The sequence below is a fragment of the Phoenix dactylifera genome, chromosome 8 (assembly GCF_051530095.1).
Source record: "Phoenix dactylifera cultivar Ajwa chromosome 8, Ajwa_hap1_PhDact_Kaust_v1.1, whole genome shotgun sequence".
NCBI lineage: Eukaryota > Viridiplantae > Streptophyta > Magnoliopsida > Arecales > Arecaceae > Phoenix > Phoenix dactylifera.
The window spans coordinates 29,248,250-29,309,197 of NC_143197.1; the positions used below are offsets into that span (position 1 = coordinate 29,248,250).

General features: G+C 41.8%; 5 protein-coding genes and 1 long non-coding RNA gene across 11 annotated transcripts; 1 reads left to right on the forward strand and 5 right to left on the reverse strand.

Moving 5' to 3' along the window:
- Window positions 1–14,984: 14,984 nt before the first annotated feature.
- On the reverse strand, window positions 14,985–28,288 carry LOC103714391 (TOM1-like protein 6). 2 transcript variants are annotated; one of them, XM_039124921.3, is made up of 10 exons: window positions 28,057–28,288; window positions 27,787–27,977; window positions 22,412–22,490; window positions 21,899–21,997; window positions 19,652–19,765; window positions 17,525–17,694; window positions 17,318–17,399; window positions 17,000–17,085; window positions 16,295–16,510; window positions 14,985–16,213 (listed from the first exon to the last, which is right to left on the reverse strand). In XM_039124921.3, exons 2-10 carry the CDS (start codon window positions 27,894–27,896, stop codon window positions 15,214–15,216), a joined length of 1,956 nt encoding a protein of 651 aa, XP_038980849.2. In that variant the 5' UTR covers window positions 27,897–27,977; window positions 28,057–28,288; the 3' UTR covers window positions 14,985–15,213. The 2 variants fall into 2 exon arrangements, with proteins under 2 accessions (XP_038980849.2, XP_088559554.1); XM_088703428.2 differs by lacking the exons at window positions 27,787–27,977; window positions 28,057–28,288 and adding an exon at window positions 26,623–26,755.
- Window positions 28,289–33,629: 5,341 nt separating this feature from the next.
- Window positions 33,630–35,327, reverse strand: LOC103714390 (protein LURP-one-related 15-like). The gene is made up of 3 exons (XM_008801615.5): window positions 34,937–35,327; window positions 34,037–34,264; window positions 33,630–33,950 (listed from the first exon to the last, which is right to left on the reverse strand). Exons 1-3 carry the CDS (start codon window positions 35,186–35,188, stop codon window positions 33,804–33,806), a joined length of 627 nt encoding a protein of 208 aa, XP_008799837.4. The 5' UTR covers window positions 35,189–35,327; the 3' UTR covers window positions 33,630–33,803.
- A 3,125-nt stretch (window positions 35,328–38,452) lies between these two features.
- LOC120110094 (protein LURP-one-related 15-like) lies at window positions 38,453–44,229 on the reverse strand. 2 transcript variants are annotated; one of them, XM_039124032.3, is made up of 4 exons: window positions 43,205–44,229; window positions 40,586–40,813; window positions 40,123–40,255; window positions 38,456–39,820 (listed from the first exon to the last, which is right to left on the reverse strand). In XM_039124032.3, exons 1-4 carry the CDS (start codon window positions 43,469–43,471, stop codon window positions 39,813–39,815), a joined length of 636 nt encoding a protein of 211 aa, XP_038979960.3. In that variant the 5' UTR covers window positions 43,472–44,229; the 3' UTR covers window positions 38,456–39,812. The 2 variants fall into 2 exon arrangements, with proteins under 2 accessions (XP_088559557.2, XP_038979960.3); XM_088703431.2 differs by having other exon boundaries at window positions 38,453–40,255.
- Window positions 44,230–44,528: 299 nt separating this feature from the next.
- LOC103714387 (uncharacterized) lies at window positions 44,529–52,364 on the reverse strand. Of its 3 annotated transcripts, none has more exons than XM_089925082.1 (12): window positions 52,233–52,364; window positions 51,335–51,439; window positions 51,174–51,232; window positions 51,011–51,077; window positions 50,871–50,916; window positions 46,852–46,941; window positions 46,691–46,743; window positions 46,547–46,610; window positions 46,380–46,471; window positions 46,089–46,307; window positions 45,852–45,995; window positions 44,529–45,179 (listed from the first exon to the last, which is right to left on the reverse strand). In XM_089925082.1, exons 2-12 carry the CDS (start codon window positions 51,377–51,379, stop codon window positions 45,159–45,161), a joined length of 900 nt encoding a protein of 299 aa, XP_089781208.1. In that variant the 5' UTR covers window positions 51,380–51,439; window positions 52,233–52,364; the 3' UTR covers window positions 44,529–45,158. The 3 variants fall into 3 exon arrangements, with proteins under 3 accessions (XP_089781208.1, XP_089781209.1, XP_089781210.1); XM_089925083.1 differs by lacking the exon at window positions 52,233–52,364 and adding an exon at window positions 51,598–51,693; XM_089925084.1 differs by lacking the exon at window positions 52,233–52,364 and having other exon boundaries at window positions 45,894–45,995; window positions 51,335–51,693.
- On the forward strand, window positions 51,881–54,511 carry LOC103714388 (uncharacterized). 2 transcript variants are annotated; one of them, XM_008801611.6, is made up of 2 exons: window positions 51,881–52,039; window positions 52,848–54,511. In XM_008801611.6, the coding sequence occupies exon 2, from the start codon at window positions 52,857–52,859 to the stop codon at window positions 54,324–54,326; it is 1,470 nt and encodes a 489-aa protein (XP_008799833.4). In that variant the 5' UTR covers window positions 51,881–52,039; window positions 52,848–52,856; the 3' UTR covers window positions 54,327–54,511. The 2 variants fall into 2 exon arrangements, with proteins under 2 accessions (XP_008799833.4, XP_008799834.3); XM_008801612.6 differs by lacking the exon at window positions 51,881–52,039 and having other exon boundaries at window positions 53,339–53,549; window positions 53,636–54,511.
- A 2,850-nt stretch (window positions 54,512–57,361) lies between these two features.
- On the reverse strand, window positions 57,362–60,241 carry LOC149753072 (uncharacterized). Its single transcript, XR_016396290.1, has 2 exons — window positions 59,571–60,241; window positions 57,362–58,628 (listed from the first exon to the last, which is right to left on the reverse strand). It is a non-coding gene; the product is annotated as an uncharacterized LOC149753072 (long non-coding RNA).
- Between the last annotated feature and the right edge of the window lie 707 nt (window positions 60,242–60,948).

Below are 60,948 nucleotides of genomic sequence, written 5' to 3' on the forward strand. Positions count from 1 at the left end.
GGATGGGCTGTTTTCGAGGGCGACTCGGCCCTCGATAATGCACAAGTGGCGCGCGAAGTTCTTCGGGTCGCGCTGCTCCCGGCCGACCAGGCCAAAATTCGGTCCATGAACTACGGCGAGTTCATGGACTCCGCTATTTGCTCTTCCATCCGAGTAAGTCAGCTTTTATCTCTGTGCAAATTTGTGTTTCGGCTTAGAACTGTTTCTTACATGTCCCTCTTGCAGCGCCTCCACGAGACCGAGACGATGATTCACATCATCCAGGACTATCGGGACCGGGCCTGAAGGCATCAAAGGGGGCGCGAGGAGGCCGAAACAAAGTTCCTCGCGTCTGAGGCCGAGCAGAAAGTGCTTCAAGCGAAGCTAGGGGCGGCCGAAGACGAGGTTCGGACTCTGGTCGCCGAACTTGAAGAGGAGAAGGGCGCGCACTCTTTGACTATGTAAGAAGTGTGCGCCGCGGAGGCCCGCCGGACGGAGGCCGAATCGTCGCTCGCTATACGCGAGCAGGAGGTGGGGGAGGCTCAAATAAAGGTCCGAGATCTCGAGATACGTCTACTTGACGTGCAATCTCTGCTCGCGGATCGCGAAAGAGAGATAAAGATTTTGGAGCGGAAAGCCGCCTACCATGAGGCTCGAGAGAGGGAGGCCCGGGAGCAGGCCCAGGACGCCGTCAAGCTCTTCCGCGAATCGGAAGAGTTTCGCGACTTGATGGAAGAGGAAGGCGTCAATGGTCTCATCCAGGGCTTCAAGGACTTCCGCAATCAGTTGCGGCGACTTCTCCCAGATTTCGACCTTAGCCTGCTTCAACCAGGCGCTGGGGTCGAAAACCCAGAAGCGGAGGCGGAGGTAGAGGTTCCAACCTCTGGCGGGACCGACCAGGAGGGTCGAGCTGAAGGCGAGATCGCTCTCGAGGTCACCGAGGCAGCTCCCAAAGCCACCGTGGGGGCCTCGGCCGCAGAAGAGCCAGCTGTTCCTGAAGTTGCCGGGCCTGAGCCCTTGGTGTAGTTTCTCCTTTTTCCTATCTTCTTTTTTCTTTTTGTAAGCCGGAGCGGCCTCTATACTTTGTTAAGGCCGGGTCCGAGCTCTTGTACTAGGCCTCCGGGCTTTTTGAAATGAATAATCATGTGTGGAAACTTGTCTATTGTAGCTTAAGTTTCTCTGCTCGGATCTATTTTAGATTCCGAGGATATGGGCTCTAGGGCCTGAGCTTAAGCTTTGGCTTGCCGAGCTCCATTGCTCGGTTCTTCGACCAATGGTATAGCAACGCATAGATAATGTAAAAAAAATATTAAATAAATGGGTACCTTGTACCGTATGCGTCCTTGCGCCGAGGCGACTGAAGACGCTTCTCTGCTCGGACTCCGTTCTTCGAGGAATTCGGCAGAGGAATCCAGAAGCAGAATAGATAATGTAAAAAAAACATTAAATAAATGTGTACCTTGTACCGTATGCGTCCTTGCGCCGAGGCGACTGAAGACGCTTCTCTGCTCGGACTCCGTTCTTCGAGGAATTCGGCAGAGGAATCCAGAAATGGAGTAGCGGGCCGAGCTCGTTGGCTGAAGCCGGTAAAGAATGAGCCGAGCTCGCTTGGCCAATAAAGACAACATCCCAACGTATCGGGGCATCCCGATGAACCGGGGCATCTCGACGTCTCGAGGCATCCCGGCCGAGGTCGGGGTAGGAGCACGAGCCGAGCTCGTCCGGTCAGAGGACCGCTATTCAACAATCAATGGAGCACGAGCCGAGCTCGTCCGGTCAGAGAGGACCGCTACTCAATAATCGATGGAGCACGAGCCGAGCTCGTCCGGTCAGAGGACCGCTACTCAATAGTCGATGGAGCACGAGCCGAGCTCGTCCGGTCAGAGAGGACCGCTACTCAATAATCGATGGAGCACGAGCCGAGCTCGTCCGGTCAGAGAGGACCGCTATTCAACAATCGATGGAGCACGAGCCGAGCTCGTCCGGTCAGAGAGGACCGCTACTCAATAATCGATGGAGCACGAGCCGAGCTCGTCCGGTCAGAGAGGACCGCTACTCAATAATCGATGGAGCACGAGCCGAGCTCGTCCGGTCAGAGGACCGCTACTCAATAGCCGATGGAGCACGAGCCGAGTTCGTCCGGTCAGAGAGGACCGCTACTCAATAGTCGATGGAGCACGAGCCGAGCTCGTCCGGTCAAAGAGGACCGCTATTCAATAGTCGATGGAGCACGAGCCGAGCTCGTCCGGTCAGAGAGGACCGCTACTCAATAATCGATGGAGCACGAGCTGAGCTCGTCGATGGAGAGCGCACCATAAGCTCATGGACATCTTCAGGGAGTCCACGCAGGTACTCCATCATCCCGAGGTATCGGGGCATCCCAACCGTGGTTAGGGAAGAAGAATAAACCTGATGCCATGAGATAATCAAGAAAATTGGTGAGCTCGGAATAAGTTCGCAATCCATCAGTTTATCGTGAAATGAAATTTATAGAGTGAAATTCATAAAATGAAATTTAATGGTTGAATAATGAGGGACCCCTTAGGGTTCTACTGGTGGTACACGCGGAGATTTTCAGAGCTCCAGCTCCGCGGAATGGGAGTCCCATCTAGAGACTCCAATTGATAAGCTCCGGGTCGGCGAATGCGCGTGACTCGGTATGGTCCTTCCCAATTCGGGGCCAGCTTCCCTCGCTCAGTTGGTTGGGAGGTTTCAGCTCTTCTTAGGACAAGGTCCCCTGGTCTGAAAGATTTGACTTTGACCCTGGCGTTGTAGTACTGAGCTGTCTTTTGTTGGTACCTCGCCATACGCACTCGGGCGACCTCCCTTGTTTCCTCGATCAAGTCGAGGTTGCCTCTGAGCTGCGAAGAGTTGGAGTTAGCATCGTGGTGCTCAACTCTTGGAGAGGGGAGCCCAATCTCTAGTGGAATGACGGCCTCCGTCCCATATGTCAGGTTGAAGGGAGTCTCGCCGGTGGGGACGCGGAACGTAGTCCGGTAAGCCCACAGGACATTGTATAGGTCTTCGACCCATTGTCCTTTGGATTTGTCGAGCCTGGTTTTGAGACCCTGCAAAATAGTACGATTTGTTACCTCGGTTTCTCCGTTTGTCTGAGGATGCGCGACCGAGGTGAAGCGGTGGTCAATGCCAAGCTCGGAGCAGAACTCTCGAAAATGGATGTTGTCGAACTGGCGACCGTTGTCAGAGATAAGGATGCGGGGAAGCCCGAATCTGCAAATGATGGACTTCCAAACGAAATCCCGCATCTTCTGCTCGGTGATCCGGGCGAGGGGCTCAGCTTCCACCCACTTAGTGAAGTAGTCGATGGAGACGACCAGGAACTTCCTTTGCCCGGTGGCCAGAGGAAATGGCCCGAGGATGTCAATTCCCCACTGGGCAAAAGGCCAAGGGGAGCTGATAGAAGTCAAAAGAGCCGAGGGCCGGCGCTGAACGTTGGCGTTCCTTTGGCACCGGTCGCATCTCTTGACGAAATCCATAGCATCCTTCTGGAGTGTCGGCCAATAATACCCTTGGCGCAGAATTTTATGGGCCAAGGCTCGCCCTCCCAGATGGTTTCCACAAATTCCTTCGTGGACTTCGCGCAGGGCATAATTAGCTTCCGTTGGGCGAAGGCATCTGAGAAGGGGAGAGGTGAAGGATTTCCGATAGAGCTTTCCCTCGTATAGTATGTATCGGGTGGCGAGGCGCTTGATTCGGCGAGCCTCTCGTACATCAGCAGGGAGGGTTTTGTCACGACCCCCGCCCCGTTCCCGGCGGGCCGCCGCGACGGTCCTAGGGTGCGGGTAGGCATAAGGCCACCAGCCACCGCGTAGAACCCTACTACCTATCAATCATCAATAAATCTTGAAAAAATTTGGCATGATGCATGCACAAAATGATCACTTTTTCTATAGTGACCTGTCAGGATTATCTCAATACATACAACACACTACCTGTCAGAGCAGCAATCACATAATCTGTCACATAATAAACCTGGACAATATATAGCAATACATCATCTCAGGCATATAACTCATCTGCACACATATATATATACCTGCTTCCTAATCCATCCATGGTCAAACCCATATCCACAACAGGATCTATGACTGTAACTATGCACTATATACAATAGAAGGTTTATAATACACCAAAAGGTATAAACCTCTATCTACATTATACTATACTATGGAGCGGCACAGCTAGCAGGCAACCACTAATCCTGCTCTTCTCTATACAATACCTGCCCTGCAATCAAAAACACCAAACTGGGGAGTGAGTATATAAATACTCAGTGAGTGGAGTAGAGAGTACTATGCACATGAGACAGAATATAATCATGGCTCGAGATGAAATCTCAAGATCAATAACAAGATGAACATGAACTCAACATAAAGAATATGGAGTAAATCATCAATATCACCACAATCAATATCAACTCATCTGAAGCATATATGGAATAATCAAGTCAACATATATGCTACTCATGAATATGTTCAACAGGTCATAGTACTGAATCATATAAATCAGGTGTCAATAGGCTGAATCATCAACAAGACAGCTATCGGGAGGTGGGTTTTACGCCCCAGGCGAACCAGCAACAACTCCCTACTGCCATATGCATACATCGAATATGACACCACACCAATATGTAAATCATCACTAGACAGCTGTCGGAAGGTGGGTTTTACGCCCCAGGCGAACCAGCAACAACTCCCTACTGTCACATGCATATGCAGGATAAGACACCATACTGATAACATAAATGCTAGACAGCTATCGGGAGGTGGGTTTTACGCCCCAGGCGAACCAGCAACAACTCCCTACTGTCACATGCATATGCAGGATAAGACACCACACTGATCATGTAAATGCTGGCCAGTATCCAGAACAGAAATCCATCTCACATCTACATACTAAACGGCACCTCGCGGGAATTCTACATCCGCGGAAAGCCATACTGCACCTCGCGGGGTCTTACTATGCCCGGCGGTAAGCAGAATATAAGTCGTAGGACCGGCCGATCCTACGCCTAGGACCGTGTCCCCCCTAGGAAGGGACTGGGCTCCGCCCACCCAGAAGGCTACTATGTGCACAAAGGCCGATGTTCAACCCCATCGACTATAGGTGTCCTGCAGATACTGCCAAGCCATGCATAAATGCCATAATGCACCCTCCCAATACTCTACTAAAAAGGAGTATGATCAAGACTACCACTCACTCGATCATGACCCAATCATAAACTAACATCAGGGTTAGGAGTGAGGGTCAAGGAAGTGCAATACAACTCAATATACCACTAAGAAGGCTCTACAAATCTTTGAAATGGAGGAAATGAAATCAATTTACAAAAGAAGTTATTTCACAATTTGGAACCAATTTAATTACTCATAAAAGAGTATAATCAAGCTACGACTCACAAGTCTTTAAAATAGGGGAAATGAAATCAATTTACAAAAGAAATCATTTCACAATTCGGAATCAATTTGATTACTCATCAATCCCTCGTAATTCCTCTCAATGTTCCCTCAAATGCATGTACAGAATAATCAAGCATGGAGAATCAAGATTATAGAGGAATCTACTACAACAATTAATCAATAAGCTCAGATGGAATCAAGTCACACTTGGCAACATTCATGAAAATGAATAAGGAATGTGCTCATGGTGCAAAGTACAAACTCCCACTCACCTGTCAATCTGGCACAGCCCTGATACGCCTCTAGAATTTTACAGTAGGCAGCAGGGGACTTCTTCCTCTTGTTCCCTAGCTTCTTGCCCAACTGTGACATGCATTTACAATACATTTAGTTTTGTATCAAGGGCTATAATCTACGTGCCAATTATAATATAGGGAACTTTAATTGATTCAACTCCCCCGTTCCCTAAATCTTTTCTTTTCTTTCTCTTTTTCCTTTTCTATTAATTAACTCATCATTTATGTGTATTAGGGACTCCCTTGCATGAGTACAAGGTTTCTCTTAGCCTAATCTAGGCTTAATACCCTATTTTGGCATAAAATTTCTTATTTTCCCACTCGGATGAACAGTAACCCGGACCGACAGCCGGTTACTTCATCCCGGGTTTGATCCACTTTCCAAACTCCAGATTTGATAAAATTTTTACCTAACATTCTACACTCATAGGGGATTCCAAAGAGATAACATGCATCATCATCGGAGGCCGTTTGACCCCCTAAATAATTCGCCGAAGTTGGGACTTCGACACAGTTTTTCCGTAGTGCCGGAAAAATTTGTCAAAATCCGATTCTTCCTCTTTTAACCACCTCTACAACCCTTATCCGACCCCTCTAGACTATATCCACCCTTTGTATAGCCTAATGTCATCAAAAGACTAGATAGGGACGGATATTTACCTTTTTCTTTTTGGAAATCGAGGTCTTTGCGTAGAGGGGAAGGAGATCTACGTTTTTCCCTTCAGCTGGAAGTGCAACCGGGATCCCCCTCCTCCTCGAATCCCCTTCCTCTTCTTCTTTCTTCTTCTTCTTCTTCTCTTTTTCTTTCTTTCTTTCTTTCTTTCCTCTGTTTCACGCCTGAGAACCCCCTCCCTCTTTCTCTCGGTTTCATTCCAAAAGCCAGCTCAAACCCTCCAATTAAATCACATCAAGACACTATTCACCCTTTGTTTAATATTATTAAATTCCCATTTTGCCCCTAACACTTCAACATATCTACCGTTATGCCATTAACTTTTGATTCCTTCCAATTTTACCCTTACCACTTCAATGCATCTACAACTATGCCATTATCTTTTGATTCTTTCCTATTTTACCCCTTATATTAATTGAAAAGGACTATTCTATCCCTTTTTATATAAAAAAAATATTTTGGGGTTATTACATGTTTCGTCTTGCAGATAGCTGATGAGTCCATCTATCCAGCTTGGCTCGAGCTCGGTGCAGAGGGTCTGCTCGGTCTCGTCTATGCTGGGCTTTTGGAGATATTCCAGGACTGCCTCTTTGGGAAGCTCGCTCATGCGAGAGGACGCCAGCTTTGATAGCTGGTCGGCCCTGAGATTCTCCGACCTGGCAATATGTTGAATGTGGAAAGAGTCCAAGGTCGAGGCGAGATCCCGTACCTTCTGGAGATACTTCTGCATGGTCGGGTCTCTAGCTTCGAAGTCGCCTACAATTTGGTTGACGACGAGCTGAGAATCACTGAAGGCCTTCAAGTCCTTCACTCCTAGCTCTTTGGCTAGCTTAAGCCCGGCGACGAGCGCTTCATACTCCGCCATATTATTGGAAGCAGGGAACTCGAGGCGCAGGGCCTGCTCGGCGACCACCCCCTCCGGGCTGGTGAGAATAAATCCTGCTCCACTACCCCCCGAGTTTGAAGAGCCATCGACATGTAGAGCCCATATAAAACTCGGGGTCTGCTCCAGCGGTGGCTCAGGTTCAGGCTTGACCTCATCTGGTATAGTGCACTCGGCCATAAAGTCTGCGAGTGCTTGTGCTTTAATCGCCTGTCTGGGCCGGTACTCAATGTCGAATTCCCCGAGCTCGATGGCCCATTTAGTGATCCGACCCGCACGATCCGATCTTTGCAGGATCTGCTTGATCGGCTGGTCAGTCAGCACAGCCACTGTGTGAGCTTGGAAGTAGGGTCGGAGCCTCCGAGCTGAGATGACCAAAGCATAGGCGGTCTTCTCAAGCTTGGAGTATCGGGTCTCAGCATCCCTTAAGACCCGGCTGGTGTAATACACCGGTTTCTGAAGTTTCCCCTCCTCTCGGACCAGGACCGAGCTTACTGCTACAGGGGAGACAGCTAAATACAAGTAGAGGAGCTCACCCTGTTGAGGCTTCGTGAGTAGGGGAGGGGAAGCCAGCAGGTGCTTGAGCTCTTCAAAAGATTGCTGGCACTCGTCCGATCACAAAAAGTTCTTCGGCTTCTTGAGGGCTGCAAAGAATGGAAGGCAGCGCTCGGCCGAGCGGGAGATAAACCTCCCGAGGGCTGCCACTCGGCCCGTGAGCCGCTGTACCTCCTTGACCGTCCTGGGAGGCGTCATCCTTTGGAGGGCTCGGATCTTCTCTGGATTGGCCTCGATTCCTCGTTGTGTAATGATGAAGCCGAGGAATTTGCCGGAGGTGACCCCGAATGCACATTTAGCTTGGTTGAGCTTCATCTGGTACTTTCGGAGTGTGGAGAATGCTTCATTGAGGTCGGCTATGTGGTCTTGCGCCGCCTTGCTTTTCACCAGCATGTCATCCACATAGACCTCCATGTTTCGGCCTATTTGGTCTTTGAAGATCCGGCTGACCAGCCTTTGATAAGTCGCCCCGGCATTTTTTAGACCGAATGGCATCACTTTGTAGCAGTAGGTTCCCCGTCGGTGATGAAGGCCGTCTTTTCCTCGTCTTCTGGCGCCATGCGGATCTGGTTATATCCGAAAAAGGCGTCCATGAATGCCAGCAGCTCGTGACCCGAGGTGGAGTCCACGAGCTGGTCTATGCTGGGAAGTGGAAAGCTGTCCTTCGGGCAGGCTTTATTCAGGTCGGTGTAGTCCACGCACATACGCCACTTTTCGCTAGCTTTTTTGACGAGGACTATATTGGCGAGCCATTCCGGGTAGGATATCTCCCGGATGAAGCCGGCTTCAAGGAGCTTACCGACCTCCTCGGCTGCTGCTCGTTGTCGTTCAGGGGCGGCGCCTCGCTTCTTTTGTCGCACGGGCTTGCAGGTCGGCTTTACCTGAAGCCGGTGGACCATGACCTCCGGGTTTATTCCCGGCATGTCTATAGGCGACCAGGCGAAGACATCCATATTGTCCCGTAGGAAGTCGACGAGGCGACTCCTCTCGTTTTCGCCAAGGCCAGAGCCGATCTGCACGGTTAGCTCGGAAAAGTTCTCTCGTAAGGGAACTTGAATTAACAACTCACCAGGCTCTACCCGCTCTTTCTGGGGGTTGACCCGTGCCTCCATAGCTTCAGTTGAGGGCTGGTCAGTCGTTGGGGCGGGCACCTCGGCTGGTCGTCTTGCCTCGTGGGTCGCTAGGTAGCATCGCCTTGCCACCATTTGGTCCCCTCGGACTTCACCAACTCCCTGGCTGGTGGGGAATCGCATCAGCAGGTGGTGAGTTGAGACCGCTGCTCGGAGGGCGTTGAGTCCTGGCCTTCCAAGGATGGCGTTGTAAACCGAGGGCAGGCGTATCACAAGGAAGCTCATACCCACGGTACTTTCACGTGGGGCGAGCCCGGCTGTGACCAGAAGGTCGATCTCGCCCTCTACTGGGACTGAATCCCCAGTGAATCCAACTAGCGGAGCATTCATCCTCCGTAGCTGTTCTTTTGTCATCCCCATTTTACAATAAGCATCAAAATACAAAACATTCGCCGAGCTTCCATTATCAACCAGGATGCGTTTTACATCAAATTTATTTATGATCATGGAGATGACCATGGCATCATCATGGGGAGTTTCGACTCCTTCTAGATCGTCATCTGAGAAGGAGATAGCTTCAGATGTGCGCGGGCGCTTCGAGGAGGCTCCTTCCCCTGAGGCTTCTCCAGCCGAGGTCCCTCCTCGGATAATGTTGATGACGCCGGCGATGGGCCTGTTGGCATTGGAACCTTCAGGCTGTGCTGCTCCTTCGGCTGGCTTCTTCCCTTCGCGCCGGCCTTGCACAAACCGATCGAGCACCCCTCGGCGAATGAGTGCTTCGATCTCATTTCGGAGCTGATAACAATCCTCGGTATCATGGCCGTGATCCCGGTGAAAACGGCAATACTTCCGGAGATCACGCCGGATTCTGGTGTCTGGCTTTGGAGGGGGGAGCCGGATGCAATCCCGATTCTCAATCTCCATGAGGATTTCAGCCCGAGGAGCATTGAGGGGAGTATACTTTTCATACCTCCCTTCAGGTGCACGGGCCTGCAGTGGGAACCTCGGGCGGAATGACCTCTGCTGCGGCGGTCCTCTCAACCGGGGTGGACTCTTCGGGCGGGGCGGATTCTTAGCTCGTCGTGGAGACGAGCTTCTGGGTCGGCCGCGTTCCTCGCGGCGCCTCTTCTTGGGGTTTTGCTCGGTCCCGCCCCGCCTGACGGCCACGGCTTCCTCAGCCTTGGCATACTTTCGGGCCCGAGCGAACATTTCTGTAAGGTCCGCTGGAAAATTCTTCTCAATCGAGAAGAGGAATCTGTAGGACCGGGCTCCAGTCTTCAGCGCCGACATGGCGATTGACTGGTCAAGCTCCCGGACTTCCCATGTTGCGGCGGTGAACCGGTCCAGATATTCCCTTAAGGACTCTCCCTCCTTTTGTTTGATGTCGAGGAGGGAGTCGGATGTCCGCCGCTGAGGCTGGCTAGCGGCGAAGTTGCCGGCAAACTGTCTGCCGAGCTGCTCAAAGGAGGAGACAGTACTTGGCTTCAGCCCGGTGAACCAAAGCCGGGCTGGTCCTCGGAGTGTCGCCGGGAAAGCCTTGCACATCATGGCTTCCGAGGCTCCTTGTAGGGCCATTAAGACCCGGTAACTCTCTAGGTGGTCAAAGGGATCTGCCTTGCCGTTGTAAGGCTCCACTTGGGGCATCTTGAACCGGAGGGGAACCGGTTCATCTTCAATCTCCTGGGAGAAGGGCGACTTCGTATTGAACTCGAAGTCGCCGTTATATCCCGATTTTCTCCCGTGGAGTGCCTGGATTTGGCGCTCCAGTTTTTCGACCTTCTTGTCGAGTCCATCACTCTGGAGGATCGCTACAGCGGTTCCTCCGGGTGCAGGTTGCCCTGGAACCGACTCAGCTTCTGAAGGCTGTGGCCAGCCTCCGTGATCTCTGACTGGGTGCTCTCTCCAGAGGGAGGCCTGGACTTGAGGGTCCTGACCTCGAAGAGGAAGCCCGCTTGTAGGGGGCTCCGGTTGAACTGGAGCCGGGGGAGGCGGTGCTGCTGGGATGCCCCTGGGTTGCAAGCTTTGGACGGCGGTAGCCAACGCCTGCACTTGCTGCACCAGGGCATCAAATTGTTCCGGTTGAACTTGAGGTGCTGGCTCAACCGGGGGTGGTGAGTTCCGAACGGAACATTCTGGGCTTGGTGGAGGACGTCGAGAGGCGTTGGAAGCCCCTTTGCTTCTTAGCTTCATGGTAGCGAACTCGGGTCCCTTCCTCTAGCGCCAACTGTTGCTGGAAATTGGACCCGGGGGCCGCCGCGAAGCCGGGGAAGGAGGAGCTCCGCTGCTACAGGGGGCGGACGGCGGTGCGCCGGCCGGCTGCGTCCTCCGCTGCGGGGGGGTGTGCAAGTCCTGCAAGGAAAACCGGTGGCCGGGCTCCCCGGCGCCGGCCCTCCGATGCCTAAGTCAGAGGGGGCAAGTATGTGGAGAGAGCAGGGAAGAAAGTATATGGAGAAGACAGCAAGAACATTTGGATAAGATAAAGAAGACGAAGAGGATGATGTCCTCAATTATGTCTGTGCTTCCCGGCGGGTTCAGTCCCGGGGATCTGTTTCCGTTTTTTGTTTGTGTGTCTCTCTTGGTTCTCCCAGGTTCCCTTTTATAGGAGGGGATTACGTTACCTGGGAGGTGACAGAAGGTTTGTCCTGTTTTGTAATAATTGGGCACGATTTGGCAATTAATGGCGTAGTGGAGAACGGGACCGGATCAGACCGGAATCAGGGAGTTGTCACGGTCGATCGGACCTGTTGGAGTGGTTGAACCGCCGGCTGTGGTGGGCCTGGGGTCCGTGGATGGTAAGTGCATTTATTACCGAATGAACCGGCGGTCAGGTAGAGCCATGCGCTCTGACGGTTCAGTGATCCGGAGATCGTCTTGGGCCGTGTTCATTAAATGCCTGAGTGCATCGGAGACTTGAGGGAGTCTCATGCATTAATGGCAGGTCGTGCCGAACGCCTGCGGAGATCTTATGCCTTGATGGCTTGGAGATAGTGGCAGGTCGCAAGTCGTAGGAGTTGTCAAGTCCCTTGGACTTTAGGCGGAGGTTGAACATTTGGTTAAGGCATCGGCTCGGCAAGGGTGCCGAGCCGAGCTGATCGCCCGATGGGGCGCCCTGTGGCGGGGCTGCTTTGAGCACTCCTGGTCGGCGCCTTTTAGGCGAGCACCTTCTAGCAGAGCGCCTCGGCGCTGTCTTTGGTCGGCACTTTCTAACCGAGCAGCTTATTTTGGTTGGGCACCTCTTGGCGCGCTCTCTGGTCGGCGCCTTCTAGTCGAGCGCCTTCCTGGTCGGCATCCTTTGGCTGAGCAGCTTTCTGGTCGGCGATCTTTGGCCGAGCAACTTTCCGGCTGGCGTTCTTCGGCCGAGCGCCTCCGTGAATGTGTGGCTTGGGGTTCTTCCCCCAACAGTAGTCTTGGCAGTAGGGAGGAGAAAGACTGGGGAGTCATCCGAGGACCAGTGCTATTATTACAAGCTAGAGGATTGGAAATACCAAGTTGACACCACGATCTCTGACTCCAGGCTTCAGGTATGGAGTTTTGGTTTCTTGTTGCGTGCTTGCATGCATCCAAAACCAATTTCTTGCAAAATTTGCTAGAGGACACAGTCGCACAAACTAGAAAAAGTCAAAGATTGCAGGTCATCCCATGGGCCATCCAAGCATCGATGCATACGTGATTCCTTGCCTGCTTAATTTGTCCAAGCTAGAGATTGAGGTGATTCATATCTACAGCATCCTAATTAATGGCACCCACCTTAAGCTAAAACTGTTTTAGTGAAATAGGAGTTTCTGTTGAATTGTGGTGTAATTCATACCACACGTCGAGATTCATATAAGGTTTCTGAAACTGTTGAGATTTATTTGGAGTTTTTAGATTATTACATTTATCTAATAAAGTAGTAATAAAGTTTATGTGTATGTAGGTACGTACGCATGCACGTACGGTCGACCCATGTTGCATGAGCTTAATTAGCTAGCAACTTGTCCTTGCTACAAGGTAATTGGTAGAGCTGAATTTAACTGTGTATAGATTCCTTAATCGTGCTGCAATAGTAGAGCCAAAAGCCGGCACTGCAACCGACGGCTCCACCTTTAGCCCCGGCCGTCCTCCATGCACTGTGAACCAAGTGGAAGACCTCAAGTCCCTCCTCCCCCTCGTCGCCACCGCCCTCCCGGTGAGCACCATCATCACCACCCACTCCACCCTCACCACCCACCAGGCCTTCGCCACCGACCGCCGCCTCCTCCCCTCCGCCGGCGCTGCTGCCGGCGGTCCTCTCCTCCCTGCCGGCTCCGTCACCGTCTTCATCCTCACCGCCGCGGCCCTCTCCCTCCCCCGCCTCGAACGCGCCGTCTTCCCAGCCTGGCGCACCATCGCCCGCCGTCGCCGCTCCACTGTATAGCCTTCGGCCACGCCATCAATGCCGTCGCCGTCACCGGCTCGGCCCTGGTCGAGTCGAGCCGGTTCAGGGCCTTGCAGTCCGACGCCGAGCCCATGTGGGTCGCGCCTATGGTGCTCGTGGGCTTGGACGAGGCGTTCCGCTTCCTGGCCCAGGTGGCTCTCTACTACAACGAACGGGTATGCGCGCGCCAAGGATTGGTTTCTATTTGAGCTCAGGTTTGATAGCTTTGGTTCGGAGGATGACTGGCTGGTTGCAGGATGATGTGAACGAGTCGAGATTGGATAACGTCTCCTGGATGCTAGCTGGGCTTGGGGTCGTCAATTTCGGGCACTTTTTAGCGTGTGTAAGCTTGCACAAGCAAAGATGCTAGGATATTAGATTGTAGGTCACTGTTGAAGATCAATGGTAAGTGTATGTTTGTTCTCCTGTTTTAAGAAGAGGCAATTTGATTACAAGTTGGATTTTTTCATTTCCTTTTCTTTCTTTTTTCCTACGATCAATTTAGCCCCTATGTTGGTTGGTTATTGAAATAAAGGATGTCTACAACAACATGCAATTTGATTACAAGTTGGATTTTTTCATTTCCTTTTCTTTCTTTTTACCCCACCCTTGCTTATGAGTTCGGATCCTTTTTGCTTATGACTCTCAGGCGATGTAATGCTCAAGCAATGTGGAAATCACCGACATTACAAAAGTATTCATCTAATCTTGGCTATTGGAAGACCAAATCACAGCAATGTTTTTAATCACATGATCATGCGAGACACTGCTAGTGGTAGGCAATGTGGAGCAGCATGCTGGAAAATAACTCCATCTAAATGTACTGAGGATCTTGGTTTATCTCAACTTCAAATGCAAGCTTTGGGCCCTCCAGAAGTTTTTTATGCCACTTTCTACACGGCTGGCAATGGAGCCTCCCCTCTCTTATGCGACGCTGAGGAGTTGATGATGTGCCATCTTTTCTTGAGCCCTATTTGGTAGAGCTTTTGGTGAGCTAGAAAATACTTTTTAACAGAATAGAAGTATTTGGTAAAAAAATCAAAAAGCTATTTTGGCTTCAAAAAGCTCTAATATCAATAGCTCTGCCAAATAGAGCCTTAGAGTGCAGAGCAGTAGCTGGACCATGGAGACATTTTAGACAACTTAAACTGAGATGATGGACTAGGGAGATGAATGATTCGTTGGGTGCTTGGAGAAGGGAAGAAGAAAAGTGGGGTGAAGTGGGATATGCTAATTGCTGCAAGAGTTTGGTAAATGTGGCTTAAGAGGAATTGCAGGATTCTCATAAAGACATCCAAGACTTTCATGAAGTAGCCAAGGAAGATCAAAAGAATATTAAAGGACTGGTTCTTGATAGTTTTGAAAAAGAAAAGGAAAGGAAATAAAAAGGCGATGCCATCGTTTCGGGAACAGGACATGTGAAAGGGATAATGTAATCTGGCATCTCTCTCTCTACTCTGCTTACCCTTACCTTTCCTTTCTCCCTTCCAACTTATAGGAGGATTAATGACTTTGAGGCACACAAGTTTGCCCTGCTTAGCTCGATTCAACAGCCAAACCTGGAGGGCCAACTGCTTTCAGTAAACCATGTTATTGACTCAAATCAAACATATACCAGCAACCAGCACCAAAGTCCCAAATGGCAACATATGCAATGCTGGCATATGCATTATTCCACAATGTTTCTCTGCAGATTATCTTGACAAAATGAATTAACCACAATCTAAATCATGTTGTCTAATGTCTACCATACCAAATTAATTATGTACATAAACATTTGCATCAGGGTGGCAGAACGTACAACAACACAAATGCAATTTCTTTGCAGGAGAAGAAAGGACAACTGAAGAGATGCAACATATATACATAAAAGCCAGTTTTGAACGATCCCCCAGTCCAATAGTACCTTTCACTAATGAATACTATACCACAAAAGGGGTTTCATTTCCTTCCGCTGATCATAGGTTGGCTTGATGCCCCTGACAAGCTAGAAGATCTATTTGCCTTTTGTCCACCACTGGGATTTCTCAAATCTATCAAATCCTCAAACAATCTGTCTGGCAGATAATATGGTTTTGGAGCAGCTGCAGCCCCCGTCTGCCTTAGGTTGGCATTTACCGGTTTTTCACCAGTCATAGCTGGAACATTGTTGACTCTTCCACCAAATGAATCGTATCGCTGCAGTGGTCTGGAAGAATAATCGGGCGCATAAGCAGCAGAACTGGCATGAGAGGATGTGGATTGGTAGGTAGTCAATGGGACGGGACTGGGGTTGGGCATAGCAGGGAAAAACCACGGTGGGGGCGGGTGGCTGAATGAGTGTTGGGTAAATTGAGTTTGAGCTGAAGATTGAGGTCGGAAAGGGAGCTGAGCTTGAAGTGGAGGTTGGTTTTGGAACTGAGCTTGAGCTGGAGGTTGGGGTTGGAACAGAGGTTGTGGTTGGAAAGAAGGCTGGGGTTGGGATGGAGATTGTGGTTGGAAAGGAGGCTGGGGTTGGGATGGAGGTTGGGGTTGGGATGGAGGCTGAGCTTGGGCAGGAGGTAGTGCATGTTGAGCCCAGGGTGCAACATAACCATTGTAAGGATTGTAGCCTTGGTTTACAGAGTAAGGCTGAGGGTTTTGAAGGTAATCATGTCCACTGGAAGAATGAGAGCCATTTAGGCTTGAGGTTGGAGGAGGTGTGAGAGGAGTATGAGGTGATGATGGGTTGGTCGACAAAGTCAGGCTCAAAAGGTCAATCATGTCTTGATCTTGCCCGACCGTCCTGACAGGAGGAGGAGGGTCAAGCAGAGCCAATGCATTGCTTGCTATAAAGGATGAGGCTTCTGAAGCACTTGAACCAGCAGTTACAGTCGTTACATCACTCCGATTTGGTGAGGCCTCTTGATCACCAGTGTTGGCAAATGTGCTTTGAGTAGCCACTGGCTTGAATTTGGAATTCCTGCAGACAAAGTACAGATGTTTTCATCCTTGTTTCTATTCACTAGGTTTAAAATGGAAAGGAGCTAGAGTTGGCATTAACCTCCGAGCTAGCTGAGCAAAATCATCATCCTCTTCCTCTTCATCTTCAAACTGACTGTTTCTGACAGGAGTAGAAGCAACAGGCATTTTTGACTTTGAAATGGATTCTGATGATTCGGGCGGCAAAGGAGAACCAGAAGCTATGGCATCATGTTTCATAAGCAAGCTTTGTAATTTGTCGTATAATTCAAGACCTAGTCCTAAAAGCTTTTCATCCCTGCCGAAATAAACAATTGGATTAGTAAAATCACACCTTACAAGAGCACTGGCATCAGCCCATATGGACCAAGTTTTCAGTAGATCTAAGACAAAAGTGATACATGGTCACTAATTTTGGAAATTTAAACTTTGACATGAACTTAAAAGCAGAAATACTGGACCAATCTGTTGGATTTGGGGGACTGGGAACAACCAATAGGGCCCACCCACATCAACCCAACTGCCACCCATCCATATCTGCAGGAAAAATAAAAGACCCATGCTGGTCTTTCTCCCCTCACCTTGATGCTCAGGCCTCCCCCTCTCCTTACCTCACCCCACTTCTCTCTCTCTCTCCCCTCCCCGCCCCCCACCTCCCCCTCTCCTTACCTCACCCCACTTCTCTCTCTCTCTCCCCTCCCCGCCCCCCACACCCCCCCCCCCCAAACAACAAAAACCAGGGTATGATATTTATGGTACAATACACAAAAACTTCACTTGCGCTTACCCAGTTGAGCTGACCAATTGCATTACCCTTTTCTGGTTGGTGCGGGACTGGCTCACAAGGTCTGTAATCACTTCATCTCTAACAGCCTGTAAAGAGAAATGTCAAGTAATATATAGTATTATCTAATTAGGTATGAGAGAGTGGTGACATGATCCATTAGCTAAAAAGATGGCCGTTGGTAGTCAAAAAGGATAGTCATTAATGAAGGAATGCAGCTAACATTTTCCTTTTTCTCAAGAATAACACAATGTAGATGTAAATAGTAATAGCTTCAGAAATAATAAAAAATATAGATGGCCAAGAACAAATGACACCTACCCCACGATCATATGGGTTCACAGCTTTCAGCATATCACTTAATAGCTCCATAACACTTCGAATGTTATTTAAATCTGATAAACTGCAGAGAATGACACAAAAGCCAATAACAAAAAAGAAGCATGAATTCAAACATAGAAAACAGAATGACATCAGAAAATTGAAGCACCACAATAGAAATCAATAAATTAAAGCATTAAAAGTCACCTCAAATTTCCTATCTCTGATGTCATTGTTTCATCAAATGTTGCAGCACCATTGCTAGGTATATTATACCCTGCCTGGGGATGACTAGATGTTGACGTTAGATGTGTAACAGGAGGGGTAAATATTGGGGGAGCATTTGCTGAGCGTTGTGGGAATACTACTCCATACCTCTGAAAGACACATATGCTATTTGTTAAAGATAGTAGTTTTCAAAGGATTTCCATTACTTCTAAAAGACGGGGTCATTTTACACAATTATTTAATAACACTGAACAGCAGTTATGCACCTAACCAACGAAGAATTACAAAATTTGCAAGAAGGAAGTAACAATGACACTACAGACACCAGTCCCGAGCTCAGATAAGGAGGCTAGCATTCGTGATAATTAATAAAAAAAATAAATCTTGACAATTGAAACTAATCTTAATTTTAGCAAAGCATAAAATAATCTAAAAGGCAATTCAATTTCTCTTCAACAAAATGTACTTAAAGAGCACATTGGATTATCACAGAAAATTCGAAATTGTTAAAAAGCAGATGCAGCAAGACAAGTGAACCTCCAAACTTAGCAGGTCTGACATCAAACATAAGCACTAAAAGCAAGGTTTTAGAACTTGGTTTCGGTTTGGAAGCAGCCCACTGAGTAGAGTTTTGGTTTCAGACTTGTCAATGGTTTCAATAGTTTGGCTTGGAGTTTCAGAGTTTAAGTACCCAAAAAAATCAAAAAAATAAAACAGAATATGAAAATAAGAATAAAATCAAGGCAAAGTTATTGCAAGACATTTTATTCTGCTTTCAGTTATAAACTACGTAGTTTGGGTAGTTTCAAGCTTTAATTAAAAAGCTTAATGCATTAAATATACCACATAAACATACTAATCTACTAACTAAAATACCAAATATCACTCAATCTAGAATAAACTAGCAAGACAAGTACACAAAACTATTATACCCAAAATAATAGAAACTATGACACATGCATCTTTAGCTCTCCTTACTGCAATGTTGTTTATAACTTCAAGGCACACAGCAAGATTGCATCTTACACACGCGAATAATAAATCTTATTAGAGCCTTAGATAAATGTGCGATTCAGTCATATTAACGTCTTAACAAATCCTAGAAAACATTAAACATATTTGCTCATTAAGAAAAGAAAGAGTAGGATTGAGACCACAGATGAATCTGACAGAAACCAAAAATTTAGGAAAATTTCTATTGCTCTTGGCCATAACCGATCTGCTGCATCCAAAAACATATGAAACTAAAAGCAAGAATTTGGAATGCAATTTAAGAAGTAGAAATGAATTGAGGTCCCAATCAAATATAAGATCAAGAAATAACAACTATGCTGATTATGCACAAACCTATGGTTTAAAATAAAAACTGGAACGGCAGTGCAATTAGATAGATTGAAAAAATAGCACACATTTGAGAAGAACAAAAGGGTGATGACAAAGATATCAAAAATGCTCAAATAGGCATATACACTCGAGAAGAACAAAAGGTTGATGGCAGAGATGACAAAAATGTTCAAATGGGCACATACCCTTGAGAAGAACAAAAGGGTGATGACAGAGATGTCAAATATGTTCAAATGGGCACAAGAGTTCAACAACCTTCTTCTTCCTATAATAACATCATGGATTACATCATGCTCCATAGCACAATTTAAGCTCAAAAGGAATCTTTATGCATACCATAAATCCCAGTTAATCCACAAGACATGAATGATAAATTTACAATACTAAACCAGAAGAGTAATAATATATATTCTCAAGAAAGAGGCAAAGCTGATGTCCTCATTCTTGGCCATGTATGTAGAATAAGAAAACACAAATATTTTATCACTTGATTGGCTGGCTTATTTGAGTCCTAAGAAATGTAAAATGTAAACTGCCAAGTGGACATTCCCAACTAGAGGGAAGAAAAAAAGCAGAAGGCCACACTTACATATTGTTTTGGGGGGAGTTGGGTTACTAAGACTATGATACTATTTATCTCAAGTTCCCAAAAAAAAAACCCCTCACTCCTTTTCAACACCTCCCCCCAGCCCCCCCCCCCCCCCCCCCACCCAAAAACACGCACGCACACACAAAGAGAGAGAAGGATCCATAATTACATACTTTTAGTTCAGCATATGCCCAGTAGTATTGTGGATGTTTCCCTCCAGGCCCACCAAATGCTTCTTGCCAAGAGTCCAGCAACACCAAAATTTTGTCCCTCACTTGCATATCTGTCTGTAAAATATGCAAAGAAAATTTCAATAACTAGGTGAAAGAAAAATACATGCAAGACATTCACCATAATGAAGGGAAGTCACAAACTGTAAAGTATAGAAAGAGCTAAATCCACAAGGCTATATACTGTGACATGGTCCACATGAAACATATCATATAGATCATGCCTCTGTCAGATTAGATACAAGACATGTATGAATACTACTTGCCTCTTTATCATCATTGTTAACATTAAATTGCATATAAGAGTACCAACACAATTTCCGTCAAAGGTCAGTACTATCTAATTGAGTACATCTAAACCATCCATTCGAGTCCTAAAATTCCACATGAATGATGCCAATCATTGCAACCCAAACCATGACACCTGAATTTTCCTGTCTTGCTCACCTTCTCTCACCATGTGATGTCTACGGTGGCTTCACTTGGCATAAGGAACCTTGAAGGGAGGTTGATGAAGTAGAAGAAATTCCTCCCTTAGCCATAATAACCAGAATATGTGCATTCATGCTCTTCCAGATCCTATGGGTCTTGTTAGAACTCCTCTTCTCACCCTTACATGATTTTCACAATGCATGTCTTAAAACCTAGCACCATCACCCACATTAATGCTGTAGTAGAGCCATCTTCTCTTTTTATTCTTCTCCTGACTGCATGACTCATGGAAAAAAGAAGGCCCCACAGATTTTCATGTTCACATCTCGCTAGAGTCTTGACCAGCTGGCAACCCACTGGCCATGATGCATTAGGCAGTAAAAGGTCCAACTTAGCCGTCAGCATCTGCCTAGGTTTAGGGGAACCCCTGAAAAGGTCCTCCTGTAACTTTAATGTGCATTTACTGTTAATGGTGTTGTACCTGCAGTAGCTGGGACAACGGCCCATCTGGTTCTCTGTGTGGCCATCAGGCATGGGTTGTGGTTAGCATTGCAATTAGTGGAATGAAGAAGTTTACGCTTCCAGGTGTCTGTCCTACCCAAACAGGGAAAACAGAAGAACGAGATCAACATCTATATCACATGTGGGATTGGTACCAAGAGGGTTCAAGCTGAAGCCACTATGATGACACCTATATATACCAACACCCAAAAGTAAATGTGGACCAGTGTATTTTTAAATAGTTCTGAATAACAGAACATCTTAACTAGGCATGAAATGGCTGTGAAATTAATTTATCCAATCTGACCCCCGAATTCAGCCTTGATGACCAGATCCAGGACATTTAGAAGATCAGGTAGAGCTAAGTTATGCTATATATGGCTCAAGCCAATCCAGAAAATATGTAGAATTGGCGCTATTTCCTTTTGATAGGCCCAACACAGCCCTGACCCTTATTATATTCTTTAAGAAACAATCGTAAGTAGGTAATATTTTTCAGTTATCAGTCCACCAATGGAACTGGTTTATTTTTCCTCTTTTCAATTTCTTAACTCTAATGAGGGCTTTCTTTGTTATTGTTGCAGGAAATTAGCTGTTGGAACATAAGATTTGACTGATGCAAGAGTACTCGATGGATGGAAGAGTGGACCTCTATCTTGAGCACTCATAACAGTAGTGTGATTGAACTTCGGTATCACTAAATGTGAAGTAGTGATTTGCATACCCCATGTTAATAAGAAACTTCTGGCAGGAATTTGTTGTAAAACCTTTGGATATCCTCTAAAATGGATCATCATCTAAGTCTTTTGCCATCAAATTTGGTTAGTATCAGCACACTCTAGGTCATGAAAGATACAAAGATCCAGCATTTATTTACAACCTTCTGTCAACTTAATGTCCATCCTTATTCTTGACCATTAGGTAAGAGATAGGCTTTTTCTATTTTGAGGAAGAAGCACAACCAGTAAATTTTATGAAAATAATAGATTAAGGAGTATCTCTCTTTCACTCATCTCATAAAGTCTCGAGAATGTCCTGCACCGTTTATTACATAAACATTGACGAATGTGTTCTATCTATAAATTCGAATTATAAAATGTACAGGAAGGACTGCTTTTCCTTTTAAGAAGCAAAGAGACGTACATTTTTTATTCATAAAAAATTGCAATTTTATTAAGATCATTTTGTTGACACAATGATCAACGTTCCATAAACAATATCATATATAGAACTGAGATTATGAGGGGAAGCGCTAACCTTTTTCCTGACAATTTTAATCATCTCTTCTAAAATATCCCGGTCAACAACTTGAAAATGCACATAATCACCACAGTTCTTTACCAATGTCTCCAAAAGCTGCAAGAAATTGCCCTCCATTATTATAAGAAATATTTAGCAAAACTTCAAAGTCTCTGTCCATGGACTCAAACAGCCATCTGGGAAGATGCCTTCTTCTGTGAAGGAAACAATGTACCAGAAATTCTATTACAGTTTCTCTGCACCCTAAAAGATTGTTACAACCTCAAAAATAGAGTAGCCAGGTAATAGACACAGTATCAACTAACATGAGCTAAGAAATTCCTGCTTCATTATCATTAGTATTGGAAATGAGAAACAAGACAGGTTCCAAGATTCCATATTTTTCCAATGTAAGTTCCTTACAGGAACTTCTTCTTTCTGACATGGTTGTGTGTGACTGCATGGATAAAAACTTGCTGAATAATGAATATAGATATGTTAATGTTTAGTTTGATAAGACTGAGCACATACCGTCAAAGAAAGAAATTGAACCTTTGGATTTTTATTTTGCAAGCGTTTCTTGACAGCTTTAATCACATCCTTCGCCTGCCTGATCCAATTCAACATGTGAAATTTCATTAGCAGTTCTATACAATCTATCATATAAAATCAGACTGGAAGTGCACCCTGTTTTTCAAAATTATCCCCAAAAAAAAATCAATTGCACTGTAGTTAATAAAAGGACTACAAGAATGAAACTACCATAAGCAAAATTCAGAAGTCTCCTGACATCTTTCAAAAGAACAACTAAGTGTTATGCCATATATGTATGACAGGAATATGCAATGCTGTGTGCACTCTAAAAGGAAAACCAGGACATCAGTAATATATTTGTGGCATACATGTGCAGCGAAGTGATCTATCATCAAAAAAAGGGACAGGCATGTGCAGGTGCAGCAGGATCTTAAAACGCTTCACCAGGATGTCAATAATATATTTGTGGCATGCATGTGCAACGAAGTGATCTATCATCAAAAAAAGGGACAGGCATGTGCAGGTGCAGCATAATCTTAAAACGCTTCTTCTTGTTTAATATGATAGGCGGTATGTATGGTAGAAAGATGCCGTCAGAAAGAAGTAAATCAATATCAACGTATTCAAGCCTTCCCACATCAGCTACAATTGGAGATCACTTGCCAACTCTTGTTAGTCTAGGGTCATAAGCATGGCATGCCATACTATATCGGAACGGACGGTATGAAACACACCATACCATACTAGTTCGGTATCGGCACACAGTACGAGAGGCGTTCCGAATGTGCCTCTATACCAGGTGGACTGATATAGTGACAGAGTGGCACCGCTACGGAGCCCGGTACCGAGACAACACACCTTGGTCATAAGATTCTAGGGTTTATCGTGCATAACAAGAAATTATCACACTTCCAACTCAAATGAACAGAAACCCTTGATAACCCAGATAAATTCCTCCAAAATTTGAAAGTATATTACCAAAAGATAGAATATGTTGTTAGTTGTTGCTCCAGTAAGACATTACAATATTCTGGAAACTTTACAAGAGCTACATCCCATCATAAAACAATTTAATGCAATTCTGGTTATATTCTCTCCAACAGCAAAAGTTGTGACATAGCCAAAGGCTAGGTCTCTTAGTGTATGCCACACCTGATCCACAAGCTGATACCTGAATTTAGTCTATTTCAGCTATCTAATGCTTCTATCACTAGCAATAATGATGCAACCCTATAGTTAGTTCTGCAAAAGAGAGGGTCCCAAGGCCCTTTACAAGGATTTACTAGGGTTTTGAGAGAATTTCTGGGTGCCTAGCAGAAAATCCAGCAAGCTAAGGTCCACTCATGGTGCTAGAAAGCTTAGATTATGGTTTCTAAAGGCTCCGTAGTACAACTGAAAGAAAAGGACAGAAATTTGTCGCTATTCTAAATTTACAGCATGAAGAAATTAAAAGCAAGCATGCAACAATTCTAACAATACTATCAAAGATAAGTCAAAACATAGCATATAGCTCGAACGGACAACTAGTACTTACATTATTAAATAGATAAACTGCGACAGCAACAGATTTAACGAAAGATCTCAACATAAACAATGCAGATTTTCTGCAACCAAGAGAAGAACAGAAAGAAAAGAAAAAGAAAGGGAGAAGGGGGATAGAGACAGGAGAAACATAGGAGGAAAAGATGGCACTGAATAACCTCTAGAGAAAGAGGAGCAGGAGGAGGAGGAGGAGAAACATAAAGGGGAAAGTAAGAGGGAAAGACGACACTGGATAAGGAGGAGAAAACAGATAGCTTTATAAGCAAGGTTTCTCAGCTTTTATTTTCTCGGCTGATATACCGAGAGATCCTGATGTGTCAGCCAATACAATGTCGATATATTAGCCATGATTTTCTAATCAATGTTTTACAATTTTCATTGTCTTTTAACAATCAAATATTCAAATCAATGTCTTAAAACAGAAGTTATTCTCGTCTGAAAGTTTGATATCACAGATACTATAACACCACTAAAGATCTCGTAATATTTTACAAGTTTCCAATTTATCCAACTTTCCATTTTGGCTGAGATAAATCAAGATCTCGTTCATCTCAATCTGGACCATCCATCAAGATGGTCAAGACCTTCAATTTTAAAAGCCTTGTTTATAAGTAAAAGAAACCCAAACTTGATCCTAAAATCCCCTAACTATCCCTATGACAAAAAATATTATTCTTCACACATATTATGGCATGAACAGTTCCATAAATGGTACAGCTAAAGTACCACCAGTAATCAATCTGTAAAATAAGGTATGAGATCTTTAATCACAACCCTTGATTGCGAATAACCCACTAAAAACTGAAATAACTAGAAAGCCAAAAATTTTACAGGAAATCAATGCCTGGAATATAATCTAAGAAAACCTTTAAAGGTCTGCAGCCCTCTGATGCATCATAAAATTACCATAAAGCTACCAAAATTACTTTTAACATATTTTCGTTCTTTGCCTTGGGAATTTCAATGGTTTAACTCCACTTACACCAGTTTTAGCTAAAAAAACTAAAAGATGATGATGATAATGATTTGACACCATTTTAAAGTATGTTGCACAGCTTGGGATCTTTCTGTGCACAATATTGGTGTTCTGGGCAAAACAATCAAAAATTAATGAAAAGTTAAAAGGTATATGACTTACACTATTTTAGAGTAGGACAAAAAATTCCCATTTGTCAACTATAATTAATCTAAAGCATGTATCTATAATTCTTCCACTCTCTAGCCTACCTATGGTAATATTCCAAGTCTCTGATCAGCAAAGTTACTAGAACACGTGACAGGGCATCAAGAGTCCAAGTTCCCACAACTCTAACACATGAATCTTCTAAATATTTGACACAGGGGCACATTTGTATCTTATATATCCAGTATGCAAATAAGTATTGATGTGTGCATATGATTAACAACAAGCTGGACCTATGCTCCTTAAGCACATAAAATATGATAAGTGGTTGGTAGTCGTTATGTCACACTTGACGACTTTCACGCAGACATGCCCAAAGTAGATATGTAATAATGAAAGTATCACGATTTGATGGTACGAAGTGTCATGCAATGTTATCATGATTTGATGATATGAAGTGTCAATCAGTGTTATTACATGTCCCAAGTGTCCAAGTGTTGTAACACATCAGAAAACCCAAAATTTGTGTCAGTAATACTGCTGATCTGTCACTTTTAAGTGCACATGCATATCATTATGAATAAAAGAAGAATGTTAAAGAATGCCCTAGGGGCATTGGTCCAGGAGATTGCCCTATTTATTACAAATAACATATCTTACTCTGACTGATTATTACTTGAAATGTATATTTTAGTCATCAGTTATCTCCCAAAATTTTCTAAAGTCTTGTTAGAACAATCACCAACTCCCCTATATTGCAATAATTCCTTTTTCGTCTTCACTTGAGTGGCTAGCAATTCATTCTAGTGAAGCAGAAACCCTAGATTTAAGTTGTTAATGTTCAGAAGTAAGATTTAGTAGTTCATATTAAAAAATGTAGGTTGTCAAAGGAAACCTAGGTTAAACTCCAGTCAGGTGTTGATAGATTATTTAAGGTAATAAGGACGTTGCTCTTAACAAGTGCCCTTAGGGCATTCCCTAATGGGACCCTTAGTATAATGACATTTGTTTCCTTTTTATTGACAGTCTCCCAGACTGTAAGTGTTGATTTCTCCGGGAGAAACCTTCAGACACCTTGTTTAGGAATTCAAATTTAAGAAAACAGTTTAAGGATTGTTGCTTTCTCGGAGTTAATCTTAACAACAACAACAATAAAAACAACCAAATAGCAATAAATGCATTAACATGGCATGGATTTCAAACTAGAAAATATATTTCTGATTCAACATGTCATCTCTCTGGATCCATGAGAAGCAAAGAAAAGAATCTTCATCTAAAATTTGAGATAGAATTGGCTCAAGAATGCAAATAACTCACAGTACAAATCTTCTTATTAGAGTATTTATAATGTTTTGGATCCATGTTGAGCTATAAACAACCTAATAGGCAAGTTCAGCTTAAAACAGCTTCAATAAGCTCCAACTCCACTTCATCGACCAGAAAAAATAAAATCCCAATAAGACCAAAATTGTTAACACTCAAAGAGAAATTAATAAACGTACCACCCAACCCAAACAAGTCGAGATAGGCCTAAAAGTCTAACCTCATTGGGAGCACCATAATGAAATAGAAGTTCAAAAAGTCAGCCTCTTAACTCATGGAAGTAGTGGCACAGCATAAGCTATTACCAACAGACACAACAACTACAAAACAAGTACATCATCATGCAATGAAGTAACTATTTTTCACTCTGTTCTTCCTCAACACATCAATCCCTTTCCAACCAATATTATCCTTCATCTTTTTGATTGCATCATCCATAAAAGTGTAAGTATTGGACAATCATAAGCAATCATAAGCATAAAAGTGGCACCAATTCCATAGGATTCCATCACTTTCCTGTCAAAATCATAAGAACAAAAAATTCCTCCATAAACCTTTTTCCTAGCCAAAATATATTAAGAAAAAAAAAAGATTAAGTCACCAAATAAAGAGCTGCAACAAATCAAGACAGTAGTTTTAGACAAAACCTTTCAAATTTTACCAGAGTTCTGACAAAAACCCTAAAAGCAAATGGTTTTGAATTTCATAAGAACAGAAAAATCGATTCCGCACAACAATTCTTCCTTAATCAAATTCCATTAAGGGAAAGAAGATTAAATCACCAAAACAGAAGCTTCCCCCAGCCAAGAAAAAAACCTCAAATAAAGAAAACTTAAAATCGAATATTTTACCAGAAGTCTGAAAAATCCCTAAAGAAAGAACATCTGTAACTCATGATCATGGGCATAATCCATGCAAAAGTTCATAGGTATCTTTAACATTTAAAATATTCACAAGAAGAAATTGCTCAAAATCGACCCTTTTTTCCAGAGTTTCAACAGAAACCCTAAAGAAAGAAAAAAATTGAGATTCGCAAGCATAGAAGAACCGATTCCAGCCAACAAACAAGCTTTTCTTTAAGCTTTTTGAATTCTCACCAAAAATTACATTTCAAAAATGAACCATTTTACCAGAGTTTAAAAAAAAAAAAAAAAACCTTAAAGAGACAGCAACTTTGAGTCTAAACGGTTTTCACACAAGAATTCACGCTTTTCTTTTACGTCTTCAAATCCCCAGAAGCAAAAACCATTCAAAATCGAATCTTTTCGTTGTAGCAGAGTTAACAAAAACCCTAAAAAAATGACGATTTCGAGTCTCGTAATCATTGAAAGAACCTATTCCAGAAAAGAATTCACGCCCGTGTTCAACGTTTTTCAATACTCACCACTGATCAGAATTGATGGAATCGCAGATTTCCATGTTGAGTGCCCAATCGGGGCCCATTAGGAGATGGCTCGTGGCCTTCTCGACTCGAACCGTCGCCGACGACGCCATCGCTGCCTCCTTTACGGCTTCCCACGGAGAACAAGAAAGAAAGAGAGGAGCAGAAGAAGAGAGGCCAAGAAGAGGAGACACCTACGAGGGGAAGGAGAGAGGGCTTAGTCTTTCCTTCTACGAGAAAAATATTCCTTGAGATTATCTTTTCGTTGATTACTGGAATTGAGACCGAGAGCAAGAAACAAAATTTTTCGCAGAAAAACCCCGGCTCGTGCAGCGTTTGTCTCCTATCCTTTGCCTAGTTTCAGCCGCCTTCTTTTTTCTATTTATATAACCCTTCCGTAGTCTATTATCAGAGAATTTTCAATGTAACACCTTGGACATGTAAAATATGACCTTGCTTCTTGGTATCAAAACCAGGGACAGAGTCATTTTCGTGTATTCTCATTGGGGCTGATAAGTGCGGCGCACCTGATTTATTCAAGAAGAATTTTTTTTTTTGATAAATTTGTGATCCTGATAATTTTAATTTTTAATAGATTTAATATATATATATATATATTTGAATATATTCAAAAAAATCAAAAAACAAAATATTCCGTAAAACTTTTGGATTAGTCTAGAGTACTCTACTCGTATGGTCAGCTCAAAAGAAAAACCCATCCCATCAGGGATACCATTTGCCTTTCTATAGATGTGCCTAATTCCAAACAAAATGTAGCATTCCATTAAACTCTGAAGCAGGAATGGATCCGAACCTCCCTCACACATTCCTGTATCTAACTAACCATTATAGCCATGCAAATTTGTGCTATTATTAGAGAATTGACACCCTTGGACTTAGGTAGTGGAATAGTAGAATGACATTTCTCTAAAGCGGTATATAATGGTAGAGATCCTACATATGGATGTTTGTTAGCCTTTTCTGGAGAAAAAGAAAGAGGAACCCCATTTTCTTGGCAAAAAAACCCTTTAAGTGCTGTTGCAATGCTCAATGTAGAATTGAATTTTCTACATTTACTAAAAGTCGTCAATCCGGCATTTAAGGGTAAGAAATGAAAGAGTTTATTCATGAATAGATCAAGCTTAATTAGCTTTCTAACCTTGTTAGCTTAGAAAATGAGTTGAGCTCATGCTACATTTAAAATCTCAGTAGTTAAACAAAATGAGCTTGAACTATGGCTTAATCAATGGAAGCTCGAGCTAACCTGAGAATCGAGCATGCTAGAAGGTAGCTCGAATAGTTATGGCTAAGCTCTGTCCAATCTAAATGATGCTTGGCTAATCTAAAGCTTGATGACCTATTTGCACTCAATAGGATAAAGAACTATGGATTGGTCTAATGGGGTATTACCCTCTTATTATGTTGGTGTGATTAGTCCATGTCAGGACATATCAGGGGTGATGGATATACATGTTTTGGTGGTGTTCATCTTTTTGGCGACATCTCAGCTTATCTAATCGGAAGCTTGAACAGATCTTCAACCTTTTTTTAGATCCGATACTATGCGCTCTGGGGTATATCCACCTCACTCCTATCTAGAAAAGAACCCAGGCTTCCAGCCAAGCTACTGCTTGGAGGATTGAGGATTTATATAAGTAGGCATCGAAGCAAGGGCTGATATCCTGGAAAATCGAACTCTATCCCTTGCCACAAAGGATAAAAGGCTATACCATCCCTGGTTTTTTGGCTATAAGTTGACTTCTTAAATTTTGGTGTCCTTTTATTTCATTTCACTTCTGAATTAATCCAGCTCATGGACGAATTAATGCTTTTGCATAAGTCAAAGTCTCGTAATTGTGCTTGGAATGGGAACCTTCAGAATAGTAATCATGGCTCATCCAATCTTAAACACTACTTCAAACTATAAACTGTTCTTTTTTCTCCAGTTCTCCAAAAGCTGTAATTTTCTCATAAAAATTCTGATTCATGCCTTATGCCTAACGCATCTACCATGATTATTTGTGCTATCTAAGTCATTAGATGGAGAGCGAGACATTCCATCAGAATCTTAAGTATGAGCATATGGTGAAGCAAGATCCATCGAGACAACTCAAGATTAACGAGAAATTAGTGTTTACCGTTGTGCATGGCCTACCAATTTTCTATCCATTAAACAACTTACGGTAAAGCGAATTGCATTCGGTTCTTGCTTTTCTAAAGTCAAGCTTCTCAGCTTAGTGGATATAAACTGGTAGTGACGCCGTGTTATCCATGAAATAGCACTAAACTATTTTTAATGTCCTTTAGGGGAGGAGGCAATAGATTTTCCTCCGTCACGGAATCTGTATATCCAATCATCCAAATCTCACTGGTTGGAACCGATCTGAGGTCAAATATAAGAATTTGTCAGTATAACTACAAGTCAAATAGGGACAACCTAGGAATATGTGCAAGATCTATCACCCTACTTATAAAGATATCTCTGATAAGACATCTAACAGGAAAAAAGGGTGAAGGGAAAAGGAAAGTAATATGATCAAAGACGAAACATATGCTGCATGGTAAAGCATGCACAAGTCATTCATTTAGGGAAGCTCAACTTGCGGTATTTGCTCGCATGAAGAAGGCAAAAGTTAGACCTTAAACATAGGCTCTAATAAAGTATGAGATAATTTGCGCACTCCAAACATTTCCCAATACTCTTCAGACTTCTAAAGATACATACAAGTCTATGAAAAATAAGTCATGGCAATCCGTCAGCACAATCTTTATGAATGCCATAAAGAATCACTATTAAGGCCACAGTGAAGGCATGATCCACAGTCGGATGGAGGTGACCCCAAAAAGTGTCCTTATCAGGCGCTACGTTCTTAACCGTGTAATGGCGGCTCATCTGCATGATCATCAACCATCAGTCAAATTTATCAAAATCCATATAGCAAACACACACACACACACACACATATGTAAGCCATTAGAAAATTTTTAGAGAATACATAAAGAGAAAGCATAGCAAATAGCTTAACATGCATGAAAAAATGCCTCTGTTACTTGGCTATCATGGTATTAGACTCCCCAAGGTAAAAGGTGCCTGACCGCTCAAAGTAGCTCCCTTTGATCTTGAAATCACAAGCCTGCTCGCCAATGTTAGGAGCCAAGAACATATTGAGTTAGGCTTTTTTTTTTTTTTTGGTAAATGAACAATAGATCGTTTGAGTCCGAGCTGTCTCTTTTGTAAACTTTCCATCCATTGTCTTGAGACATATCTAAAAATTTGTAGGTGATACTAACAAATACTAGCATTATAATATACTAACTAGCTTTTGTTTTTATTTTTTTTTTTGTTTTATCAATGAGCCAAAAAAACGGGAGGCATCTCTCTCCCAGATACCCCTAATCCCCTAATCCCTGGTGAAGGTGGAAAGGGATCTCAATTCTCAAGTCCTTTTGATATGACTGACCGCGATTTTATTAGTTTGGTAAGTTGGTACCTTAGGCTCACTAACTTCTATATCACGTATGCTTTTACCGGACATCATAGAGATCAAGTCATTGATTGCTTAAACTATTTGAAGGAATGAGCAAGGTGATCTTATTTTATTCTCTTCCGGCAATAATATGGTAATTTATGGATGGCCGAAGTTTTGTCTATTTGGAATTGAATTTTTTCTGCTTTTACTTATTAGCTTGTCCAACCTTGTTAGATGAGAAAATGAATTGTGTTTAAAGCTTGATTCTTTTCAGCAAATAAAAAAAAAAGCTTGATTCTTAAACAAATAGGGTCTGATATGATATAAAACCAACTTACATGGCAAACAATTTTGCAAGAATTAAATTCTCAGCAGTTACAACTCTTCAATTAAGAGGATCCCAAAATGGAAGGATGGTTATGGCTCATAAAGAAGAATAGTTATGGCTCATAAAGAAGGAGTTATGGCTCATCCTTTGATTTCAGTCTCCAATTGTAATGCATCCTTGCTCCCATGCCTATATATAAATGGGCCAAGGGACCCAAAAGGAGAGCTCTCATAGGTAGAAGGTTTAATAGCTAGAGAGACTTATAGCCTAAAGCTCTCATGGTGAGAGGCTCTAAAGGCCTCAACCATTATTCAACTCTTCTTTTTTGGTAGGTTGATAGGTCTATAAGTTGCCAAGGCTGAGGTAGAGAGCGGGACCGAGGTGAAAGCCGAGGCTGAGGTGGAGAGCAGGACCGAAGTGAGAAACTATGGCCAAAGAGAGAAGGCCAAGAGGAAGGATAAGGCCGAGGCTGAGGTGAAGACTAAGGCCGATGCCGAGGTGAAATCCAAGGCCTGAGGTGAGAAGCCATGGCTAGGGAGAGAAGGCCGAGCTGAAGTCCAAGACTGAGGTGAGGTCCAATGCTGAGGTGAGAAGGTTGAGGCTGAGATGAGAAGGCCAAGGTGAAATCTCCTAGACTGAGGCCGAGCTCCTAAAGGCTAATCTCTCAAGGCCAAGCTCGCAAAAGCCGAGCTCCTAAAGCCAATTTGAGAAGTTCAAGATGAGAAGGTTAAGGCCGACTCGAGAAGGCCAAGGTGAAAAGGCTAGAATGAGAAAACCAACCTAAGAAGGCTGAGTTAAGAAGACCAACTTGAGAAGATCGAGGTGAAGGTTGACTAGAACTAGGCTAATCAGAAGAAGACAATATTCTACACTAATATTTTTTCTTATACTTTCTATTTTTCTACCATTATTCCAAAGCAATTTTTGATTTAGGCCTCGAAGAGTCCAGCCAAAACAAATCCTACGAGCCTTTCTCTTCTTTTCGTATGCAGATCAGCACCTCTCCGTACGTTGACCGACATTCTCCAGATCTTCATAGTGGAGCAGAATTTTGGCATCAATAGTGCCTGAGTAGAATTTGAGGATCCAGATTCAAGTTAGGTGAGAAGTAGTTGGAATAGTCGTGGCTAAGCTCAGTTGATCCTGAATGAAGCTTGAATAATTCAAAGCTTTTTGAGTTTGAATCTTCTCAACTTGGGTTGAACACTTGACCTTTAATTAGAAGAAGTGTATTTTAAGTCATCCGTCGGCCGTGCATTGTGGAATGCTTTATATATCATTGAATAGGATCCAACAGTCAATCCGTAGCATGTCCTGCGGTACTTGGACGGTAGTTAATAGAGAATTGCTCCCTTTTTTTTTTAAGTTAATAGAGAATTGCTCATCACCACGACAATTTGATCCTTGGATGTGTTTCAATTTCCACCGCGACAATTTGACAGGATCTACCTGTCAATCAGTAGCACATCCTGAGGTACATGGATGTCTTCTAACTTCCACCATGACAATTTGACGGAGAATTGTCCACGTTTGAACAAGATCCAGCAGCCAATTAGTAGCATGTCCTGCAATACATGGAGGATAGTTGATAAAGAATTACCCATCATCATGACCATTTGATCATTCTCGGTGTTCCAATTTCCACCGTAGGCCTGCCATTCTTGCCAACCAAACATTGATAGCTTTATGATATTGAATATTATATGACTAAAGTTATGATGCATAACATGAAGGAAGATCCATCTAGCCAAACTCGGAAATTGATGATACAATTCAGACAACCTATGACAAAAGGAATTGCCCTTACCTTCTGTTTCTCGCTTTGTTTCTAAACTGAAGCTTCTTAGCTTGGTTAAAGATAAGGAACAAATAATCCCAGTGAACTGAAGCTTCTTAGCTTGGTTAAAGCTAAGGAGCATATAATCCAGATCTCACTGGTACTGAGAACCAATCAAAGGTCAAGGATAATCGGGGCAATGGAGGAGTATAAGATCTTATCCACACTTTGTGAAAAATATCTCAACCAAAGCACCAAAAAAGAAAAGAAATCAAAAGAAAAGCAGTAAGAAATGAATTAAGAAAATACACGCTACCAGGTCAAGGAGGCTCAGGTTACAGTATTTATTCCCAGCTGTTTTATATATATGGTATAGTATGCAACACCTCACAAAGCCCAAGCATTTATTATTACAGACACAAAGTCCACAACGCTTGAAACGACATCAATCTGAGCCATCTCTGTCTCTATTAATCTCATCAAGAATCACGATGAGAGCCACGACGAAGGCATGGTCCACATTGGGATAGACGGTCACCCCAAACGTGTCCTTCCCAAGAACTATGTTTTTAACCGTGTACTTGCGACTCATCTGCACCACCAGATAAACGTAGATAAGAGATGTGTGAGAAAATTAATTAAAGAGAATCACGGAAATTAAGAGAGAGCAATTCTTACTTGAGCTATGATGGTATTAGACTCCCCAAGATAAATGGTGCATGACCTCTCAAAATAGCTTCCTTTGATCTTGAAGTCACAAGCTTGCTCACTGGTGTTAGCAGCCAAGAACACATCGAGCGCTGTTTTGAATTGGATGAGTGATGACTTCCTGACGCTGAATAATAGATCTTTTGAGTCGGAGCTGTCTCCCCTATAGACTTGCCATCTTCTGTGCGCGGACATTATCTGTAAAATTATAGCCACGAATATATGAGGTTATATACTGACAACTATTAATCTACACGCGTCTTGCCTTACTATCTTACCAAATATTGGATAGTAAAAATAAAATTTATTGATTATTTGTTTTCTGTATTAAATTCAACATCCTAAATGATTTCGTTGAGATAATCCAATGAATTCCAAAACGCCCAGAAACAGATAATGAATTTGCTAGATCCGCAGTTGAAAAAAGAAAAGCAAATAATAATAATAATAATAATAATAGAGTTGCTGTGGTTTCTCCTCATCATGTCAAATATGTTGTGTTTTTGAGGGTGATTCAACTAGTTGATGAGATCAAGTAGATCAATTCCTTTAAAAAAGTTAAGAAGAAGATCTAGTTGACGATCTTGTTTTTTTCAGTAGAATGAATTAAAAAATGAAAAGATGTTTTATCCTAAATCCTAGGCCATTTTCTGCCAAAAGATCAATAAAGGAAAAATCATGGAGTTCAAGAAGGACTTCAGAAATGGAAAAAAACTATATTTTTTCTACGAAAATAATGGCGAAAATAAAAGAATTCATTAAGATCATAAATTCAAACAAAAGTTGGAGGTAATAACAATCAAAAGAAAAGCCCTCTCTCTTAAGATGATAACTAAAAAAAAAAAAACGGGGAAGAAAGAGAAAGCCAACCTTTTGTTGCATGGAGACGAGGGGATTGCCGGCGGAGTCGAGGAGGACACGGCGGTCCCTGATGCTGAGAAAAGTGCCCTTCACCTTGAACACCACCGTTCCGTTCACGTCCGTGACGGCGAAGTCGCCGTCCGTCAGGCTGATGGCCTTCTTCGTGACGGTGAGATCCACCGGGTACGGCGCGCAAAACTGCGGGCCCACCACCGCCACCGCCACCGCGCTGCCTAACGGCGCTGTGCTCGGCGTCGCCATGATCCTAACCGCGACGTCAACGGCTGACGGTAACTCGGAACTAGAAGGGCAGGTCAGAAATGCCGGCGAGCTCCTCCAAAAGTGTCACCGATTTCTATGAAGTTTCATCCCTATCTCTACCACTATCACCCAAGCGGCAAGGTCAAGGCTTGTCTCTTTCCCTTCTCTACTTTTATAAAGCAAACCGCACCGCATCTATTCATGTTGGCCGGCCCACCTTCACATGTTTTTTTTATAAAATATTATATATAACATATTTATAGCATATTGTAAAATATGGTATAAATATTCGTCTTGCCCTTTTTTTCTTTTCTTTTTTCCATGCAGTGTGCTCGTATGTCGGCATAATGCTATTTTATCATAATTATCTAATATATGGCACCGTGCTTCATTTAGAAGTGGCTCATCTATCTCCTTTGACTTTTAGGTAGCGTTGGGTCACTTAAATGAGAACGCCGAGATGATCTTAGATCAATTCTTATTCCGGAGTAATCTAATCCTCCATAATTTAAGGCCACTACGTTTGATATAATATATTTTAGTGATTAAAAATTTTCAAGTATCCATAAGTAATCTATTTAGTATTCCATAGAAATCTAAGATCACTCATCATAAAATATCAAGATTACCCTAATATATTCCATAAAAAATATATTTATTAATCATATAAAATATATTATAATAAAATATCAGTACATTATTTATTAATATATTCTATAAAAATATATTTATTAGTTCTATAAATTATTAATCTTATAAAATATATTAATTATTATTGTAGAATTAATATTTATATATATAATTATAATATATTTTGTAATACTATTAATTATTTTGATTAGAAAATAAGGTAAATAGAAGTAAGATATTCGGATTTATATATGTCTTTTTGCAATTCGTTGTAATTTTTTAAATAACAATATCTTTTTTATTTTTTCTATAAACAATCGTCGTTTTGTGATTCGAGACCAGGACTCCAGACCGATTGCAATAGGAGGCCAGCGCATTTTTGGTGAGTCAGTCTCAATGGTGGAGCTACGTGTGACATGGAAGGGCCTCATCTATGTCAGAGTGCACATGGATGCGCGGTGGATCTTTTTTGAGGGCGATTCAGTTATAGTGATCGATTGGATCCAGAGCAGATGTGCTAGGATAGACTTGCACCCCCTAATCAGTGATATTTATCACCTTCTGGAGGAGTCTGATTCTTTTATTGTCATGCATGTATTTCGGGAGGCGAATAGTACGGCAGGCTGGGCCGCCTTCGACATCACTCTGGAGACGTTACCTGGAGGGCATTGGAGCAAGTGCTTACTAGAATGCATTTTGTACTGTGATTATTTCAGGCATACTCACGGCCGTATGTAGTGAGAGACCAGTACACACCAAAAAAAAAAAACAATCACCTTTTGCTGGTCAAGTCCTAGGTAAACTAAAAATTTGGTTCGCCAATGGTTGTTTCGGTTCTATATTTTGCCTATCTAGATCTTTTTATGTTTTGATAAATTTTGAATGAAAAATGCTATGTATTACTCTTTATATCATCGATCTTGTATGGAAAACGGCAACCGGTTGAGTGGTATATTGAATCAATTGATGCCAATTCCTAATTATCACGTTGAATTGTGAATTGAGCAGTAAATTAGTTATTGGTTAATACCACTCTAACATAGTTATATTTCGACTCTACTGTTAAAATCTCATAAGAATCCATTTTATATATCGTCTGATTTAATAAAAAAATTATATTTTTGTTATTATTTTTAAAATTAATATATTATAATCTAAATTTTTATATTTATATTTTTCGCTAGATATGATTGCATGTGTCTACTTACTAGTAAAAGTACATTTCAAGTAATATATTTCGTGACAAAACACTCTAAAATGGGAGTATATTTATCAAATTAGATCACCAGAATTCATGTAGTTACAATCATCCATACTTTTCGTGGGGAAAAATTGCCCGGCAATATTTTTATGAGTTTTCATATATTCCCCCACTTTTATCCGAGTTAAAAAAATGATAATACATGTTGTCCTCTCATAATGAGAAGACCTTGCATCAAATTTTTTTTTTTATTTGAGGGTGTGAGCATATAAATGTTCTTTTTCTCTTTTTTTTTTTTTTTTTTGTGCGCTTTAACGGGTTCTTCATACAACGTGTGGATGAATACATCCAAGAAAATCAAAATACACAATCTCACGGAGTGCCAGTGGCATCTCCCTCTCTCCTGCCCACAGGGCGTATCCTGAGTGATGGGCCGCGTATGCCGCCACCCAATCAGCCGCCCCATTGGTCTCTCTGAATACATGCTTGGCCTCAAAGGCCACACCATCCCTCACCATCATCCCAATGTCCCAGATCAGAGGGTGGTCTGTGTTTTCACCACTCGATCTCCGCCGAATCCACCTAATAACCGTAGCCGAATCGCCCTCCAAGATGATCGAGCTAGCCCGCAGCACCTGCTGCGTATGGTGAAGACCTGCCCAGATAGCTCGCAACTCCGCCCCTGAAACTGATATGTCGAATAGCCGGCAACCGCCCGCTGCCACTATCCTGGATCAGATCTTTTGTATAGCAAGGAATTGTATTGCATATATAGTCCTTTGGATCAGATCTGTCCTTATGCTCACTGTAGCAGGATAGAGTCTGATTCCAGATATAATTAGATCTAACTTAACAAGGTTGGATCAAGTTTGGCTACCAGAGTTCATACTAGAACATATATGATTTATGAACCACTTTTTTTGTAGTGAACAACTTAAACCTTGTGGCATATAGAATAGGAAAGAAGGTTAAAACAGAGCTTCTCATAAAAAATAAAGCAGAGCTTTGCAAAGGTTGGGTATGGCGGTTTGAGCATGTTAAAATGCAATGCAGAAACAGATAAACAAAAGAAAATTCACTGGTAAATGATCCTCTGATTTATAGAACTTGAAGCCAGTACTCCTTAAAAAGATCCTTTAAGGGACAAATTCTGCTCCTTAACCTAAAAGAAAGATAAAGTACTAGCACAAGATGCCCAAGCTTCTACAAGGAAATCAAAATATACTTTTAATTATTTGTTACTTGCCTTATTTATAGAGAGAGAATCTTCCCCCTTTGTTTTCTGTATGTATTTAGATGAAACAAGCTGCAGAATTCCTTCCTTTCAAAACACAATTACAGCAATAAAGTTAAGAATAGAGTACTTTCCATAATTTTAACTAGCTTGGCCTAATTGCAAGCTTTTTTTTTACCTTTTTCCTTGCATGAGAGGAAGAGAAGGAAACCAATCCTTAAAATTATCCAAATCCAAAATTTGACATAAAGTTAAAGATGGAGTGCTTTCAATAACCCTAACTAGGTCGGCCTAATTTCATGTGAGGACCCGTGCGGGCGTGTGTTTAGTCCCACATCGGTTATTCGCTGGGTAGATCTTGGGTACTTATACAGGATCAAGGAACCCAAATAATACCTTCCGGCTAGCCATTTTGGGTGAGGTCCTGGGTTGTTACAAATGGTATCAGAGCGGACCCGACCTATAACTTATGTGGACTAGGGGACACTGCAGCACGGATCCATTGAGGTTGACCCCGGACCGATCGTGGTGTTTGTGATTAAATTTGAATGGATTTGAACCCTTAGCCTGACGAGGACGTCAGAGCTTGAACGGGGGAGTATGTGAGGACCCGTGCGGGCGTGTGTTTAGTCCCACATCGGTTATTCGCTGGGTAGATCTTGGGTACTTATACAGGATCAAGGAACCCAAATAATACCTTCCGGCTAGCCATTTTGGGTGAGGTCCTGGGTTGTTACATTTCAAGCATAGAACAACTCACAAGTTTTTTTCTTTTCTTTTCGCTTCAGAGGAAGAGGAGGAGGCAAATCCTTGTAATTATCCAAATCCAGATTTGGGGATGCAACATCCAAGCAAAGAGGCATAACCATTAGAGCAAGCCTCAATTCGCAATCCTAGCACTGGTCCAGAAAGATAATTTAATTATTTGTATTTCATAAACACACATGTTCATGATTTTTACTTGGCGTGAGGTATGGGCAAGTATGTCTAGCCAAAATACAGTCGATATTTTTGTTTACGCACATTGCTAGTCATGTATTCAAAACTTTTCCATCATTTACTTGCAAATTAAAGAAGCCAATAAGCCTCAAGCTGATGGTATGTTCTCAAGGGATGCAAATTTTATCCTTGCAAGTGTTCTGTGTTAGACACATGAAATGGCTGATTTAGAGCATGATAGAAAATTAAAATGGCAGTGCACTTGCATCACCATCACCACAAGAATCATGCATGGGTAGCACCATGCTGCACAATTACCATATGAATTACTATGTTGACATAAAAGATAACAAAATGTTTTCCTTACAGGAAGCACATCCAATATGAATGTATTTGCGGTCGTGGACTCCGAATTAAATGAGAGACAATCAAAAATTGGAACATACGAACTTATATACTTTATGACAAAAAAAAACATCACATCATTAATCAACAATAAACAAATACTTTAGAGGTGATAGTTCCATGCACATGAAATGTTATCTCAATTCACTAAAACTGGCTTGCCAACATCAGGATGCAGATATCTCCCATGCACCGCACCAATTTTTGAAGTTTCTCTATTCCCCTGTTGGCACATGATTAAGAGAACTCATAACATTTTAAAGGGGAAAAAAAATGAAAGAAAATAAATGCATACTACTCAGTAGAATTATTCAATCATATACTCATGGAGCTTGCTTGCAATAGTTGTCCACAGTAACAAAGAGACATTTAGACCTTAAACAAAATAATAGAATCTCCTAATCATTTGACTATATGCAGCATAGTTTTGTGCAGTATCATAATCCAAACATTTATGACCCCCTGAGGAAAAACTTCTGGAGATGCAAGTCTACGTTAAGCAAGCAGACCAATCAAATTTATTACCTCTGTCATCATTAACCTCGTCAAGAATCACGATGAGGGCTACAATGAAGGCATAGTCGATACTTGGATAGATGGTCACCCCAAACATGTCCTTTCCGAGCATTGCATTCTTAAGCGTGTGCTGACGTCTCATCTGTACCACCAATAATTATTAATTTAACAAATTATTTTAATATATAATTATTGGCAGTATCTTTATCTCAGCTCTTTATTAAGCCATAAATCATGGATTCATGATATATAGCTTGATATTGGGTAGAGACAAAGATATTACCAATAGTAAAACTGGGCACCATTAATTATTCTAAAAAAAAAACACAACATGAGAATTATCTAGAGTTCAGTTTGACATCAATTAAATGAAGTACTAATTAAGATATGAAGATATTATAGTGATCTGAAAAATAATGTAACCAAAGCAAGAATAGAATTTTTTAAAGCATGGCGGAAAAGCCTTTCTTACTTGGGCTACGATTGTGTCAGACTCCCCAAGGTAAATGGTGCATGCCCTCTCGCCATAGCTCCCTTTAACCTTGAAATCACAAGCTTTCTCACTGGTGTTAGCAGCCAAATACACACTGAGCTCGGTTTTGAATTGGATGAGTGAAGACTTCTTGGTGCTGAATAGCAGATCTTTTGAATCTGTGCTGTCTCCCCTGTACACTACCCATCTTCTGTGTGCAGTAAATACCTAAAAATTGATAGTGAGGATTAAGAAAGGTAACCTTTTTTTTTTGTTCTCTCTTTTTTCTTTGGAATACAAGGACTAGTACATGTTCCTTATGATAGTACAATTAGAAAAACTAACATTACCTATTTGATTTTTTTTCTTTCTAAAAGGACATATAAAGTCCATATGAGTAAGCTCTTTAGGGAAATTCTCAGTCTACATAGTAACATTTCTATCCTATTGTGCATGCCTTGCAGTCTACTTCACTGCCTAACTTTCTTCTCTATTTGAACTGCTCAGCTTCACGCAGCCTTATCGCAGCAGAGATGCCCCATGAATGCTCCAGTAACAATATCTTTGCCTAAATCGTTGCGCAAGTTTTTCAGCAATGGTAGAATTATTTGTTCATTACCCTGACTTTATGGAAAACTTGTCTTGATAAAGTTGAAATCTTTAAATGGCTGGCTCTGAAGAACAAGTTTAGCATTGTGAAGTTTCTCAACAAAAAAGAGACGAAGTATTTAGTTCTCTCTTTTGCTAAGCACCTTCTGAAACCATTGATCTTATAATCCTCTACTGCCCTTGTGCAACTCAGATTTGGAGAATGATACTAGATGCTTGCGACCTTTACTCCTTTACCAGGAATATGACCATTAGGAATTAACTCTGGATGTGAATTTTGGAAGACTTCCTCATCTCAATCCTAAGCTTAATGCATGGGCCATCCTTGGTTCTTGCAATCCTGGACCATCTGGAGAGAGCGTAATATCAGGGTGTTTTTGGACAGATCTCTCCGTTCTAGAGCTGGCTCCTTATCTCCTTTTCTTTCTTAGAAGGAGATTACTCCATTGAAGCACAATCAAAGTCTTCTTGCTCTTACTAGCAGGTTAGATCGGTTGTTGTAACCGATTTCGCAATGAATCTTCTATTTTTCTGGGTGCCTTTTGGCGTCATTTCTAGCCTCACTGGCACCTTCTCCTTCATTTGCTTAATGAAGCAGGTGCAGCTGCTCTCTCCCTTTCTCTATTTTTTTTTTTAAAAAAAACTTCTTCATGGACGTAGGAGATCTTGTAAGCTAGTGCATCAAAGCTTTTTTTTTCTTTTCTTTTTTTAAAAGAAAAGTGCGGTTTCTCATGGATTTAGGTAACTTATTTACAAGAATATGGTTGACTGCAAACAAGTTGACTAGCTGCTCAATCACTATCACGTTCAGTATTTTTACAAATAGTAGCAAATTAGAAAATTGACGGACAACAATCATTCATTCCTATGCAGGGCCAGTCCAATTCTTAGGCAATTGAAGCGGTCGCCTAAGGTTCCGGCCCAAAGAAGACCTGCAAGAAGGGCCTCAAAGATAAAATAGAAATGAAAAAGGCTCTCTTTAGTGAATTTGTCTTAGGCCGGTTCACTGCAGAGAAGGCTTCAAAGACAAAACATAAAGAAACAAAGCTCCTCTTAGTGAGTTCGCTTTAGATCTCCAAATACATTAAGCCGCTTTTGTTCCTATAGGCGTCATTCATCAAGTATATATCTTGGTGCACCACTACTAAAACAAGTAGTTATGACCGGTAGGGTTTCTTGTCATGTGGTGCACGTAATGTAGAAAATTTTTTTTCCTTTTGGTGGTTGTGATTGGTGGCATGCACAACCATGTGGTGCACCTAGGGTAGATTTTTTTTTTTTTAAATTTTGGTGGCTTTTTAAGACCTTTATTATTTGTAACAAAAAAAGCCTTTATTGTTCTTTACATGGAAAAGATCAATTCCAAGATTTATATTCAGGCTGCTCCTAGGAACCCCCAACAGGGTCAAATAAGATATGTAATTACTAACGGGCTAAAATAAGATGTTTAATCAAAGATCATGCCCGTCATAATCTCCCTTATCTAAAAACCCTCTCTGTACTTTTTCAAGAATCCAAGATCAACTTCAATAGTGGTATGCCAGATGGCAGAGCAAATAGTGGAGCGGCTTTTATTATTCATAATTTTATTTTCGATTTGGTGGAAGTTGGGAGTGTTTCCTTTACGCCACCACAATTCCCCTATCCGAATAGAGAGGTGCAGGGTATCATCTATGCCATCACCACCTCAATCAGGCTTGAAGGTGACTTCAAAAGATTGTCATTAGCTAGATAAATGGACTTGCCCTTCTGTAGCAGACTTGTGAAAGATTACTTTGGCGTTATCGGCCTTTTGAAGAAGTGTACGTATACAAAAAAGCCAATAGTGTAACTATTTGGTTTGCCTTCCATGTTACTAATTACTTGGCAATGTCATTCATCCACCTCACTTAAAAAAAGAAAAACAAAAATCATGCATGCTAATTTGGTACCAATATTCTAACTTTAGGATATCTATACATGAAAATGTCCATATTATTATTATATGAAAAGAAAAAGAAGAAAACAGACCTTTTGTTGCATGGAGAGGACGGGATTGCCGGCGTTGTCAAGGAGGACTCGCCGGTCCCGGAGGCTGAGCATTTTGCCCTTCACCTTGAACGCCACGGTGCCGTTCACATCCGTTACGGTGAAGTTGCCGTCCGTTATGTGGAGGGCCTTCTCTACCACGGTGAAATCCACGGGGTACTGCAGGCAGAACTGCGGGCCTACCACCACCACGGGGCTGTTTAACTGCGCGTAGCTCGGTGCCGGCGGCCGGTAGCCCTGCGCGGCCATGATTCTGACCTTAACGCGTTAACTTCGAACGGCGAGTTGAAGGCCGGAAAAGGGCGGAAAGAGAAGGCAAAGAGGAAAAGGTGGCAACTCGTTCCAAGCGCAAACTAACGCGTTTGAAGGAAACCGGTATGGACGTTGAGTACAACACGTGTCACAGCTCTGTTTCTCGTGCATCGCAAATGGTGGAATGGGAGCGATTCACCGGGCCATGGTAGATGCACACATGCAACGTATTTGTGGTATTGCAAACTTTTTTGCAAACCAAGAGAGGTCTCCATAAATCCTATTTCATGTGATCTATGGGCTTGTGTCCCAGGAGGATGAGTTGAGTATAATCCTTTTGGACTCGGGCTTGTTTTGCATGAGCAAAGGGACCAAATCATGTTGTATTTGGATTAGTACAGGGTAAGAGTTCGATCGGACTCAAGTTGTGTTTTGTGTAAGCCACATAGGTTTGAAGAGGTTGGCTTGGTTCTTGGGGTTGAGATGCCATTAAAATGACTCATTTATTGATGAAGATGACTATTGGAAAAGGTACAATCGAATTATGAGAATTTTGGAGCAGCCGTCTCCATCCTTATGAGAATTGTTTGGTTCGTAAGAATAATCTTTTGGAATAATTTTTTTAGAAAGCTAATACCTAAAAAATTAGGTTTTTGCATATTTGGTTAACCATGAAAAAATAACACATTTCAGAGTGATTTATATTTGATCGAGCATCTATTTTTCTGAATTTTTTTTGGAAAATATATGTTATGTGCTTAATAAAGAAAAATACTTTACTCCATTCTATATTACATACTTTTAAAAAAAAATTTCCAAATTTTCATTCGACAAAAATTGAACTTTTCCATATTCCATATCAATTTTTCTTTTTTATGAAATATAGAAAAATTCTTCACTTTCTTTTTCTATTCTAAGTCTCCTAGTTTTTCTTACCACCTTAGACTAATCCCTTGCCCATTCATTATCTCAACAACAGGGGAATAGACTAGGCTCAACTTTTTCTCGAAATACATGACTCTTTTCAAGCATATATCAAACAAATAATAAAGTATACCATAAAACTTTTTGAATCTTATTGATTGCCCATCCGTACAATAATTATCCAACCTCCTTCCAAAAAAAAATTATCCATGCTCAAAAACTTAAAATGCACCACCTCACATGCAAACGTAGAATCAGGGGTTCAGAGGGGTTCGACTACCGGAGTATCAATTAATTCTTCTATGCAAGCAGGTCAGATTTAAACAAGTCGATGATCAACAAAGTTTCCCCGAATAGACCCCAGACTACGTTTGCCATTGAGCTGATCTATTATATAGTTAGCTTTGTTTAATGCCCGTCGAATATGCCATGCACATCTACGAATATTTATACAAGGCGTTGACTTCGCCGCACAGAGTGAGGAGAAAGCACTCATTCATGTCAAGTCACCAGCTATGCCTTTGCCAACTCCAACTATAGATAACATTGTCTCCTAGAATTAGCCAAGTTTCAGGCGACTATGTCTTGGCAATCTCAGTCCACATGGAGGTGCAATTCACGAAATATAGCAACACATTGCAGCTAATTCTCACTGCTCTTTTGGTGTCAATGTAGATATAGCATTTTATCATGGAATTGTTTTCCATGTTCAGGTTCCCTCTAGTTTGCAGAGGAATTTCCTTTCAAATTTAATCATCCTTCACCATAACAATGCTGCATCCTGGGAAAAAATGGTCGATGTGTTTAGTATTTTCAAGTATGCTACGAAGGATATCCAACCTTGTACCAAAAAATAATAATAATAAACGAAATCCTACCAAAAAATATTCATTTTATTCAGCTGAAACCTAGCATGTTACACATTTGCTCTTAAAGCCATATCGCTAATAGGCTAAAATAATAACTGAATATAACACACAGGCTCCGGAAAACATATTGAGTTTTGATTCAATACCAAAAGCTTTTTACCCAGTTATTTTATTGTTTGGTTGTGTAATGGGTTTGAGGGCCACTAGTCCTTGGTTGGTTATACATCTTTATAGGCTGTGGGTTTCGGTATGAGTGTACCTCGTGGCCATTCTGGCAGTTCTAATATCAGAAAAAAAAAGAGACATACACAAATAAAACAGTGTTTATTGAATCTCAAAAAAATGCATATTTTTATTGAAAACAAGTGGAACTTCTCTATGCAAGCATTTGTTTGGAAACACTAGCATCATCATTATTAAAAACTTGGGATACATAGCAGTACTCTTATCATAGAATATTCACTAATTGCATGTAAAGCTTTTTTGCCATCATTCATAGCCAAATATTGCCTAGTTTATTTCAAAATTTAACTAAATACTGATTTAAATTATTTAAATTGAAACTAGCCTCATGATGAACCCACATCATCGATATAGTCTAACAGAGCATCCACATCTGGGGTTACCACTGCACGCTTGTCAATCTCCCCTAGGATGCAGCAGTGTTTCTCCTTAGTATTAATTGCTGCAACATCTTGGGCAAATACACAGTCCACGCCGGGAGAAACCTGTGTAAGACAAAGATTAAATCCTATAGAATGCTGTTCAAAAACAGAGTCAAAGAGAAACAAGCTTGATAAATAATGGGCTCGCAGACTCACATCAAAGAGCGCATTTCCTAGCTTCATCTTAACTTTCCCACTCTTGTACACCATTAATTTTCCCATGTAGCCTGCTGGAAGCTCTTCCAATTTGCATCCCTTCAATGCATGGTCAATTTTGCGAATATTGTCTTTGGTGTCTGCTTCTGCAGCAGACTTCACCATTGGAAGAGTTGTAGGCATTTGGAAAAAGAGCATTTGTGGTTCTTCCCTCTTTTTCTGCCATTGCTCAAGTGTGAAAAACTGCAAGCAACAAATATAACAGATGTTATCTGATTCAGAAATACATACCATCAGTCCAAGCTCCTCAGCTGGATTGATCTGAGCTTCACCTAGACTTGACCTTGCAGAAGCCTCTCCAAACTCCTCCTCATCAAGAATTTCTGAGACAAAATAGGCGCCGTTAATGCGACAAGGATGGAGCACTCTGATATAAGCACCATTGAATCAAAGTTTACCTGGGTTCCCTGAGTAGGGCCTCCTGAGAGGAAGAGTAACGGGATAATACGAATGACTGTAATCCTGCAATAGGAACCAGAGAAGTGAAAAATCATAGGGGCTACCAAGGAGAGAGAAATGGAAATGGTGCTCCAGTCGCTCACCCAAGGCTCAAAATATTCTTTTTCTATCTTTGGGGCTGATGCTCCAAAACCATCTATTATAGTTATAAAAAAAATCAAAAAAGGGTCAGACCGTTTATGCTTCCCACACCGCCAGACTTGGAAAGAGAATGAGAATAGAAGATGGTAGTTGAAAATGATACCTTGATATTGGTTTCCAGAAAAAGGACCTCTGGGAAATGACCTTGCTAGCGAGGAACTTCCAGGTCCAAATGCAATTCGCGACGAAGCACCTACAATGATGAGACAAATATAAGGAATCAACCTGAACAATAATTGAAAATTGACATGACCACTGTGGAGAGATAACTGGTCCCACATCTATCTTCTGCAGAAAAATGTAATAAGCCATGAAGGTAACTCTATGCAAATTGCTAGTCTCCAACAAGGGTTTTAGCATTGCTCATGGACAAGCAAGAATCCTGATTCTATCATTTCAGCTTTGTCCTCTCACAAATCCGGAGGCAGATTAAATTCTACGCCGTGACTTCATCATGTCAATCCTATGGTTGCTACATGTGATCCCTCAGGGGCTATTCTTTAAGACTTAACAGGATAGACTGACAGAGGGTCTAGTTGTGGGAAAACCAACTGTTAAATTTTAGGGAACCCTGCACTTAATGCTGTCCCTGGCTACCATAAGTTCCTATAGTGTGAACTCACTAGAAATATAGGCCAATAGTTCTAGTGGCATCATGATGGATCTTGCGAAGTACAGTTATAAAATAACCTGAGTACAGAGGATTAAGACCTTGAAGAATCTAAAAAAGCATAGCCTCAACATAGAACAACTAAAAGAATGTCAAGTCCTTTTGCAAGGAATGTCAAAAGAAGAGTCATACATTTTTGCTCAGCACATATCTCCTAGTATCCCTTCTAATCTAACAAAATAAGGCAAGAAAAAGTAGTAGTAGTAGTATGGGGCAAACTCTACCTGACTCAAACAGCATAGCCTCCACATAGAACAACTAAAATTTTTTGCTCAGCACATATCTCCTGGTATCCCTTCTAATCTGACAAAATAAGGCAAGGAGGAGGAGAAGAAGAAGAAGATGATGATGACGATGAAGAAGAGGGAAGTGGGGGACTCTACTTGACTCAAAGAGCATAGCCTCCACATAGAAGAGTTAAAAGAATGTCAGGTCATTTTGCAAGGAATGTCAAAAGAAAAGTCATAAATTTTTGCTCAGCATATAGCTCCTAGTATTCCTTCTAATCTAACAAAATAAGGCAATAAACAGAGCTGATTTTCTGCAAGCTCCTAAGCATTGCATTGTTGTGAGATATTTACACAAAAAAAAGAGAAAAATTCTCAATCTGCTCATGACCATGGCATGAAATGCCAGTCAGGCCAGTCAGTCACCAGCAGAATTGACATCTAAATTATTGAATAAAAAATAGGTAGCAAACATCTCCCTTTTCATCAAAAAAAGAATTGACATCTAAATGTTACCAAAAAGATATCAAAATGTTTATAAAAAATATCTGAATCTTCCAAGCAAATCTACAGAAAAAGAAGATAACTCGTCACTGAATCTTGGGAACATTAAAAAAAATTAGCTTGCAAGATGCATATCGAGTCAATGTTAGTGTTGGCTAACTCCAAATTTTTGGCGACCACCTACTTTCCTAGTGCACCTAAAATGCAAGATCATGATATCTTAGAAAGAAGACTAAAATAAAGATTTGATAATAGACAGACCCTCAGAAGACTCTCACATCCCCTTTGAATAGCCCCTGTGCAGACACTCCATATTCCTAGAAAATATCCTATTTCATTTTAATTCCTTAAAAATACTGATAAAACTTAAGACACCAAAAACAAGGATTTAGATGCTGTGATACATATTGGTCCATACCACCTTGGACCCACTGGTTTGTGGTGCATATTGGTGGTTGACACATATCAGCATACATGTTAAGGATCAATACAGATCCATACCATGCATATTAGTGGGTGGGAACTTTCTAACCTGCTTGAATCACTCAAAAAAGTGTCTGAGTTAGATTGCTAAGCGGAGCCATGAAGCTCAAATTTGGTCCAAGTCACATCTCAAAAAAAAGTGAAAATGCATTTTGAAAGTCTTATGTAAAATACAAAAATTTATGAATTTGTTTGGTGTAGATGTTCAGCAAACTCACTAGCCACCTAATACCCACCCATCAAGCTTTGACCCAATTCCTTCCCAACTTCAAACTTTGGCCTAACACTATTTGGCATGTAGTCTAATGTGTTGTTCATGCCAGTCGACATAGACCAACATATGCAATGCCAGTATCTTATCAGCAAAGGACATGGCTCTATTTCAGTGCATGTTTGTTTCAGTGCATGTTTCCTTGTTGTGTCCATGCTTTAGTGCATGCCAAGCACTAGTGCGACACTTACTAGTGCCAGACTGCATGGTACCAGTGCATGACACTTGAAACCAAAGTACGTTGTATCAATCCGAGCTGAACGGTACTGAGCGTATTGTACCGGTTCGGTACTCGGTACAGGTGACATACCTACACTCGGTACACTAAAAAAATTTCGTACCATACTGTACTAGTGTGGCACCAGTATGGATTCCAGTACCAAGATGGCGAACTTTGCTTGAAACCCTAGTTTAAGCTTATTATGAAAAGCACTTTAAAAACCTCACTAAATCATTAAGCTAGAAAAACTTATTATTGGTCCAAAATGCCACAACCTTTACTGCTTCTACAACATCCAGAACACTCACATTCCTACTATCTTCCCTCAATATAGCAGTCATCTTTTTAGAAAGCAATGTGATAAGGTTTCCTAAGTCCTAACCACAATCACATAACTATAAAGAATTTGACCATTCCACAATTAGTTTTCTATCTTCGGACAGAGCCCCCTTGACAGCCCAACTTCCCTATTCAATTTTCCCTTTCATTTCAAGTAGTACTTCACCATCCCAAATCAGCCCAAATCCAATAGTGCACTTTTCTCCTAAAAGATATCTCATATATCCAAACCAAGACAATAATCATCAGAATTATCATAGTAAGTAACCAGCATTTGCACCACACATTCCCTCCATCCACCAACCCCCAACCCCAACCCGAACATAATACGTATATGGAATAAGAAAGGGGAAGAATCTAAGACCACTAAGCAAGAAAAATGGGAGAAGAGGGCACAGGAATCTGGTTAATGCAATGAATTACAAGTCCAAAGACTTTTGGGGAGTTCTTCCATTAAGTCAGTTCTTTAAAAAACTGAACCCATGAAAGTTGGAATGTAATAATGAAACAGCCTTTATCAGAACGTGGCAAATATGAGGGAGGGAACTTATCTTTAAATCAGCTTTTGAAGATATCTTCTCAATGGTAAATAAGTAGATGCAGTGTATTCACGATTGGAACCCAATAATATTAATTTCATTGTGCATGTGCACCTTCTTCATCCTCATAGAGTGAAATACCTTCTTAGATGACCGATGCAAATATTTGGATGTAAGAAATGAGGAACACCCACAGTTTGAGCATTTAAGTTTCAAAAAATACTTGAATATTCCCAAAAGATGACATAGATTTTGAGTTTAAAATTACAATAATACATTGACCCACAACAACTAATAGGGTTATCCAACCCAACATTTTAGAACTACTTGATTTTGGTAACTACATAAACTACCACATATGCCTTTCTAGAGCTTCAAAAGCATTATGCTAACTACATTATTTGTGAAACTGGAATAAGTCAAAGGGTAGGCCTGAAATTGAAAAAACCAGTAGATGGAAGAGACTGTAACTACTTTTTACTGGGGAAAAACTATGGAAATTATTAATAACTATAATATTTGTGAAAAAAATAAAATTGAAAATTACCATATTTGCTTACACCATAGTACCAACTAGGTTAATCCACTAATGACAATTTCTATGCTAAAAATTTAAATATCTTTTCACGGGTTAATCAAAATAGATTTTCTATTGACTACTATTTTATGGATCCCAAACACCCGTCTACTTTTAAAGGCAACAGAATCAGGACGGAAAAATAAAAAATATACACTTACAGAGTTGCTTTCAAACATAAAATGTTGCTGACAAGAATGATAATAAGAGAAGCAATATGATATAACAAAATCTTATGCAAGGAAACAACTGAGTGAATTGCAATAACATAGTTTGAATGATCGGTCTCTACCTTTCCTCTCATTCTTAGGCATTCTCCTCCCAAACGCATCATTAGCCTGCTGATTAATAGCTCTGGTTAAGGAAGCCCACCATAAAATAATCCAGCGCTCATAAACCATTACACAAAGACAATGACAAAACTAAAAGTACCTTTGCACTGTTAAGCTTCGCCAGAAGCTCCTTATCAATAACATCATCCTTGGTCTCAGATGGTTCCCTACATGCAGTTTATATACATAAGTTCTATCAAAAGAAAATAAGGGACAAAAGAAAAAGAAACAACATCAAAAACTGCATTGTGATAACTAGAGACGTTTTGACTACGGCAGGGTTTGGAGGCTTGCGGGGTGGTATTTTTGGCACGAATTTCATCTGCATAATATGGAAGCATGTGAAGAAAGAGAGTCAAAATCTAATCCTTTAACAAAACTACGAAAAAAATGGTGAAAAAGTAAAAGATTAAATAAAACAAACCTTTCGAACAGGGACGCTTGGAGCTTCGCTTGATCCGTTCTTCATTGTATTTTCTCCAAAGAAAAGCAAGATGAATACGAGAACACAAACGAATTAACTAGCGTTCTGTAAAAAAGAATGAAATTTATTCCAAAGTTATTTATGTACGATTAGGGAAAAGGGGAAAAAATATTCATTCGATCCATCGTTCAACGGTGGAGAATATCATCTTTAGAAGAAAGGAAAAGGAGATCATCAAAAAGAAAACACTAAAACTTCAGAACCCGAAGAAAGATTCAAGCTTTAGCGCTGTAGAGGGAGAAAGAGGAGCATCGGGAGGGGATGAGCGTGAAGGGCAGGAAGGGTTTAAGTTTGAGCTTTTATAGGTTTAGGGTACGGCGGTCTAGTGGATCCGGATCCGGACCGAGAAAAGTCCCTGGTCCGGCTATTCAAGCATGCTTTAAGATTGGGGCGAAACCAATGACGTGGCACTCGATGAGGCAATGCGTGTACGACCGTTTATTAGACGCGTGTCTAGATTTTTTATTCCTCGCTTTCGCCCCCGCAGCTGCCGCCTTCCAGCCCTCCGACGCAGCAGGCGCCCGACGCTGCCGTAGCGGCCGCTGTAGGCCCTCTATGGACCGCCGGAAATCGGTCATCCAACGCCGTGTTGTTCGGAGGTTGGGAAGCGGAATCGGACAGAGTGTCTCCTCCTAGACTACGAAGGTACGAATTTTAGGGTTTTGTGCTCGGAGTTTAGATTACTTCTTGACAATTCCTTTTCTAAACTCTTGGGTTTCCGTATGGTTCCCTGTCCATTTTTGTTAGCTTCCCTTCTTGACAATCCGGCGGCTTACCGGCCGTATTCCCAAAGAAATAATGGCCCAAAGACAAAGGAGAAGGAGGAGAGGGTGCTCACCTTGCCTCCGGCGAGCTTCTCCGGCAAGCCCGACGGCGAACAACCCAAGCCTCTCACGGATCGCCTAGAACTCCAAATCTCTCTCTCCCCCTTTTTTTTTCTTTTGAAAGAACCTCTCGGTTGGTGCCAGGAAGAGAGGGAGGAGGTCTTTTAAGAAAGAGGATTGGCCCAAATATAGTAGGGTTTGATCACCCTAAATCTCTCCTTCCGGTGGATTCGGGAGGAGGAAGAAGAGTTTGAAACAAGGGAGGGAAAAGACTCCAATCGGGAGTCTCCCTCCCCCATTTTTCATGTGTTGGGCCGGCGCCCTTGCTCAGAGGCCGGCCCAAGCCCAATATGTGGGCCTTTACAGTCTGCATCTTCTGTCTCTCGACTAAGTTTAAATAGTACCACCTTGCATTGAATCCGAGCAACCTGGTTTCTACTATGAAAATTTTCCTCAGAAAATCTAATGATGAAAGAAATGCTGTAATGCAGCCGGTCCAACTAAAATAAAAATGCCATCCAAAACTTGTGGTGGATTTGGATCATTTAGTTCGGTTTCCATAATTGTCTTTGTATGGTACCACAGATAAGTCTTTTGAGAATCTGATTTCAAAATTTGTAATATATTAGGAATGAAAGATGGCAATGCCTAGTCGTCCTGTAAGCAGCAGCAGTATGAGAAGTTGGAAGTGGCCTCGCTCCCCATACAAAGGCAAGTGGCAGCAAACCTTCAGTGAGCTGCAAGCAATGGAAACACTGAAGAAGAAAGTATCGGAAGAAAAGGACACCCCAATCAACTTCATCTCCATCCTGACTGATTGTTTTCGCAGCTATGACTCCGATCCAAGCCCCTCTGCATACTCCTTCATCATCAAATATTTGTTCGGGAGATGTCTTTTGGCGCACGTACCTCTGATTCTTGATCATCTTGAGAAAGTTGAAAATTTTGATGTTCCTGAGAGAATCTTTGTCAATGTCATACGAGATTATGGCAGACTTGACATGCTTCAGCACGCTGTCGACATCTTCTTTAGAATTCCAAAGTTTCGATGCACCCCTTCTGTGATCTCTTTAAACTCTTTGCTCTCTATTCTGTGTAAGAAGGAGGAGGGCCTTCTTTTAGTCAGAGAGGTCCTGATGAAGACTCCAGAGATGAACATTCGACTCGAGGCCTCCACCTTTTGGATACTAATCAGAGCTCTTTGCAGGAATGGCCAAGTCTGCTCTGCAGTTGAGCTTCTTGACATAATGCCGCTTCACGAGTGCACTCCAGATGGAAAATTTTACTCATTGGTGCTTTGTTCGCTTTGTAAACAAGCAGGTTCTTCTGAGGTAATGGACTTCTTGGAGGAAATGCGAAATGCTGATTTCTTGCCAACTCCGATAGAATATAACCGTGTAATTGATGTACTTGTTAGGGAAGGGAAAGTAGATGATGCCTACCATGCTCTTAACCAGATGAAGTCGGAGGGCAAGAGGCCAGATATTGTAAGCTATAACAGTATTCTAGATGGATTTATCTTAGCAAATAATTTTCACATGGCAGATGAATTGTTTGATGAAATGCTCTTGATGGGTCTTGTCCCTGATGCTTTCACTTACAACACCTATATAAAGGGCCTTTGTAAGCAGGGCAATCTTGAACAAGCTTGTAAAATTGTCAGTTGCATGGAAAGAGCAGGATGCAAACCTGGTTTAGAGACCTTCAAAACACTCATGGCCGGACACGTTAAAGCTGGAAAGGTGGGGAAAGCAAGAGACTTGATGAGTGAAATTCTCAAGAAGGGCTACCAGTGGGACTCGCAGACTTATACAATTTTAATTGAAGGATTGCTTGATGAAGGTGGAGTGGCTGAAGCGTATCAGTTGGCAACAGAGATGATATGCAAGGGGCTTACGCCAGGGCCTTCAACTTTTAATGCTTTGGTATGTGGCTTATGTGAGAAAGACTTGCTATATGAAGCAATGCAAGTGCAAAAAGAAATGACTAGCCGGTCTGTGAGTCCCGATGCTAGGTCATGGGAAGCTCTCCTTGTAGGGTTCAAGTTGAGTTGCCCAGAAATTTCAGTTGATTTGGAGGACATCAGTGTGGAACCATCATCTTGCTGAGGCCTCTGAATCTCTTTTGTTTGTGATTCTTTGTGATTACATAAAAATGACAGCCTTATTTGGTAACAAATATTGTTCTTGGAACTAGAGCATGAAAGCTTCGAATCAAGTTGTATAAACCTAAACTGATCTTGAAAATATTATCAGCAATTACCATAGGTCCTTAATGCCTTTCTGCTTTTCAATGTTTTAATGTATGGGGTGGTGCAATATTCTGATGGACCTTAAAAATCATTACCTTGACAAAATCAGGAACACACTTCATAGATAATGCATTCAATGCTTGGGTTGCAGGCAATATTTCTTGTATGTATAATGGAATGGCAAGCCAGTCTTTGCTATCCAAGGCTAGGATGGGGTGTCTGTTCATCACCTTTGAAAGCCATTTGGTAGTAAAGTATGTCATGTGAATCTTCCTTGAAGATGCTGTTGTATTATTTTTAATAATATCCAGTGAATGTGCATGATGGATCATTCAAATCAAGAATCTCCATCATTGATAATAACTTAAAATTTACAACCGAGCACTTGCTCTAATGGTATCACCTCTTAGGACTTGGGCAAGGGAAAAGGGGTTTGGTTCCAATTGGAGTCAACCCTTAAGAGCGGGTCGGGTATAGGATACAATGGTCAGGGATTGGCCCTCCTAATCTCGAAAAGCAATTGTAATGACTTCAATTTTCAAAACCATAAGCTAAGTCTAATCATTTATCATGTATTAGTAGAATAATTTAATTTGTAGTTGATAGGTTCTTCATCTACTATAACATTATAGGAAAGGATGCTGCCATGTTTTCCTAACAATCTCCCCGGAAATGATAAAAGAGATAAATAATTGTTAGGGCAACTGTTCGGCACCTTCTCTCCTTAGGAGAGGTTTCAGGTTCAATCCTGCAGAGTGCAAACAATGATGGTATTTCTCAAGCAAAGATACAATATGGGAAAAGAGTGGACCTCCAAAAATGGCTCATCCTAACGCCTCTGTGAAGCTTGAGACGGTAGATAGTTTTGCATCATGAGGCTGTTAATGTTTGAAAATAGTTTGGGTTCGGCCTAACGGAGCCTAAGATGGCCTCTACTGGTCCATATTCATCAAGTACACTAGTAAGGGTCTACTATTGCTGATAAATCTTGGATCCTGTCCATGCTCTGGTGTTTGTAAGTCTTTCACAAATCTCATCATCTCTATGTAAGTCTGCAGACCCATTCCATGCTAATTATTTTGGAGTAATCTTGCCATCATGGAGGCCGTGGAGAACAAGATTAGATTCTAGTAAAGTCATTTGATCAAACTGTTGTTTTCATGAACAAAAGCTTAGAATTTAGAGTACGTTATTATTTTTTACTGATCATAATTAGAGAACATTATTAGCAAGTTTTCTGGGAAAAGATCTTTGGGTGCCGACTTTAGTGATTTGGCTGATTCCCTGTCTTGGCCCTTGAGAACAGGTGGCAGCTGCTGCAAACTAAGCTGAGCCTTTCCTTTTGCATACTGGAGATGAAATATCATGTAATTGATGGACGCAATTCAAACAAGTATTTTTCTTCAGCAGAGAAAACAAACAAAAAAAAAAGGTTGGATGATTTGTTAGCTAGTGGTGTTGATGTGAGATCTCTAAGTTTCCTCTTGGTCCGAGCCGCCAAGGAGAGGAAGGAAATGATAAGAGGAATCTGACACCAGTAATGGCTATGAAACTTTGGACACCTTGTATGAGAAAATAAATCAATTTTCTTTTCTGGACAGAGAAAGGAAGGCCACTGGCGCTAAAATTACCTGAGTTTTAATTATAAGGAATGCGTCATCGTAGAATCAAGTCCTGAGCCACTGAATGTTAAATAGAGGAGTGCAATCACTAGGACAAACCCTAGTTTACAATAACCAGTCTTTTTTTGCTCATTGACATGTAGTAGGCATGCAAGGTGAGTCCTTCAAGTCTAATCAATTTGAAGCCAAGGGGACAAGAAATGAGAGCACGAATTCGTCGCCTTACATCTTTGTTGGGTCTTCTCATATTTGTCAATTGACAGGTGATTCTTTATTGTTTGTATCTATTTCATCAAAAAACAAAGCAAGAATTGATGGTTCTCATGAATAGTGCTATATATGCATGTGTATAGGTGTATTTAATTTGTATCAAGATGCATGACAAGTCAATTAACTCTGAGTAAACAAGAATTTGGCTAGTTTCAAATCATTAAATATAGATATTATTATCAATGGTAAGGATATTTAAAAATTAAAATATTATCAAAGAACAAAGTTAAAACAAAACAAAAAAAAAGGTCACTTTCAACATGGGATTCCTAATCAATTAGAAACATATCAAAGTGATCAATTTCTAATCAGGGATAGGAGACCACTCTCCCCCTTTCTCTGATAGTGAGCTATCGAAAGACTAGGTAAATGGCGACCCAACCTCATATGATGCCTTGGTCCCCATGGCAAAGCAGCTGGCATGCATGGTGCCACAGCAAGCCACTAGGTCTTCCACGCTGAAGGATATGAAATAAGATAGGGTTCTTAACTCGGATTGTAGTTCTTTTTTGATGTTTCTGATTTATGTAGGTAAGCAGCATCCCTTGTTAATTGCTATATATATATATATATATATATATACAAAAAAAGCCTTGTTACATTATGAGAATGTTGGTGTTTAAGAATAGTTCAGCTTGGCTTTGTTGTATTAGGGCTAAGCGTCTTGGTATTTGTGTTTCAAATAAATGATATTTCAGTCTAAAAAAAAGAAAAAAAATATTTCTTAATCATTATCAAAGTTCATCAACTATTCTTGTGAGCGGGCTTCGGGCTTGCAGGTAAAGAGTAGTTTGGACATGGAGCTAACTTAGATCAATTTTAAACATTTAACAACCGTTGTTTTGGTGTTGGAGGAATAACATCTTTTTGTCAACTTCTTTACATATAATCTGTCACGCCCCCAAACCCATCACCCAGGTCCGGCACGCGACCGGCCGCATGAGCCCTAGAGCGGTGCCCTAAAGATCATGCAAGGCCTAAAAGGTACAACATTCACATATATGCCAAAACCAAAGATTGATGTAATTCAATCAAATCCAGCTACAATGTACTGATTTATTACATAATTTCAAATGTCCATAAATAAAAGATAAATTGACTTCTAACTATCTAGCAGTCTGACTCCAGATCGAGCTCACTTCTTGTCCCATCCGACAGATTCTACGAATCCAGTGCCTCTGAAAAAAAAATGGAAGTGTAGTATGAGCTTTTCCAGCCCAGTAAGAATCCCAACAGCCACACACAACAAAATCATAAAATAATCAAGTATCAAAATATATATAGCATTTCATCATTTCAAAAGCTCAACAAACAACAAATATATGTAATCAGTACATATACACAAATCCTTTGTTGTTTTCACATTATGTGATCCATTCCCATATTACTCAAATTTTAAAGTTTTCAAACTTTTCATTTCTGGCGTTGGACTAACCAAGATCATGTCCCAGTCCAAGACTGCACAAATCCCACGCATCAGCTCGTGGCCGCTATCCTACGCATAAGCTCGTAGAGGCTATCCCACGCGTAAGCCCGTGGAGGCTATCCCACGCATCAGCTCGTGGCCGCTATCCGTATGCCCGTGGAGGCTATCCCACGCGTAAGCCCGTGGAGGCTATCCCACGCATCAGCTCGTGGCCGCTATTCGTAAGCCCGTGGAGGCTATCCCACGCGTAAGCCCGTGGAGGCTATCCCACGCATCAGCTCGTGGCCGCTATCCGTAAGCCCGTGGAGGCTATCCCACGCATCAGCTCGTGGCCGCTATCCGTAAGCCCGTGGAGGCTATCCCACGCGTAAGCCCGCGGAGGCTATCCCACGCATCAGCTCGTGGCCGCTATCTTATGACAAGGTTAGTCCAACCCATATTACATGTCTAGTTTTACATGTTCAATCACATTCCCATCACATCACATATTTTCATAAATTTTCAAAAATATGTTATTTCTTCCCAAATGAATTTATCTCAATATTTTCATTATAAACAACATGCACGCCTCATAGGTGCCGCATCAACTCATAAACAATAACAACATAATAATGAAAATATGTTGATAAAAATTCGTCTCATATGTATCATATCAACTCACAAGCAATAACATCAAAACCGTAAATAAATCCAACGATAAATCAATATATGCATAGAAGTGCTCAGATGTAGGGATTCTTACAGAAATTGTAGACTGACTCAAACACAGTCCGAATCACAACCTACGCGCTGGGGTGCTGAGTCCCCTGATCAAAACCTCCTGGCTCTGCCGACTCTTCCTCTACAACATCAATTACAAATTACAAACTAAATCATTTAATATTTAAATATTCCAAACCATAATTGATATTTACTATGGGGTCCATAACCAGATCCCCAAACATCTCAATCTCTCCAAATCTAGGGCAGTCGGGGTGGCCCGACTCCCACCCTTGTACCATCGGCCCATGTCGTCGCCAGCCGTGGCCGCTGCCACGCCGGCGACGATGGCCAGTCCCGATGAAAAGACCAAAAGAAGGGTGGATGATAGAGAAGGATTCTTCCTCCACCTCTTTGGTCCAAGGGCAACAGCCGGGGTGGTTGTGCCCTCACCTTCCCCACCCTCGGCCACCATTGGCCGAACCATCGCCGGCCACCCCTGCTGCAGTCACCGGCGATGGTGGCCGGCCAAGAGAAAGAGAGAAGAAGAAGTCTCTTCCTCTTCTTCTTCTTTTCCTTCTCCTCTTATTATTATTATTATTATTTTATTCTTATTTTCTCCTCCTCCTTCTTCTTCTTCTTTCCAATCGACACTGTCCCCTACCCCTTTTTCTTCCATCATCAACCGAAGACCACCGAAATGGTGGTTCGGCTCCCCCCACCCGACGGCAGCCACAAGGGTCCACGACCACCGCCGCCGCCGCCTGTGGCCAGCCGCCATCGTCACCGCCGGTGGCCAACCGACGCGGAAGGGAGAAAGGAGATGGGATGGAACCATGCGGGAAGCCCTCGGTCCACCCATCCCGATCCCCGACAAGGCCCTAGGAACTCATCTCCACCCTTACACAACTCGATCAACCCCCAATGCCATGGATCCCGGCCAACCGGCGACCGGCGGCGGCCAACATTCAGAAGAGGGAGGCCGAAACAGGGGTACCCTGTTTCGGACTCTTTCCCGACGATCCGCCGGCCAAAATCCCACTCACACGACCCAAAAACCAAGCAATGAAGCACAAGGGCTTACCTCGGTTCGGCGGGATGCTCCGGCGGCCCTTCCGGCGAGGATTCGGTGGAGAAATCCATGAGTAAACCCACGGATCCGAGGCCTCTTCGTGCGTTTGGTGGGGATCCTCCTCCTTGACCGGCCGGCTCACGAGATCCGCTGCCTTCCCGGTGCTCAAACTTCCCCCGGCGACTCGGCTCCCTCCGGCGATCCCCTCTAACGCCGCCGCCGTCTCCCTCTCGTCTTCCCCCTCTCTTCCACGATCGTGCCCTAGGCACGATCGTTTTAAGGGGGATGGGCCCGGTCTTTTCGGGCCAGCCCATCCGCCCTCTTTTTTTTTTTTTTTTTGTTGCTTTTCTGGGGTATTACATACTCTCCCCCTTAAAAAAAAATTTCGTCCTCGAAATTGACTTACTTGAAGCTTCAAACTTTAAAAAAAAATGCATCTGTTATATCATCCCTGAGATCTCAAGTAGTCTCCCTTTCGGAGTACCTACTCACAAGATTTTGACATACAAAAATCACAGCATCTCAAAACTTGATTATTTCTATTTACCACACATAGTAAGTTCTTTTGATCTCCTTCAAAAGAATTCCAAACTCCCAACCTTGGATTAAAATGCCATAATTATATCCCAAAGAAATTAATTTCCCTTGATTCTACATAGAGATCATAATTGTCTTAACAGAAATAGGAGAAATCTTTAGTCTTTCTCCCACATCATTCCAACAAATAAGAGATCCATGTTAAAACATTCCAAGTCTAAGACCAACCAAGAAATCATCAACTGTAAATGTTAAATTTGAGATGCCCCAAAATTCTTCTTAGAATTTTCAAAAATAGGAGAGGTCATAACTACTTCCAGTAGGCAAAGAATCAACCACATTCCCCTCTACTAGAAAACTAACTCAAGTCTTCCATAATAATACCCTTCAGATCAAGGTATTATCATCATTATTTTTTTTTTCTAATCGGTTTCAAAATAACTCAAACCACTACACTTCCGCTGCGCACTCTGATCTAACTCATCAAATTCTCTACAGTCACAAAATGATTTCTGTCCAAAGTATCACTTTGCATCGAGACTAAGAAAATCCAAATTTTAAATTTCAAGTAGAACTAGAGCAAAACCTCTAGATCTTTTTATCCTCGATTTATATAGAGTATACTAATCATAACTAACCTTCAAGGCATTAATCAAGTTTATGGTCACTACGTGATCTCCACAACCTTCTTAGAATCCAAAATATCTAAGTTTAATTTAAAGGGGGTAATTCTTGTATTCCCTTAGCAATTTAATTAGAAAATCTACATTGATTTTCCTTCCAACAGAATTTACTTCAAATTCAATAGGTTAGATCTGTTGAGCCAATACCACTATGAGTAGGAATTAACTCT

What these genes read in the sequence shown, in the direction of transcription:
- LOC103714391 (XM_039124921.3), bottom strand. Translation starts at nt 27,896, where the DNA reads ATGGCGTCGTCGGCGACGGTTCGAGTCGAGAAGGCCACGAGCCATCTC. An exon ending in TTCAATTTCTTTCTTTGACG is followed by an intron (nt 21,998 to 22,411) that starts GTATGTGCTCAG and finishes AATTTCTTGCAG; the next exon opens with CTTTTGGAGACATTGGTAAA. An exon ending in TTTGCTCAGCTAGCTCGGAG is followed by an intron (nt 16,214 to 16,294) that starts GTTAATGCCAAC and finishes CTTTGTCTGCAG; the next exon opens with GAATTCCAAATTCAAGCCAG.
- LOC103714390 (XM_008801615.5), bottom strand. Translation starts at nt 35,188, where the DNA reads ATGGCGACGCCGAGCACAGCGCCGTTAGGCAGCGCGGTGGCGGTGGCG. An exon ending in TCGTCTCCATGCAACAAAAG is followed by an intron (nt 34,265 to 34,936) that starts GTTGGCTTTCTC and finishes ATAATTTTACAG; the next exon opens with ATAATGTCCGCGCACAGAAG. An exon ending in CTAATACCATCATAGCTCAA is followed by an intron (nt 33,951 to 34,036) that starts GTAAGAATTGCT and finishes CTGGTGGTGCAG; the next exon opens with ATGAGTCGCAAGTACACGGT.
- LOC120110094 (XM_088703431.2), bottom strand. Translation starts at nt 43,471, where the DNA reads ATGGCCGCGCAGGGCTACCGGCCGCCGGCACCGAGCTACGCGCAGTTA. An exon ending in TCCTCTCCATGCAACAAAAG is followed by an intron (nt 40,814 to 43,204) that starts GTCTGTTTTCTT and finishes ATCAATTTTTAG; the next exon opens with GTATTTACTGCACACAGAAG. An exon ending in CTGACACAATCGTAGCCCAA is followed by an intron (nt 40,256 to 40,585) that starts GTAAGAAAGGCT and finishes TTGGTGGTACAG; the next exon opens with ATGAGACGTCAGCACACGCT.
- LOC103714387 (XM_089925082.1), bottom strand. Translation starts at nt 51,379, where the DNA reads ATGAAGAACGGATCAAGCGAAGCTCCAAGCGTCCCTGTTCGAAAG. An exon ending in GCCCTACTCAGGGAACCCAG is followed by an intron (nt 46,472 to 46,546) that starts GTAAACTTTGAT and finishes ATTTTGTCTCAG; the next exon opens with AAATTCTTGATGAGGAGGAG. An exon ending in TGTTAGACTATATCGATGAT is followed by an intron (nt 45,180 to 45,851) that starts GTGGGTTCATCA and finishes ATTTTTTCCCAG; the next exon opens with GATGCAGCATTGTTATGGTG.
- LOC103714388 (XM_008801611.6), top strand. Translation starts at nt 52,857, where the DNA reads ATGGCAATGCCTAGTCGTCCTGTAAGCAGCAGCAGTATGAGAAGTTGG.